Raw genomic sequence first — 62,500 nt, 5'->3', positions numbered from 1 at the left:
AATGTTTGCTGATTGTGATGAAGACCAAGGGGACGGAAGAAAGAAGGAAAATCAAACTAGTTGACTGCTGTATTGAAATGCTGGATTGGTCGGGTTCGAGGAAGACGGGCCAGGTGATTTCGGTGCAGCAATAGCGTTTTGTGTTCCGGCGCTTGACCTAGACAATAGCCTCCGAGATGGAGCCCAGAGAGTGAGAGGGTCCTGGGAATGGATGCGGGAAGCATGACAAAGCTTTGCGTAATGATGTCGCTTTCAATTACTAACCTCTGTCAACCCTGTGCACAACGGAGGGCAACTAAGTTCCACCCAGAACAAAGAGAGCTGAGCTTCCCCACCTCCTCCAAGGAATCAATTGAGACAGAGATCAGAATGCCGACTGAGGCAAGGGAAGTGCTCAACTGAATCCAGAATCAAGAGTCACTATGCTGTGGCCAGACGATGTGTTCCGACCATCAGGAACTATTGTGTCTGTGAGTGTGGTAGTGTGTCTGCATGCATAGCTTTCTATGCCCTATATGTCTGTTTGTGTTTGAGATTGTTTGTGCGTGTGTGTGTTTCTGTATGCGAGAATATGTGTGTATATCTTACTGTGGGGATATAAGACAGTTGGCTGTGCCAATGCCTGCTGTTCTGGAGAGGGCCTGACACCAGACTAGAAAGATTCCGTGCCAGGATGCTGCTTTAAACATTGCATGTGTGTGGCTGTCAATCTGTGTCTGTTCAAACTCCAAGAGTGTGTAATGAGTCATGCGGAAGTCGCTCGCTCTCGGTCCTGACACACTGCGCACGTTTTGACCCCCCAGTGCCGGGGTCAACACGTGTGGACACAGCGTCCCGCATGGAGGAAGGACCAAGACCCCTAGCGTGTCCGGGGGCCAGAAACACGGCTTTTATTGTCCGTGAGACCAACGACTTTCTCAGTAAAACTAATCATCACTGCTCTCACACAATCACCCCACCTGTCAGTTGTTGTGCTATAACACTTACAAGGAGATGTGAGGCAGAATGTATAATGGAGACACACAGTGAGTTGAATTGATGTTAGGGGGTTCAGTATAGAGTATATGTGGTGCTGTGGATCTTGATGTCAAATCTGTGAATAGATAAAGTAAAGGTCTGAGCCCCTTCGTGCCCCAGAGTAGTCAACGGGCCCCCTGCTGTTGATGAGCCATATGGCCCTGGAAGATGGAGGTGTGTGCCCGTGTGGCAGTCAGAGCCAAGCCATCCCTGTGCCGATTTCTCCTTATCGCAGTATAAATAGAAAGAGAAGACGGAAGAAGCGGTGCATCGTGTCACAGTTTTTCTTGACTTCGGTGTGAGACAGATGGTGCAAATTAATGACAAAGTCTGAAAAAAGACAGACATAAACAACTGCGGCGCCGGCAAACCAAAAGTGAACAACTCACTTGTTATTAACAAAGTGGCACTGTCTATCTGACAGCTTTCGTTGGAGCATTAGCTCATCACACCTCGATCACGTGTCACCCATCTGACTTTTGCCTGGCCTTTTATCACTTCCAACACGTGACTGGTTGACTCTATACTCTTTGGCTTTTACTTTATTGGCTGTGTGAGCAGAGTGTGTGCTTGTGGCGGGGGCGTGGGTGGGAGGAAGCATCGAGGTATTGCCGAGCAGAGCGGCAGATGCCTGTTGTCCTCTGAGGGGGCTGGCAGGCAGGTGAGGTGAGGCAGACAAGGAAGAGGCATGGGGGCTAACTGTAAATATAGCTCGGCACTGAAGCTCCCCTCAGCTCCTGGACAGGCGATTCCATTAAATAGCCATGTATTTCCCAGCTCCTGACTTTATTGCGGTGTTGCTCAGGGATTGAGTGCCCAGGAGGCTCTTCAACATTATTAGCAGCTCGCAGTGCATAATCCCAGGGCAGATACTCGTCTATCAGCAGCACAGACAGCCCAGACATAGGGCGAGTCAGAGAGAAGAAGACAGTGGTGAGAAGAGCGAGGGAGACAGAGAGACAGACAGGCAGACAGGCAGACAGGCAGACAGGCAGACAGGCAGACAGACAGACAGACAGACAGACAGACAGACAGACAGACAGACAGACAGACAGACAGACAGACAGACGAGGTGATTTCAGTGCAGCAATAGCGTTTTGTGGTCGATGGACATCATATGGTACCCTGTCTTTGCAAAGGTCCTTTGCGTCTCAATAAGCCCCGGCACAGGAGAACAGTGCCACCACACAGACAGACTCTGTTAGCCTCTGCCTGGTTCTAGAAACTTCTACTGAGTAGTTCCAGGTATTGATGGGTTGGTTCTACAGTACCTGGATGTACAAAGAGACAGACAGAGGTTAGCAGTTGGCTGAAATGTGCATGTCTAGGTTCACGACCCGTGGATCTGGGCCTGGATTGAATCAGATCAACGTTAACCCTGGTTAGCCGACAAACGCATTGCTTTTCGTTGATTTAGTTTAGGCGGTGTTGGAGGTGTAACTGCGCTAGAGCTGTCAAATGGGTGAGCGGGTGCTCTTTTGGCCACGAAACCACGCCCGTCCTTATATCCTAACTGCGTTAGAAGTTCAGAAAGAGAAAGGCTATATAAACCGGATGACACTCAAATTCAAAATCCTTTAACTAAATAATAAGGATTCCTATCAGCCTAATCAAGGTGTAGATCACATTCCACATTCCAGTGTTAGAACGAGTAACACGGCCGCAATGGATTCCTACTAATGTGACTGGGTACATGTGACTTGGTGATGTCTGCAACAGGTATATGAAGGGAGCTGCTTGTGGATTAGACAGCTCCAATGCAGCTAGACCTCCGAAAACTCCGAAACAAAAGCAATGACAACATATGTGTTTGTCAGTTACTGTAGATTACCGCGGATCTGATTAAACCCTGAACTTGGTGTCAGGAGGGTTAGCTACAGTTCCACCTACATTGACTCATTTCAGTGTTGATTTTTAGCTATTTTTATTCTCCCTGTCATCTGTTTACAAAAGGGAGTTGTTGATGTCACAGCCCCAGACATTTATCACATTGGCGCTATAAGCTGATTGAGTGAGTTGCCTTTGTTTGGCAAATGTTTAATAACTAGCTTACTGTAATTCCAGCTATTTTTAGCATTATCTTTAGGCTACTCTTGATTTTCATTCCGTTGTGTCTTGTCTCTACTAGCTATTGAACATTCAGATCTCTGCAATTTGCATTGACGTGTGTCGTCATTTCTATTGTTGCCATGGTATAAGGGATCTAACTCGGACATGTAGAGCCTACTTGACAATCTATAGTTAATGGATCCTAAGTCGACAGTGTAACGGTGTAAGGGGTGCATAACTGGTGGCAGTGAAGTCAAACGCAGGAGAGCATAACTTGGTAAATAGCTGGAGCCGTTTAATAAGCATAACTACCGGCATACAAAAACAACAAACACATGGGCACAAAACCCGTAACGCACCAGTCACACAATGCACACGTACTTACAAATAAACAATTCCCGACAAGGACATGGGGGGTGACAGAGGGAACATATACAACATGTAATTAGGGAATTGAAACCAGGTGAGTGTGAAAACAAGACAAAACAAATGGAACATGTCAAATGGATCGGCGATGGCTAGAAGACCGGTGACGTCGACCGCGGAACACCGCCCGAACAAGGAGAGGAACTGACTTCGGCAGAAGTTGTGACAAACGGTTACATTCTCAACTCTGTGTCACTGTTACATTCTGAACTCTGTAACTGTTACATTCTAAACTCGGTTGAACTGTTACATTCTAAACTCTGTAACTGTTACATTCTAAACTCGGTGTAACTTTTACATTCTAAACTCGGTGTAACTGTTACATTCTAAACCCTGTTTAACTGTTACATTCTAAACTCTGTGCAACTGTTACATTCTAAACCCTGTTTAACTGTTACATTCTAAACTCTGTGTAACTGTTACATTCTAAACTCTGTGTAACTGTTACATTCTAAACTCTGTAACTGTTACATTCTAAACTCTGTCTAACTGTTACATTCTAAACTCTTTGTAACTGTTACATTCTAAACTCTGTGTAACTGTTACATACTAAACTATGTGTAACTGTTACATTCTACACTCTGTGTAACTGTTACATTCTAAACTCTGTGTAACTGTTACATTCTAAACTCGGTTGAACTGTTACATTCTAAACTCTGTAACTGTTACATTCTAAACTCGGTGTAACTTTTACATTCTAAACTCGGTGTAACTGTTACATTCTAAACCCTGTTTAACTGTTACATTCTAAACTCTGTGCAACTGTTACATTCTAAACCCTGTTTAACTGTTACATTCTAAACTCTGTGTAACTGTTACATTCTAAACTCTGTGTAACTGTTACATTCTAAACTCTGTAACTGTTACATTCTAAACTCTGTCTAACTGTTACATTCTAAACTCTTTGTAACTGTTACATTCTAAACTCTGTGTAACTGTTACATACTAAACTATGTGTAACTGTTACATTCTACACTCTGTGTAACTGTTACATTCTAAACTCTGTGTAACTGTTACATTCTAAACTCTGTGTAACTGTTACATTCTAAACTCTGTAACTGTTACATTCTAAACCCTGTGTAACTGTTACGTTCTAAACTCTGTGTAACTGTTACATTCTAAACTCTGTAACTGTTACATTCTAAACCCTGTTTAACTGTTACATTCTAAACTCTGTAACTGTTACATTCTAAACTCTGTGTAACTGTTACATTCTAAACTCTGTGTAACTGTTACATTCTAAACCCTGTGTAACTGTTACGTTCTAAACTCTGTGTAACTGTTACATTCTAAACTCTGTAACTGTTACATTCTAAACCCTGTTTAACTGTTACATTCTAAACTCTGTAACTGTTACATTCTAAACTCTGTGTAACTGTTACGTTCTAAACCCTGTTTAACTGTTACATTCTAAACTCTGTGTAACTGTTACATTCTAAACTATGTGTAACTGTTACATTCTAAACTCTGTAACTGTTACATTCTAAACCCTGTGTAACTGTTACATTCTAAACTCTGTGTAACTGTTACATTCTAAACTCTGTGTAACTGTTACATTCTAAACTCTGTAACTGTTACATTCTACACTCTGTGTAACTGTTACGTTCTAAAGTGCATTTTGACAACTGTGTCTCCATTTTACACTTTCAAAATATCACCTTTTCCTTTACTGTGATATTTTCGTACTGGTAGGTTGCCACCTCAGACAACCCTACATCGTCTCTGTCTGGCCCTCCATTTCAAAGCTACCACTCAAAGTGTATTTGGTTCTACCTTAGTATTAATGTTAAAAGGCTCCTCTCTGTTAGGTTAATGATGTAGTTACGACAAAGTTCAGGTGCTGCCTGGAGAGGTGTGTCTGTAGTCCTTTATAGACTAATCTTGACATACTAAAACGTTCTGCAGTAAGAGCACTGTTGAAAATGTTCTCTAATTGTAATCATTTCCAAGAGATGTGTTAGCCCTACCACCCAGGTTTGGAGTGTGTCAGCTGCATGACTAGTGGGTGAGGGAGGGGGTGTATGAGCTGAGGTCACTATACTTTATGTGTATTTGCATGTGCTCGCCACCATGTGTCTCTAGACCCTGCAGGCTACCCCTCCAGCACCCTGGCACTGCCAACTCTGCGAAACTCTGCCAGCCACACTGCTTGGCTTTGGTTGACTACCCCCACTGCAGAGAGATGTTGGCTTCTGTAAGCTCCTGCTCCACCACACTCCCATCAGCCAATCATCCCTCTCCCCCCCTCTCTCTCGCTCTCATCATCTCTATCTCCTGGCTGTGACATTTGCCATTTAGAGAAGGGAAGGAGGGTGGACCCTTATCCAAAAAATCCCTGACATTTCCTCCCTCCATCCCTCTCTCCTTCATCACAGACAGTACAGTATAACTGACATTGGGTAAAAATGGACCCAGCTCGGATGATGTCATCAATATGCACTTCACCGCGTCATGCTAGTTGTTCAGAATGTGAGCTGTTGTTCCTACTCATGTGTTTGTTTTTCAAATACCCTTTCTCAGTATCCCCACTGCAGAGGACAATAAACGCCTGCCTTATAATTTAGAGGTAACTGCTGCTTCACTTCCTGTGATCAGGAGTAAAGGTTAATGCATGCTAATGAATGCTTGCTGAATGTCATGAGGAATGTGTTGCTGCTTCTGTGGGTATTATACTGTAGTACCAGTATGTGCCATTCATACTGATGCTCTAGATCATGTCTGCTGAGACCACTTAATGTTAGAGCATCTCCATCCCCTTCTCCTTTATTCATTCATTTATTCATCCCTGTAACACACCTCCCCTCTTACAGTCAAGGTCTGCACACAATGACATGCTTTTACCTACAGCAGTACACTACTTTTGAATAGGTTCCACAAGGGCTATGGTCAAAATTAGTGCACTATGTAAGAAAATAGTGTCATAGTGCACGACTTTTGTGAGAGAAAAAACAAACATTTCAGGGGGTGCTGCAGCACCCTCAGCACCCCTACTTCCTGCGGCTATGAACAGGGTGCCATTTGGGATGCAGACAAGCATTTGTAATAACCAAATAAGTCTGCACACACACCCTGTCAGATCCTTCTGCCCTCCCACCCCTTTCCCTCTCCACCAATAACAGCAGGGTGGTGGTGACACATATGGCCAATTAAAGGTGGAAGTGGAGACGATGATCTGAGTTGAAAGCTTTTTCACACGTGGCGGGTGGCCAGACAGCCAGAGGGAGGTGGAGTGGGGAGAAGGGGTGGGTGGTGGTGGCAGGGCCGGGTCCAGGCATAAGTGAAATAAGCTGTCGCTTAAGGGCCCCATGCCGCTAGCAGGCCCTCAGCCTCAAAAAAGTTTATATTTGTATTTTTTAGGTACTCAGTCAGCGTCTCAACATACTGTTTTATTTTCAATTTAAATTATTTTGCCACTACGGCCTATTTTTTGCCTTACCTCCCTAATCTTACTACATTTGCACACACTGTATATAGATTGTTCTATAGTGTTAGTGTTATTGTACATTTGTTTATCCCATGTGTAACTCTGTAACACATGGGATAAAACTCTGTAACTCGCTTAGGGCCCCCAAAAGGCTAGACACGGCCCTGGGTGGTGGTTAGGTTGGGAGGATGGAGAGAAACTCACCAGTAGCCCTCCTCTCTCCCAGGCAAAACAAAGACAATTTTTTTCTTGATCAATACCGTCCCTTAACTTCCCTTTATTGCTCTACCTAGGGAAATGGGGGCTTAGGCTAGAGGAGGGGGAATGGGGGCTGGGGCTAGAGGAGGGGGAGACGGGGGCTGGGGCGAGAGGAGGGGGAACGGGGGCTGGGGCTAGAGGTGGGGGAACCGGGGCTGGGGCTAGAGGAGGGGGAAACGGGGGCTGGGGCTAGAGGAGGGGGAACGGGGGCTGGGGCTAGAGGAGGGGGAACGGGGGGCTGGGGATAGAGGAGGGGGAACGGGGGCTGGGGCTAGAGGAGGGGGAACGGGGCTTTAGAGGAGGGGAACGGGGGCTGGGGCTAGAGGAGGGGGAACGGGGGCTGGGGCTAGAGGAGGGGAAACGGGGGCTGGGCTAGAGGAGGGGGAATGGGGGCTACCTAGGGAAAGGAGGGGGAACGGGGGGGGGCTAGAGGAGGGTACGGGGGCTGGGGCTAGAGGAGGGGGAATAGAGGAGGGGGGGGGCTGGGGCTAGAGGACGGGGGCTGGGGGGGAGACGGGGCTGGGGCTGGGGCTGGGGAGAGGAGGGGGAACGGGAGGGGCTGGGGCTAGAGGAGGGGGACGGGGGTGAGGGGAACCGGGGCTGGGGCTAGAGGAGGGGAAACGGGGGGGCAATGGGGGCTGGGGCTAGAGGAGGGGGAACGGGGGCTGGGGCTGGGGATAGAGGAGGGGGAACGGGGGCTGGGGCTAGAGGAGGGGGACGGGGCTGGGGCTAGAGGAGGGGGAACGGGGGCTGGGGCTAGAGGAGACGGGGGCTGGGGAGAAGGGGAACGGGGCTGGGGCTAGAGGAGGGGGAACGGGGGGGCTAGAGGAGGGGAAACGGGGGCTGGGGCTAGAGGAGGGGGAAGCAATGTTCACTTCATAAATCATGCAAGAAAAAATGTCATGGGGGTAATTGTGGTTTTCTAACACCCTATAAAGGGAGGCAGATTTTATAAGTGGGTTAACATCACCAGTCGACCCTAATTTCTTCTCATTACACACACAGAGGTATCATCAGCCTGAAATGTTGCATGGCTACCCTAGGAACCCTGGCCTAATTTCCCACAAACACACACTTACAGAACAGGTCCAAACTCATACACACAGCACAACACCAGGTCCAAACTCATACACACAGCAAAACACCAGGTCCAAACTCATACACACAGCACAACACCAGGTCCAAACTCATACACACAGCAAAACACCAGGTCCAAACTCATACACACAGCGCAACACCAAGTCCAAACTCATACACACAGCACAACACCAAGTCCAAACTCATACACACAGCACAACACCAAGTCCAAACTCATACACACAGCGCAACACCAGGTCCAAACTCATACACACAGCGCAACACCAAGTCCAAACTCATACACACAGCGCAACACCAAGTCCAAACTCATACACACAGCGCAACACCAAGTCCAAACTCATACACACAGCACAACACCAAGTCCAAACTCATACACACAGCGCAACACCAAGTCCAAACTCATACACACAGCACAACACCAAGTCCAAACTCATACACACAGCACAACACCAGGTCCAAACTCATACACACAGCACAACACCAGTCCAAACTCATACACACAGCACAACACCAAGTCCAAACTCATACACACAGCACAACACCAGTCCAAACTCAACACCAGTCCAAACTCATACACACAGCACAACAAGTCCAAACTCATACACACAGCACAACACCAGGTCCAAACTCATACACACAGCACAACACCAGGTCCAAACTCAAACAGCACAACACCAGTCCAAACACACAGCACAACACCAAGTCCAAACTCATACACACAGCACAACACCAGGTCCAAACTCATACACACAGCACAACACCAAGTCCAAACTCATACACACAGCACAACACCAAGTCCAAACTCATACACACAGCACAACACCAAAGGCACATCCAAACTCTGTTAAACATTACACACAGCACAACACCAAGTTTTTAAACTTTAGATTCTGAATCACCTATAACTCCAAACTTAAATGTTACACACAGCACAACACCAGGTCCAAACATAAACACATTTTAGTAGACCAGGTTTCAGACTCAACTCATACACACAGCACAACGTACACACAGCACAACACCAAGTCCAAACTCAATTTAAAAACAATATTCCTCAATCATTGGCTCATTTGCTGTAATCCAAACTCATTCCAAACTCATACACACAGCACAACACCAAGGAAATGGCTTGTTAATCCAAATGTGCAGTCTCATCACACAATTTCGTTCAAACTCAATTTAAAAACAACTAACCTCTAATGATTTCCACAGCTCCAGTTTTCTCCTCAGTACATCCCAACCCCAGTGTTTTCCCAGATAGATGGCACGGATAATTGGAACCATTCAGGGCCAGAATGTTATTTTCTTTGCAGTTTTCCCTAATTTCCTCCATTCTCACTTCCCATATCCCCCCCTCAACTGTTTTGCTATTTTTACTCATGACCTACCAGTAATATTTTGTAAAGCCTGTGTGGCTACGTACGCTGATGACTCAACATTATACACGTCAGCTAGCATAGCAAATGAAATCACTGCAACAGCTAACAAAGATCTGCAGTCAGTTCTAGAATGTGTGGCAACTAATAAGCCAGTCCTGTTATATAACAACAACTAAAACCACTGTATTTGGGACAAATTATTCACTAAACCCCAAACCTCATCTACTGTAAATCTTGTAATGAATAATATGGCAATTGAGCAAGTTGAGGAGACTAAACTACTTGGTGCAACCCTAGATTGCAAACTGACATGAAAACATAGTGACTCAACGGTAGTGAAGACGGAGAGAGGTCTGTCTGTGATAAAGAGCTGCTCTTATTTCTTGGCATCACAATCAACAAAACAGGTCCTACAGGCCTTAGTTTTATCACACCTGGACCACTGCCCAGTTATAAGGTCAAGTGCCACAACAAAAAAAGAACACAAGCAAATTCCAGTTGGCTCAAAGCAGAGTAGCACGACTGGCCCTTAAAATGTACACAGAGGGCCAATATGAATACGGTGTTTGTCAATCTCTACTGGCTCCAAGACGAGGAGAGATTGACTGCATCACTACTTGTCTTTGTGAGAGGTATTGACGTGTTGAAAGCACCAAACTGTCTGTTCAAGCAGCTAACACACAGCTCAAACACCTATAACATACCCCACAAGACATGCCACCAGGGGTCTCTTCACAGTCCCCAAGTCCAGAACAGAGTCTGGGAAACGTTCATGTACTACATAGAGGAATGACTACATGGAACTCTCTTCCGCATCAAGTAAACTCAAGAAGTACAATCAGATATAAAAACAGAGAAAACCATACCTCCTGGCACAACGCAGGTCTAACATACACGTTGTAATGTTGTGGTATTGTGGATTTTATATTGTACATTGTCATTTTTATACATTTGTATTTAACCCTTATTTTACCAGGTAAGTTGACTGAGAACACATTCTCATTTACAGCAACGACCTGGGGAATAGTTACAGGGGAGAGGAGGGGGGATGAATAACCGTGTAATAATATAAACCCTGCTTAGACCCCAGGAAAAGTAGCTGCTGCCTTGGCAACAACTAATGGGGATCCTAATAAAAACTAAATATGAAATACAAAAATTCATGAATTGTGCATTTATGTGGAAGAACGTGATATTCCATAAAAAAATAACATTTTAGAAACTCTCTTTAATTGGCATTTTCATTCTCTTCATCTATCTCTTGCACTATCCCTCTTTCCTCTGGCCAATAAGAATCTCCCAGCTTTTCCCTCTCTTACGGTGTTTTGTCAGCTCTCTCTCTTTATCTCCGGATAAATTGATTGATTTCTGCTCTCTCTGGGATGATTAATCCCACAGTGGTTATACAAACAGCCTGACAGAATACCCCTGTAATGGATTCACAGTGAGACCCCTCCATTTATACAGCTAATGAGATGTGGTTACGGAGCAGAGGTGAGTGGGACAGTGCTACTATACTGTATGTAGGGGGGTAACTCACGTCCGTCAGGATCAGAGAGCTTAGCTGCTAAATATCTGTTTAATGATAATGGGAGAGACAGAGAGATGATTAGAGTAAGAGAGGCAAGGCAGTATAGCTGTACGTGGGATTTATCTGATCTGAAGAGGGCCCTCAGGAGCTTTGGTGTAGATGGCTGATTGAGAGTATTATCTCTTGCCATAGCATCCAACCTTGTATAGTATCCCAGTGTGCACCTCACCTCGTCTCACACCCTTGAGTTATTGCTCGTGCCATGACAAACCCTCCCAAAATCCTTGGATCCGTCATTGAACTAAGACCCCTTTAGGCTGTTGACAGTATTTCAGCTGGTGATGATGCCTGTCCATTTAGCATGTCTCCCGTTACATTTCCAATTGACTTTGTCAGGACACATATCAGCAAAAATGTTGGTTGTGGGCTCAATACTAGGAGGGATAGATAGAGCGAGACAGTTGAACTTTACTGGGTCTGAGATGTGGCAGCAGCTGCAGACATGTCAGTGTCCCACATACAGTACAGCGCTCTGGCTGTTTTTGGCAGGTCTGGAGGAACGGGGTTGCCACTTCATATAATGTTTTCATGCCCTACATTACTCATCTCATATGTATATACTGTACTCTATACCATCCACTGCATCTTGTCTATGCCGTTCTATACCATCACTCATTCATATATTTTTTTATGTACACATTCTTATTCAGTCCTTTACACTTGTGTGTATAAGGTAATTGTTGTGAAATTGTTAGGTTAGATTACTCGTTGGATATTACTGCATTGTCGGACCTAGAAGCACAAGCATTTCGCTACATTCGCATTAACATCTGCTAACCATGTGTACGTGACAATAAAATTTGATTTGATTTGGGTTGGAGGAGAGGACTGCAGGGGAGCTTCTCTCTCACTGCAGCTGGGCGTGGGAAGGGGGACTGGGGACTGGGGACCGTGGATGGTGTGGTCCAGTGGAGTGTACTCCCTCTGCACACTGCTCTGTCCATCTGTGTCACACCCCACAGCATACAACCTCTATCATCTTCTGTCGGAAGTCAGCAGGACAGAAGTCCTGGGTTGCCTAAGCAACAGAGGAGGAGGGGGAGGGATGGGGGAGGAGAGGGGAGGGGAGAGAGAAAGGTGGAAGAGAGTGGGGGAGGGATTGGGGAGGAGAAGGGAGGACAGAGAAGAGTGAGGAGAGGGGAGGAGGATGGGGAGTAGAGAAGGGAGGAGAATAGAGGAGGATGGCAGGGGAGAGAGAGACGGAGAACATAGTCCAGCCCTGTGTAAAAACACATGTAGGACCCACAGGGGGATCAGAGGCCCCAATCACAGCTGGCAGTCAGACATATGTGTTGGGGGGAATGGGAGCCCAGGCTTGCTGTAGTGGGTTACCCCAGGTCACTGCACAAGTGATAGCCCCTTTTCATCAAAGAGTGAACAGTTTAAAGGCCTAGAGAGTAGAACAGATTATAGAGTGTATACACCATCCCCCCATAATGGTCCCTTGTCCATGGCATCACACTAGCTAGCTCACAGGAAGTCAAATGTATGTGTGAAAGTGTGAGCCTTTCCTGTGTTTGTGTGCGTTTGTGTGTGTGCGTTCGCGTGCACGTGTGTGAGAGAGACAGAGAAAGAGAGTGGTAATGAGAGCATGTTTTCTAGCATAGTGGACTCAGTAGATTATTAACAAACTGATAGTGACAGGTCAAGAAGAGGGCCTGGAAGAAGCAGAGGGGGGCCAGAGGTGCCATCTCTCATCCCTCAGCGCTGGGCCTCACTGGCACAAAACAGAACAGCAGAGAGCAGAGAGAACAAGCCTTCTGGTGCCAATAAGGGCAAACAGCTTGTCTGTCCCCAGCCCACCCTCCTTTACAATAGGCTGAGGCTTTGGATCCGTAGGCAACCGCCCAGCCCCGCCCCTGTTCCGCCTCCTTGATCCCGCTGGAAAGACCCGTGTCATGTTCCGCCTCCTTGATCCCGCTGGAAAGACCCGTGTCATGTTCCGCCTCCTTGATCCCGCTGGAAAGACCCGTGTCATGTTCCGCCTCCTTGATCCCACTGGAAAGACCCATGTCATGTTCCGCCTCCTTGATCCCGCTGGAAAGACCCGTGTCATGTTCCGCCTCCTTGATCCCGCTGGAAAGCCCCGTGTCATGTTCCGCCTCCTTGATCCCGCTGGAAAGACCCGTGTCATGTTCCGCCTCCTTGATCCCGCTGGAAAGACCCGTGTCATGTTCCGCCTCCTTGATCCCGCTGGAAAGACCCGTGTCATGTTCCGCCTCCTTGATCCCACTGGAAAGACCCGTGTCATGTTCCGCCTCCTTGATCCCGCTGGAAAGACCCGTGTCATGTTCCGCCTCCTTGATCCCGCTGGAAAGACCCGTGTCATGTTCCGCCTCCTTGATCCCGCTGGAAAGACCCGTGTCATGTTCCGCACATGTGTTTCTATGCCGCTACCTAACACACACATTTTTGTGGCCACCCTCCCTTCACATTTCTCACGGTCAATCGTGAATTATGTCCAGGCAGCATCTGCATGCCAACCATGCAGGGAACCAGGGAACCATACAAGCTAGAACTGCCACTGACTGTGTGCAAATTTTACAGCAGATGGTGTTAAGAAACTGTAGCATAACTGTGTATTGTTTCATTCAAATACATATTTTGCTAAGTGGCGTGCGCTGTTGAGTTGTGGCCACGTGAGAGAAACATTTGAGCATTTGCACAAGCGTCCTAAAATCGAATAAGAAATGAGGTGGTGTTTTTTTCTTACAGTAATGTTATGATATGCTATTATATGTGACACAATTCAGGGGAGTCGCAAGTCACAACTTCACAGGAGAGCAATTAGAATGTAATTATTTATTTTTTTAATCAAAATGCTTAAGTAAAACAAGGTGGTTCTGTACAATACAGCGTTCATTTTGGCAGCTTTTTTCAATATAGTTTTAGTCACATTTTGGTCATTTCTTCCTTGTTAGTTTTAGTTATTATCAGTTGACTAAAACTCTGGACCATTTTAGTCCTATTTTAATGAGTGCATTTGTTTTCTACTATCCCCCCCAAACTGCTGATTTTCAGTATTTTTTCGAACCTAATATCCCTGCAGTCAATGCCTATAGTTAGTAAATGTTATCAGTGCTGGTGGTGATAACAACAGAGGGCCTTGATTTGAGGTGAGAAGGTTCAGGTTTTTTAAAGATCCGGGTTTGTCAAGCTCACAGCTGCAGTATATTTTTGGAATAACACCATTGCTGTGCTTCTGCATGACGGTTCAAGGTTAAGTTCTGTGTCTCAGACGTCAACGGTGAAAGCTGAGGTGGAGTTGAAGAAGATAATTATGGACCATCACTTTGGGGGATGTTTGCCTCTGGAGGAAGTGCAAACCTGGCAGGGGAGTTGTGTTTCTGCTGACTCTTACAACTGCAGCCTGTCAGTGGATATTACTGTGGTGAAAGCTGAGGTGGAGTTGAAGAAGATAATTATGGACCATCACTTTGGGGGATGTTTGCCTCTGGAGGAATGCAAACCTGGCAGGGAGTTGTGTTTCTGCTGACTTACAACTGCACGTGTGTTTTTGTGAGAGTGTGAATGCTTATGCAATAACGTGTGTGTGTGTGTGTGTGTGTGTGTGTGTGTGTGTGTGTGTGTGTGTGTGTGTGTGTGTGTGTGTGTGTGTGTGTGTGTGTGTGTGTGTGTGTGTGTGTGTGTGTGTGTGTGTGTGTGTACAAGTAGTGTACCTTTGGCTAATAGCACTACCCTATATTTCTTTGCAGTGTGAAGAGTCTCCAGGTACAGAGGTGAGAGAGAAAGAGAGTTTTCCCCTCAGTGCAGGAACCATTAGTCAGAATGCAGGTGATTTATTGGTTGTCTCCTTGCAGAATTTAAATTAACTGTGCTGCTGTACAGGGGAGGGAGGGACATAGGGGGGAGACAGGGTGAGGGAGGGAGCGACACAGTGCTTTTCAGTTGTGCTCTATCACTCACTCAATCTGACTTTCTCAATCTGATCATCTCTCTCTCTCCCTCTCTTTCTCTCCCTCTTTCCCTCTCTCTCTCCCTCTCTCTCTCTCCCTCTCTTTCTCTCCCTCTTTCCCTCTCTCTCTCTCCCTCTCTCTCTCTCCCTCTCTTTCTCTCCCTCTTTCCCTCTCTTTCCCTCTCTTTCTCTCCCTCTTTCCCTCTCTCTCCCTCTCTCTCCCTCTCTCTCTCTCGCCCTCATGGGAGAAATCAGGATCACTCCAGGTGTTCCAGTCAGTTGTTCATCTCTCATGAGTCTTTCAGATGACTAAGCAGGAGAAATGTATAGTGAGATTGGACTGATTCTCTTTTAGAGACAAAAAGAAGCCAACAACAAACAGCAAATCAGACAATAATAAGCCAAGTGTGCAGGAAAAGACCTTAGACGAAGTACTGAGGCCACCATCACATTGCAGATTATTGATCCATCACAACACACTTCCCCTTTAAGTTAAACTTTGTTTAAGTGTGCTAAAGATTAAGGAATGGGATAGCAGTTCAGGACAGACAGTAAGGGTTAAGTAGTTAAAAGTGTTCTGAGAATCAGAACTTAATGTTTACTGAGTGTCCCAGTTAATGGATTTCTGAGTATAAGCACTATACACTTGCCACTACTACTGTAGGAGCAAGCATATACATCAACATTTTACATAGTCCTATAAGTATAAATAATAAATGTGCCTCTGCTTGCTGTACCAGTGTTATAGGACATAGTGACTGTGATAGTAATCATAGCACCTCTCATTATATCAAGCTGTGTCTTTTCCCTCCTCTCAGATCCACATTAATGATGTTCTGTAGCGTACACTCCTCCCTGACAGCTAGATGATGTATAATTGAGAGAGGATACGTCCGTGCCTGGAGTGGAACTCAGATCGCTGGTGATGAGTGTGACTCACAGCCATGCACTCCAAGTTCATCAGAATTCTTTCCACATTACTCATGATTAATCTAGACCACTTCATTACCATAAATACTTAAGGAGACAAAGCTTGTGGGTTCTCCCTTCTCCGGCTGGGTAGTCTTTGATGATTGGCTGGGCCAGAGTCCCAAGGTGCAACACTGCGTGAGAGAGGAGGCTAAGGCTCACTCTAGGTGACATGGTGCATCTGCCTCTCAGCCTACTGAGGAACTGCTCTTCAAAAACACTCTAATGATATGAATATACTATGTACAGGCAATCCAAGATGTGTATAATTCTTTGAGTGAGTGTGTGTGTACTAGTATATGTGTTATTATTCTGTCTGTGTGTTACCGTGCCTTTGTGCCTTTGTGCGTGTTTATTGGTGTGTGTGTGTTTTGCTCTGTTATTAGCTGAGAGTTTTGTAGCTGGAGATGTGCTTTTTCAGCGCCTACAATTATCTCAAAGTCCCCCCCACACTTCCTCCCTCAGCTCCTCAGGCCACACTGTATGTAGTCATTACGCATCTATTTCCCCTGTGAGTCTCCTCGTCCTTTTGTGTACTTATGAGATTACTGCCGAACAGTAATAAGGAGCCACGCATTATATAATACTTCACTGATATCAATATTTACATTGCCACGAAGCACTTCATGCTGTTGAATATTTCCGACTCATTTTAGATTCATGCTGTTAAGGTACTTGAGGACAGTGGAGGGCACTTGAGCACTCAGCTCAGACTTTTGGAGATCTGAAGTCTGGAAGTTAACAGAGTGTCACGCCCTGACCTTAGTTCCTTTTCTATGTCTCTATTTTGGTTTGGTCGGGGTGTAAGTTTGGGTGGGCATTCCATGTTGTTCTATGTTTTCTTTTTTATGTGTTTGGCCTGGTATGGTTCCTAATCAGAGGCAGCTATCTATCGTTGTCTCTGATTGAGAACCATACTTAGGTAGTACACAGAGCTTGGACTTGCCTCCGTGAAATACACAGCAATAGGCCTGTCAGCCTAATAAGTCATTCTCAACATTCAAGTAAAGAAACAGGTCTAACATTTATGCTTGACTTAACTATTTTAGTTGAGACAGCCCTGACAAAATTAACCTGCTTCTAAAATACAGTGATAACCCCCAGGCCATGAGCTAAAACATAAGCTTACTGTATATTCATGTCTTTATGGTGTTTTCTCAATTCATATTCACAAGGGAACATCAAGCTACAGTACATGTTAGGTGATAAATGACAAAGGTTTGGTGAGCTGAAAGGATGGAGGTAGCCTTTTCCCCTCCTCTTCTACCATCCATCCTTCCTGTCTCTAGAGAAACAGCACTTCACACCAGACCACAATTCCTCCATGGTTCTTCCAAAACACTCTAGCGATGCTGTGAGCGAAGCCAGGTCACAGTGCACCCTAGCTGTGCTCCTGCTGAGGCTTTGACAGGCCCCTGTCTCCAACGCCTGGATGATGGGAGTCACTCTGGGATTTCTCCCTTGGGTCACATAAAAGAGAGGAAAACAGACAACTCAAAAGTCTCCCATTTATTTATATATTTTGTCAGTACAAATAGGTTTTTGAGAGCACTCAAAAACTCAACAAAATATATATTTTTTTTAAAACCAAAATCCTTGAAAGACATTTCAGCCAATGGATACTAGACAACAAAGACAAAAAAAAAGCCCCATTTATATCTGGTTCTAACATGGATCCTTCGTCCGACGCTTGTCCACATTCTGGTTGTGCCCACATTTTCAGAAAGGTGTAAACGAATAAAAGATGCGCCGTGATCGGATCTTCCTAGCCACCTCCAGAGGTAGTCAGGCACACAATGTATCTCTATATCTTACAAGTGTAGACCGATTTGGACAGTTGGCACTACTGACTTAGCCCTCATTCTACCGACTGGGGTCCAAAGGTGGTTCATTCAATTCTTGAAAATGTTCATTACTTTTTCAATCAACTTGTTTTGAATAAATCTAAATCATTGTTTAGTGTTTCTGTATCATAGAAAAGACACACCCAGAAACATTGTTTTGTGTGGAGGTGCTGACTAACGGCAAATAAACTATAAACTCGCACACTCCATATTTCAACTCACAGTCATTTATTGGATCATTACTAGGAGTTTAAATATGGAGCCACTCTCTTTATTTTTGATTGTTTATAGTGTTTATGTATCAACATAGACATAACATTTTTTGAAGTCCTCTGGGGTCATTTGAAACCTGCCAAAAACACCTACAGTTATTCTATAGTAATGTAAAACTGTAGATAGGGCCTTTATTTTCTCAGGAGACAGAAGTTATGCATACCACCAGAGGGTGGAGGAGGACCTGCATTAGTGATTTTGACTCCCCATGTACTCGCCTGAGATTGTACTTTTCTATACCACGTATTGTCTGACTGTGTACAAAATCAAAATTACCTTATTTTTGGGCATTTAATAATATGCGATGGTATAAAAAGTCTGCCAATGGTATAAATACTTAATACAACTGCAATACAGAACTCAGATACAATCTGAATCTACACAGAGCGATGTATTGGTGTGTATTGTTTGAAAAGTAGTTATTCCACAGAAAATCAAGAAATACATTTATTTGACTCCAGGTTTCTCTGGAGATATAATATTAAGTTATACATATCTGTTGAAGTGATTTTGACCAGATAGACAGATCACATACAGAAATAAGCACCGTATGTACTCACCTATGGTTATAACTGGTTATAACAAGGCATGACCATGTACAAAATAAAAATGACCTTACATATGGTTAGTTGCAGTCAAAACAGCTCATAAAAGTCTGTCAGCGGTATAATTACTTGGTAGAACTGTAATACAGAAACCATATACCCTCTAATATACCCTAAGCTAAAGTTGAATTGAAAACACGATTGGCATTGTTGAATTGGACTGATGGTTTGGTTAGCTAAGCTAGGAAGACTATTTGGTCTATGCAGCAACCACTGTAGCTTTCTAGTAAACTTACTAGCTACTTCAGTGGATGTTGAACATATTTCTCCTGGCAAATTAACACATTTCTAGTGGCAAATGTGTTAAATTATAGCCATTGTATATATTTTGTATATATTTTCCAGAAAATGCATAGCCCCTCACGGATGATCTATGACATATTCTATATGTGAAACTTGTTATGCCATTTAGGTTGCTATAACATTTGGTTTGAAGTGACTGGAGATGTTGGCATGCATTTTGAAGCATCCTGCCATTGGCTCTACCACTCCCATTGTTTCACTAGCAGCAATGCTAATGCTGGCTGTGGGGTAGGTAAATAAAGAAAACGAAGCCATATTTTCGGTCATTGTCTCTCAGGATAAATGGAGGATTCACTTTTTGTCAATAAAATTAAGTAAATTTAAAATGTTGGTGTGTCGCCCATTCTAAAAACAAATGATACTAAAATAAAATGATGGTAAATTGGCTTTTTAGTGCGTATGTCACGCCCTGGTCAAAGTATTTTGTATTTATCTTCATGTATTGGGTCAGGCCAGGGTGTGGCATGGGGTTTTTGTATTGTGGTGTGTTTGTCTTGGGGTTTTGGTTGGTGGTATTGGGATTGTAGCTTAGTGGGTTATCTAGTAAAGTCTATGGCTGTCTGGAGTGGTTCTCAATCAGAGGCAGGTGTTTATCGTTGTCTCTGATTGGGAACCATATTTAGGCAGCCATATTCTTTGAGTTTGTCGTGGGTGATTGTCCTTAGTGTCCTTGTAACTGTCTGGTGTCAGTTTGCACCAGTTTAGGCTGTTTCGGTTTTTGTTACGTTTATTGTTTTGTAGTGTTTGTGTTTAGTGTGTTTTTTTTTATTAAACATGAATCGTAATCTACACGCTGCGTTTTGGTCCGACTCTCCTTCACCACACCTCGAAAACCGTTACAGCGTACAGTGCCTTCAGCAATTAAAAATGACACTTCTTCAAATGTATTGACAATTAAATACAGAAATATCTCATTTACATAAGTATTCACACTCCTGATCCAATGCATGTTAGAAACCCATTTCTGGCAGCTTTTACAGCTGTGAGTCTTTCTGGGTAAGTCTCCAAGTGCGTTGCACACCTGGATTGTACAATATTTGGACATTATTCTTTTTTTAAATTCTTCAAGCTCTGTTAAGTTGGTTGTTGATCATTGCTAGATAGCCATTTTCAAGTCTTGCCATAGATTGTCAAGCCGATTTAAGTCAAAACTGTAACTAGGCAACTCAAGAACAATCAATGTTGTCTTGGTAAACAACTCTCCGGTGTATATTTGGCCTTGTGTCTTTAGGTTATTGTCCTGCTGAAAGGTGAATTCATCTCCCAGCGTCTGTTGGAAAGTAGACTGAAGCAGGCTTTCCTCTAGGATTTTTCCTGTTCTTAACTCTATTCCATACATTTTTTTTATCCTAAAAGACTCCCTAGTCCTTGCCAATGACAAGCATACTCATAACATGATGCAGTCACCACCATGCTTGAAAATATGAAGTGGTACTCAGTGAAGTGTTCTGTTGGATTTGCCCCAAACATAACACCTTCTATTCAGGACATTTTTTGCAGTTTTACTTTTGTGCCTTATTGCAAACAGGATGCATGTTTTGGAATATTATTTTCCCTCTGTTATTTAGGTTAGTATTGTGGAGTAACTACGATGTTTTTGATCCATCCTCAGTTTTCTCTTATCACAGCCATTAAACCCTGTAACTGTTTTAATGTTGCCATTGGGCTCATGGTGAAATCCCTGTGGGGTTTCCCTCCTCTCCAGCAACTGAGTTAGGAAGGTCGCCTGTATCTTTGTAGTGACTGGGTGTATTGATACTCCATCCAAAGTGTAGGGTAGCCTAGTGGTTAGAGCATTGGACTAGTAACTGAAAGGTTGCAAGTTCAAATCCCTGAGCTGACAAGGTACAAAATCTGTTGTTCTGCCCCTGAACAGGCAGTTAAGCCACTGTTCCTAGGCCATCATTGAAAATAAGAATTTGTTCTTAACTGACTTGCCTAGTAAAATTTAAATAAAAAAAGAATAACTTCACCATGCTCAAAGGGATATTCAATGTCTGCTTTTTTATTTTGACCTTTTTTATTTTGGTCTTTGTGGTTGAATCTGTGTTTGATCCTAATCCTTTCCCATCACTAACTTATCCTATATATTATTGCATTGTCTCATTCTATGCAACCTTTCACTGCTTGGAGACTGTCAACAGTGGCATCCTCCATGGCAGCAACCTCTGGGCGTGACCAATGACAACAATGTGAGTGACACACCAAGTAATCCAGCCAGGGAGAGAACCTATGGCTTGGGGACAGTGTGTGTGTGTGTGTGTGTAGGGGGGTAGGGTAGAGATATAATTTGTAAGACTGAATCGAATTTACCGCTATACCCATGTGTGTTTTGCCCAACCCATCGGTTTCTGGTACCAATCAGACGGTCTAGAATTAATATCCATTCTCGAAATCGTTGTGGAGCTACTCAAATCCAGACTGATTGCGGAGAAGAAATCAGTGTCCGTGGGTGTGGTGTAGCGTTTGGCCGGAACGAGGGTTTTGGGTAGCCAGTCAAGCCCTAGGAACGACTGAGGAGCGAAATGCAAATACTAAAAAGCCAAAAAGGCATTAAATTGCAGCACTTAAAGTTGTGAGATGTTTTCACTTATGAGTGTTATTACTCCCTAGCTTAGTTTTATTTCAATACATATTGCCATTGACCTGGAGCAATAGATCTAGCAGTTGTTTAAATGCAGCAAGGTTTTTAATCAAATATGCGTCACTATAGAGGACTATGCTGTGCCGGAAAACGTCTGTTCTTGGATGATATTCAGTAGTGTCTGGCGGAGTGGGAGGACTACCAGTGAATCTCCCTATTTTTAGACAGAGAAGCCTTCATCGAGAAATGATATATAAGACGAAAACAGAGATAGATGGAATAATATAATTGATTAATTATGATAACTCAATCATGATCAAATCTGTGTAGCCCTACGTGCCATGTGATTCGCCACATGTACAGTGGAGTAAGTCACAGTGTGTCACACAGAGCAGAACCCCTGGGACAGACGGCAAGGCCTCTTCATGATCTCACACTCTTCTTCACTCAACAGCATGTCACAGCCCCGTGAGTGTCAGCACACTGCATGAAAAATAGTTACATCATAAGGCCTGTCTACCCTGGGTCTCTGTATGTCTCTGTCAGGGAAAATGGACAAGACAATAAACCAACACACACTGAGCCATGACCATGGGGAACGGGATTTAGGGAATGAAGAATGACAAATTATTGTTTTTCTTATTACTGCCTTACAGCGCAGGCTGCAATGAGGGTTTTTAGGAGCAGGTACATAATCTCTCAGTTGACAGTTAGCTTTAGTGAATGCAGTGTGTATTTAAAGAAACTGTACACTTTATTAAACTAAAGCACCGGGCAGTTGTCTAGACAGCGGTACAGTATTTTGGCTGGTTTTGCACAACCTTTGAGTTTTTATTGTGCACTGTAGTTCCTCTTTCGCTCTCCTGAGAAATAACCATTGACAGAAAAAAAAATCCACAGAAGTACTGATCTTTGGTTGTTTACCTTGACTAAACATCTGGACTAGTCATTGCTCGTCTGTTCCTAAGAGCACGTTTCTCTAAAGACCCTCATTGCGCATAATGATTCTATTCACAGACATTCAACACGTCCAACTTAAAGGACCCCCCCACTCCCCCAGAGGAAGTTGCACTTTAGGTTCCACCTCGGAAGAATGACAGAGGCTACCTATACATATTCACAAAATGGGTGTGGGAGTTTCCACGTTGAGTTGAAAAACATCAACAAGTAGGGCACCGACATCTGGCTAATCTTATCTAGCTAGCTAATGGTATCTGTTATTGCTTTTTTTTTTTTTTACAACACCATATTAAAAAGATTAGCCAGCTGGCTCGATGGTTGATTCTGGAACTGAATTTGTCATCAAGCATTGATTTAGGGAAAACTTTGTCACAGATGGAAACCACTGGCCTATCTTTGACTTCACCATTTATTATTTTCTCCAAAGTCTTGGCATCTTCCGCTGCAGAAATAGTTAGAAAGAATAAGATGACGCACCGGTAATACGGATAACTATTGAAAGATCGATGGTGTGCATGTTTCGACATTATAATGGGCAAGGTGCAGCCTTTGGTGGGTAAGCTGCTGGCAGAGGCTGCGGCTGCGGTTCAGCAAAGCCAAGTCAGCCCGTGTGCTCATGGTTCTCACAGGGGAAGTGAAACGATAGACTGCAATGGCCTTGCTCATGATCGTGCACGTCGCAAATGAAACGTAACTCTATAAGTTACTTGAATTTTCTTTTGCGGGTGCCTTTTTCAGGATCTGGAGAGACACTTGTGGATTCTAGTTAACGTTACACTAATCAAAGCAGTGGTGCATGTAGTGATGCAACATTTTTTGTGGTCAAAAACGTTCATCTTAGGGCAATGGGGGGAGGTGGTTGCAAAATGCTATCATATCAACCAATCATACCATTTACAAAAGGGTTACATATATATTGTTTTAATACAGACTAGCTAAACAGTAAGTGAAAATGTATCAACTAGCCAATGGATTATGATCCTTTTCTATCATTTGCTACATGGTTCCTGGAGGCCGAGTGGATAAAAGACTGTGTGGCTCATTCGCAAAGAGGAATAACTTTGCAGCTGTTTCTAATAAACAACGCCATGCTGGTGGGCGGTAACATAAAACAAATCAACCCAGCCCTGAAACGATACCTAGGCTGAAAATAATTTAGACATCATATCATAGGAAAAGATACCGCGTTCACACTAAGTGGGCAATTCGGATTTGCCACGTCAAGCCCAAATATATAACTGTTTGACTAAAATGACGACTTATTGACTTAAATCATTGTGCAACATCTTGGGAAAGCTCTGGCCGTCATCAATGCTGTCACATTAGTAAACCATGCAGTTGTTTACTGAGTCATGGCTGCTCTAGTAGAACACACACCCTGAGGGTACAGTGTTAGTGTTTGTTGTTTTCACTGAAGTCATGCCCCTCGCTCTGTTTCTTCATTCACCTGGATGTGCAGTGTGTTAAAGTGCCTCATCAGCAAGTAAAGCAGTGAGGCAGAGCAGGCTTAGTTCAAACACACATTAACACACACGAATGCACTTCCTTTACAACTTTCCATGTCATCTCTGTGCCAACTGTTTTCCGACATTCCTACCCTATCATACCCCATCCACCCAGCTCCCTTAAATGCACCCCATCTCTTCCTTCTTCCTTCCTCCCTCCCTCCCACCCCTCCCCTCCTACCCCGCCAGCTCACTGCACTTTGACTTTGTCTCTCTCTCTCCTCTGTGTTGTGAGTCCTCTCAGTGGGAGCCAAGTGACCAATGCACAGACAGCGGTGACTTGTTTCAGCTGTGTATGAAAGGAGCCCATTGATAAAGCCCAGCAAGGACCCACACAGCACAGGGGAGTCAATCAGAGAGCCAAACCCAACTGGATAGACAGGAGGACTGTGGCTATGCACTGTTTATTTTTATTTGATTGTTTTACTCTTTCTTCAACCTGGTCCAGTTTTCTCTTAAAAGAATCCGACCCTTAACATCTTCTCTGTCTTACTCCTTTTTTATTTATTTATTTATTTTCTTACTCCAGTATGTTCAGTCTGTCCTCCCCGTGGACCTCTGAAGTTCTCTCTCTCTCTCTCTCTCTTTGTTTTTCTTGAGGTGAAAAAACTACAAAGCTGTAGTGCATTGAGCTGTTTAGTTGGTTGTGTCTGATGCCTCAGAGGAGACGGCCTCCTCTCCTGACCCCAGCCAGCCACGAGTTAAAACATCTCTGAGGAAATGCAGGCCACAGGGCTAAGGCCATGACCAGCATTTCACTCATTCAATTTTAAAAGCTTTCTGCACCCCCCCCCCCCTCCAAACCCCCCTTTCACAGAAACAAACCGAGAAGCATGTTTCAAACTCTCCCTGAAAACGTCCACTGTCTATTTCAACCTTGATATTTGTTTTTGTACGCTATTTTGATGATTGACTCCTGATCAACATAAGAAACCACTAATCACCCTCTAACTCACTAAATAACCTTGTTTATAACTACCATCAGTTAAATATCAGGTTTAATTTCTCCCTCACATGGTGCTAATTGCAGAGCAGTGGGGGGATTTCAGCACCCCCTTTCACAGAACAGCTCCATAGGATTGTGGCAAGGCTGTACTAAGCTGTGAGCCTCCCGCAATGTTTTTCCTAATTATCTTTTCTAAACCAACCAGGTCTGATTGCTGAAACAATATGTCCCTTTGAGGATTGTCCGTTTTTTTCAATTGTATTGTAATTTATCCTTTTTTAACCTGGGAAGTCACATTGAGATTGACATCTATGTTTAAGGGTAATGACGACTTGGACACGGAGCGAAGTGAATTATCCTCATTGTATTACAAGGGATAGGAGGAGGTGTAACCTTTCAAGTGTTTGTTCCAAAGTCCTAGAGAGTTGTATTACTGCGTAACCCTTAATGTTCTGTCACTTCAATACGAGACTTTTCCTTCCGTTCAATGACAAATCAATCCCCACCGATTTTCATTGGCCATAAAGTTTTGTCAGACGGTTATTGTCACGCAAAAGGCTGCCGTGTCATGCCTTGGTCTTAGTATTTTGTGTTTTCTTTAATTATTTGTTCAGGCCAGGGTGTGACATGGGTTTATTGTGTTGTCGTATTGTTTTTTTTGTAGGCATTGAGATTGTGGCTGATTAGGGGTGTGTCTAGCATAGGCTTAGCTGCCTGAGGCGGTTCTCAATCAGAGTCAGGTGATTCTCGTTGTCTCTGATTGGGAACCATATTTAGGTAGCCTGGGTTTCACTGTGTATTTCGTGGGTGATTGTTCCTGTCTCTGTGTTAGTGTTCACCAGATAGGCTGTAATAGGTTTGTTGTTTTTGTTATTAAGTTATTTCATGTCTCGTTCACCTTTATTAAAGAACATGAGTAACCACCACCACGCTGCATTTTGGTCCGCTTCTCCTTCAACTGACGAACGCCGTTACATGCCGGTCTCACGGTAATTGAACGGTAATTAACATAAACACGTCTAGCATCTCCAGGCATCTCCAGGCATCTCCAGGCATCTCCAGGCAACTCCAGGCATCTCCAGGCATCTCCAGGCATCTCCAGGCATCTCCAGGCATCTCCAGGCATCTCCAGGCATCTCCAGGCATCTCCAGGCAACTCCAGGCATCTCCAGGCATCTCCAGGCATCTCCAGGCATCTCCAGGCAACTCCAGGCCTCTCCAGGCAACTCCAGGCATCTCCAGGCATCTCCAGGCATCTCCAGGCATCTCCAGGCATCTCCAGGCATCTCCAGGCATCTCCAGGCAACTCCAGGCATCTCCAGGCATCTCCAGGCATCTCCAGGCATCTCCAGGCAATCCAGGCTCTCCAGGCATCTCCAGGCATCTCCAGGCATCTCCAGGCATCTCCAGGCATCTCCAGGCATCTCCAGGCAGGCATCTCCAGGCATCTCCAGGCATCTCCAGGCATCTCAGGCATCCAGGCATCTCCAGGCATCTCCAGGCATCTCCAGGCATCTCCAGGCATCTCCAGGCATCTCTCCAGGCAGGCATCTCCAGGCATCTCTCCAGGCATCTCCAGGCATCTCCAGGCATCTCCAGGCATCTCCAGGCATCTCCAGGCATCTCCAGGCATCTCCAGGCATCTCCAGGCATCTCCAGGCATCTCCAGGCTCTCCAGGCAGGCAACTCCAGGCAACTCCAGGCATCTCCAGGCATCTCCAGGCATCTCCAGGCATCTCCAGGCAACTCCAGGTATCTCCAGGCATCTCCAGGCATCTCCAGGCCTCTCCAGGCAACTCCAGGCATCTCCAGGCCTCTCCAGGCATCTCCAGGCATCTCCAGGCATCTCCAGCCTCTCCAGGCATCTCCAGGCCTCTCCAGGCATCTCCAGGCATCTCCAGGCATCTCCAGGCATCTCCAGGCATCTCCAGGCCTCTCCAGGCATCTCCAGGCCTCTCCAGGCATCTCCAGGCATCTCCAGGCATCTCCAGTATGTCCAGGCATCTCCAGGCATCTCCAGGCCTCCACTGAAGCAATGAATCAATTTAATTTACACCACCAAAATAATCCATTATTCATTTTAGTCAGGTCTAAAGAAACATGAGATGAAGAAAATGTATTTCAGAAGAACAGAATATGAGTTGACCTAAAGGTATGTTATCTGGCTAAGCTCCATGCTATAGGATGTACTGTAGGCTTGTTTATTTAGTTGACAATATATGCTTGTAAGTCCCGTGCAATTATTTTTTATTATGTGATGTTATAGTAAGAGGAATATAATTGAACTTAGCTGAATAAAATAGAAAGGATATTTTTCACTTTCGGCGCGAGTACACATACAGTATGAGAGTAAAAGTGATCATTTGAAACAGGTCCTATATAGTAAAAAGTAGCAAAAAAGCTGTTCCTTGCCTCAGGCTGCATAGATGTTCTCTCATCAAGTGAGTATACAGTAGGCTAGACCAATTATGTACCAAAGACATCTTAAATCACACCAAATAAATTCTGCCATGCGTAATATGGGTAGACTATGTATTGTATAACAGCTCAATCATCATTTTTATTCCGTTTTTTTCACTCACCACAACAGCCCTACTCCCTCCGCCCTACTTACTTCCCAACCAGACAACTAACCAACCAACCAATCAAAGCCAACCTACTTAACTGAGATCCCTCAACTCCCACAGCTTCCAACTACTTCTCCCCTGTTCTTTAAATCTCCCTCTCTCCGGCCTGTCTTCCTCTCTCTCTCATCTCTCTCACATCTCTACCTCTGTGTTTGTCCTCTGTGCTGTGAACTGATCTCTCAGTGGTTAAAGGACGTAGAGATTTGGTGCACTGACGACAGACTCTCTGGCAGGTACTGCCGGCAGGTGCCTAAGACAAACAATCCGACTAAGCAAACCCAGAAAGCAATTTAGGTATTGTTTGCTTCCTACGGACAAACTCCATGACAATTCTAAGACTTAACACATAGTGGTCAAATATACATCCGCCCGAGTCAGACACACTGCTGGTCTTTTGTGAGTGATCTGGGTTGTGTGTTGAGTCTGTGGATGAACTCACCCTGTAAGATGAATTTGAGAGCCAACCGGTTACGCCATAACACTGCAATTGCTGTTTGATGATGATAAAGGGACAGATGTGGAATGCTCTAATTGGTGACCCGTCAAGCCCAGTGGTGACAAATGTTCAGGCATCCTGGTGTGCATTGATCCATCTCAATCTTCCATGAGAGCCCTGTCTAAACCTAGTGCAAACAACGCCAAAGCCCTCCATCTGGGGGAGGTTTTACCTCATGTTTCACCATGCTGGCCCGGCCCTCATCCCTACACGACAGCAACAGCACAACAACAACAACAACAACAATAAAAGCTGAATAACATGCACATCCCTGGTAAAAGCCTAGTAGATTTGTGTAAGATACAGACTCATTCAACCTTGTGTTATGCTAAATAAATCCAGACATAATTGAATTGACATCCTCTGCAAAGACAGTCCATAGGAGAACTGTGTACGCTGACTATTCTCTAATGTTGTCATTTCCCTCCATATGTATCATTCATCACTGTGAAAGATGAAAATGTCAAAAATATGACATCACTGTGGCTCAGAGATATTTCCCCCATCAAACGGGGCCCGTAATTGAATAAAACCATGAAATCAATAGCTAAAAAAAGATACCAATAAGGAATGGTGTCAGCGCATTGAGGTGCAGAAGTGCAGTTATTGACACTGAGGGCAAAAAGTGGAATACAATAACAGTGAAATGGAGTCAATGTCAATGGCACATTAACCATGGATGGCACCTCCCCATTGTCCTTTAACTCTGTCATTTGTCCTGAATAAAATCTCCCCCAGGAGGAGGCTGTCTGCCAGGAAAGACCAGGAAGTGATGGTGCCACCCCCAACCCATCCAACAGTAGATTTATGATTAGTGTTCCTGGTATGTACAGTATGTACTGTTGGCTCATGTGTTGGTATTTATCATTACCCTTCTTAATAAACACCATACACATTTTAATTCTTTAGAGTCTAAGATGCTGGGGGAGGGGGAGGGGTGCAAAGCTGACATTGAATTGTTTTAAGATGTCATACTATGGATCAGTTATCTATTTGATTTAGACTTTTAGGACCCCTTTAGGTACATTATAAAACAAAAGTAATTGATCAAATATTGATTTTGGTCTTTACTACTAAATCCCATTCATAAATGGCAAAAGGTACAGTCAAAATTTTAATCATAAGACACAAAGTTTTGAAGTGTCTGTCCTAAATCTAGGAGATCTTTGTGCCTATATTTGTACCTGCCCCATTTTTAGGCACAAAACTACCTTCATACTTCCATTCGTTTTTTTTATCCAGTACTGGTTACTTTCAGACGAGTCCCGTGACACTTGTTCGCGAGAGTCTCTCCTTTCATAATAGTATTGTAGGTCAAACCGTTTGAACGCTACAGATGTTTTATTGAGAAAACTGATTTTTGGGATGTTTCATGGTCTGGCAAACACCGCTCTAACTCTGTCACCTTTCATCGCAGATGCGGAAGTGCAACAATGTGGCGGTTGGAGACGCATCCAATGCCTAAACTGACTGATGCCGATGGTTTTTGAATCAATCTACTCCAGGGTGTAAAAAGCTGTTAGTGTATTTGAGCATTATGTGTAAAAAACTGGGTAATAATTATGTTTGGTTTCTGTGTGTGTGTGTGTGTGTGTGTGTGTGTGTGTGTGTGTGTGTGTGTGTGTGTGTGTGTGTGTGTGTGTGTGTGTGTGTGTGTGTGTGTGTGTGTGTGTGTGTGTGTGTGTGTGTGTGTGTGTGTGTGTGTGTGTGTGTGTGTGTGGATACGACAGATAGAAAGTGTAGAAACCATATATATTTCTGGCACCTCCAGGAAAGTGCAGCACCCTTTCCCTGTGTTCCATCTTTATTTTTAGAGGCTGGAGGCTGATGAGAGAGAGAGAGAGGAGAGAGAAACAGTATCAAAAGTTGAAGGAAGAAGTGATGAGAGAGAGGAAAGTGAGAGGGAGAGGAAAGTGAGAGAGTGAGAGAGTGAGAGAGTGAGAGAGAATCAAAAGTGGAAGGAAGGAGTGAGGAGTCAGGGTAAGAGAGCTGAAAGAGAGAGGGAGGGAGTGTGTGTTGGCTTCTCACTGGCTCAGAGGGAGTGTAGTGTGGTAGAAAGTAATGTGATGTGATGAGAGCCATTCTGAGTGAGACAGAGAGGGAGAGGGGACCGTGTGGGGCTCCCTCCTCCCCCTACTCGTAACCACGCCAACCAGAGGAGGAGGGGTGGGGGGGGGGCTCCACTGCTACTACCATATAAAAAGCCAAGTCTGAGAATCCGTCACCACAAACACACCACATGCACGCACACGGACTCTATGACTACTCTCTCCGTCTCTCTTTCTCACACTCACTCTCTCTGTTTCGTCCTCTTACCATTCCTCTTGTTTCTCTCTAACACTCCTCCTCCTGAGTGTTCCTTCCTTTGCATCCTCTTTCTTTCTCCTTTTTCATGCCGAGAGTTTGGAACTAAATTCTGTATGTCGGCTCGTGTACGTGTGTGCTCCCTATGTGCGTCAGTGTGCACGCTGGTGAGCGAGAGTGTACGGGAACTACCTCCGTGTGAGTGAAAGCAGTGAGGCGTATCAGTGAGTGTATGTGGGTCTCTCTCTTACAGTCACACACTCGCCGCTCCTCCTCCTACTCTTCTTGGGATCCCCGTGTCCCTTTCCTCGGTGGCAGGCTCCCCACACCCAGAAGTCACCATTTCCGCCCCAGGGAGAGCCACGCTGGCAGCACAGCCCCTTCCCCAACTCAGCATCGGGAGGAAGACCCTGGTGGCGGCTGCCGTCGGGGTCATGCTGGTCCTGGTGCTGGTGGTCCTCATCCCCGTCCTGGTCAGCTCCGTGGGCACCGACACCAGCCACTTTGAAATGCTGGGCACCTGCCGCATGGTGTGTGACCCCTACCTGAACAAGGGCACCACGGCCAGCAGCACCAGCTCCAGTGGCATCCAGGGAGAAGCCGAGGCCCTCAGCGACAACAGCAACATGCCCTCCACGCTGGTGCAGGGCCCCCAGGGCAAGCAAGGCAGGCCAGGTAAACCTGGACTCCCTGGACCGCCTGGAGAGCCAGGGCCACCGGGGCCAGTGGGACCCCCTGGAGACCGAGGGTCTGGAGGGAGGACTGGGATTTTGGGGTTGGGGGGGAATGGAGCTATCAGCACAGCCACCTACAGCACAGTGCCCCGGGTGGCCTTTTACGCAGGGCTTAAGAACCCCCATGAAGGCTATGAGATCCTTAAGTTTGACGACGTGGTCACCAACTTGGGAAACAACTACGACGGCATCTCGGGCAAGTTCATCTGCAGCATTCCTGGCACCTACTTCTTCATCTACCATGTGCTGATGAGAGGAGGGGATGGGACCAGTATGTGGGCAGACCTCTGCAAAAACGAACAGGTGAGTCAATTCGCTTCTCCAAGTTTATGTCTGTTTTATACTGCTCAGCCACTCTGCATAGAGGGATCTTATACGTTCTACCACTCATTGCTTACTGCTCTTTTTAATTAGCACTCCAATGGTTTCTCTGCTACAGACTCAGGTCCCTTCTAAATTACAGATATTTCACATTATCCCTTGATACTCTATTATGCTCTATCTCCCTCCCCCTCTCTCTTTCTATCGCTGTGTGTCACCTGATGTCACTGTGGTAACTTTGTTGGTGGAGATTTAATCGGCGCTTCACAATCAAATTGCCCTGAAACCGCGTTATAATACAGAGGCTCTATTTCCGAGGAAACGGAAGGCTGGTGGGTAGCGAAAGCATCTGTCGTGCGCTCCCAAAAAAGCCCTGAGCGAGCAGATGACGGTCACACAGCTGTGGCACCAAACGCGCCCAGAGAGAATGATGTGTAATCTGGCGCGTGTCCCCTCATTGCACAAATACACACTGACATTGCCCTCATCCCTCAAGTCAAAGGACAGACACTTACCCCCGAAGTCCATATCACTTTCCTACTTGTTTCAAATTTGAGAAGTTTGCCATATAATACTGGTGTAATTGTTTATTTAACTTGGAATGTAAAAGACGGCGAGAAAGGTGTACGTGCCTGATTTATGGAAGCATCTATTTGTCAGTTAGGACTAGCGCTATAGACTCAGATTTATACGCAGTTGTAACAAACCATTTATCTTTTCAGAAAGAAGATATTAACCTGTAATTTCGGATCGTCTTACTTTCGCATGTCTGCTTGTGAAGACTAAATTGATTAGACAGGGAAAATACATGAAATTAAGTGGAGTCACAGGAGTGCCCACTATAGCAGATGCAGCTTTTAGTCAGCCGAGAGATATTTTAAGAATTAAAAAAATTCCCAGACAGTTCCTATCATTATTATTATTGCGAAAAGTTTAATTGTGAACCAAGAACGGTCTGCTTCTCTGTGCTCGATACATCTGTGAACTGCAGCAAGTCAGCAAGTGATGCGTTCAGACACAAATTACATTGTGCTACATTTAACTGTCGAGTTCACTTATTTAATTACATGTAATCTAACGTTGTACTCCTGGAGAGACTCAACAAGACCGCAATTATCCAAACGTCTCGTGCGTAAAACAAGAGGATGACAGCAAGCCTACTTATCCGTAACAGTGTGAACAGACTGGAAAATGTAAGTGTTGCTTATTATGTCGGGTGTATATGGTTGATAAAACAAGGGAATATTTGCGTGACATTCGCTTGAAATAAATATCATTTGCATGATGTATTCTCAGTTTTTACGCATCACTTGACGGGTCTGGAAATGGATTTATTGCGCCCTGGGGGTGCTCTCAGGTACTGGAGTGTGTGAGACTCGAGACACTATCTCGTCCAGCAAAGGCGGAAACATCTAAAGCGCAGGAGAGTATAGGATAAATATATATTTTTACCATCAAGTCATTTGCAATATGCATCGAGGCAATCATAAATTATACAACAGCTTTAGCGCGCATCAAATATTTTGTGATTGAACATCCTCTTATTATCTGTTAATGACCACTTGCGTATAAGGTAAAGGTCCCATCACCCTTTTACATGAAATATTACAGCTCCATTAGCCTATAGTGTCTAATTAAAATACTCACAATTATATTTCATTAAGCCCCATGCAATGTTTTTCAATACCCTAACAGCGTGGTCTCCAACATATTGCTTTTTCAATTAGACTTACTTTGTTAGTTACTTTGTTGTTGTTTATTAGACTTACTTTGTTTAATGCTAATTAGGCTACGTTTATTTATTTTTTGTGGGTCTAAACTTTTTATCCCAGATATTACAGCACTTAAGTGGTTTACATTATATTTTATAACATAATAACATCTTAATATGTAGTTCACACAGGGCACTGTAAATGTATTTGTCATAATGACTGTATACAACTGTATACAACGGCCAGTGTCAACATTTTTAAGGTGGACTTCATCTGTAAGGTTACCTTATAGGCCTACTGCTAACGCAAAGGTTAGGGTTTGGGGGTTGAAGAGCCACACAACATCATGCCATTTTTGTTGAGCACATGCTTCCCTGCTATATTTTATGCTTTAACGGGTGTTTTGCCTAACACTTGTACACATAATATAATCGATTATTTCACAATTTACAGTCGGTTGCAATCTGCTTCATGAGCAGGCAACTCCCGCCTCCGACTCAAGACTAATGTGGACTTGATTGCAGCTATATTTTACATTTAGATGGGGATCTCCAAAGAGTCATCTGTTGTCAGTATAGGTCAGAGAGAGAACGCCCTTATTCTTTTAAAAAAAGAGCGAGGAACACTTTCTTTCATAAAGGCATATAGATTTCTAGCAACTATAAAACACAATTGAAATCTATGTAGGCCTATCGGTATGTCTGGCAGCATATCGTACAGCCTCCAGGTTATTCATCTAATGTAAAACGTGTTGTTGTCAAATATAGGATAGGAAACAGATATGTTAATAAAGTCTTTATTTTTTTTGTGCAATGTTCTTCATATGTTGCCATAGAGAAATATCCATCCCATGGTCACAGAAGGGTTGTTTTAATTGGTTAATTCTATTGTCAAACCACTTAAATGGGCCATTGCTTACTTTTACAATTAAAGAGAAAATATGACTGAAATGGAAGGATACAGGTACACTGAGTGTACAAATCATTAAGGACAACTGCTCTTTCCACAACAAAGACTGACCAGGTGAATCCAGATGAATAAGATATGGTCTCTTATTGATGTCACTTGTTAAAACCACTTCACAACCAGTGTCGATGAAGTGGAGGAGACGGGTTAAAGAAGGATTTTAAAGCCTTGAGACAATTGAGACATGGCTTGTGTGTGTGTGCCGCTCAGAGGGTGAATTGGCAAGGTAAAGTATTAAATCAAATCCAATTTTATTAGTCACATACACATGGTTAGCAGATGTTATTGCCAGCGCAGCGAAATGCTTGTGCTTCTAGTTCCGACAGCGCAGCAATATCTCAAATGTAATCTAACAACTACCTAATGCACACAAATACATATGAGATGAGTAATGCAAGATATGTAAACATGATTAAAGTGGCGTTAGTGAAGTGCCTTTGAACAGGGCATGGTAGTAGGTTCCAGTCGCACTGGTTTGTGTCAAGAACTGCAACACTGGTTTGTGTCTTCATCCAGAACTGCAACACTGTCAACATGGGCCAGGTTTCGACACCTTGTAGAGTCCATCAACAGTTTCCCATTATGTTTTGTATGAGTATGTAATTTAAAGAGTGCTGGTTCTGGTCTCTGTGACCAGTGAGGTCAGAGCTCTCCATCATCCACTAACATTGTGATATGAAGGCACTGTTACCAGAGCAACTGGCCCTTCTCGAGATGGGCAATTTTTCAGAAAGATAAATACCATTTCCGAGGCATATCTGTTGGCGGTTCAGTTTGATGTTTTTGATCTTGTGTCTGTTGGACAGATACTGAGAGTGTGTCCTCGTGGGGAAGGCCTATTGTCCACGGCAGCTTTTGACATATCACCCCTGAGGCACCTGGAGGCTTCAGCCATGCCATGGAATACTAATGTAACATTGTAGGAAGATAATGCATGTGAGGGGTTCAACATAAAGGTTGGGGTAAAATGTCAGTAACAATCTATCTGATGTACTGTACATTTTGTGTAATAGCTTTTATAGACTAGGCTGCTTTCTATTTTCATTCAAAAGTGTGTTTTGGTGTGCTGGTGATATATTCATTTGAATGAGAATGTGATAAGATCACTGGACTGGACTAAAAAGTGAGGAATTAAGTGAAATCTATTTCTGCCATGTTAGAGAGTGTCGACATGATAAGCATGGAGGGCAAGAAATCAAATAGACCAGAAAAAGTATCAGTTTGCTTGCTACTGACCCAGCTCTTTGCAGTCATTTTGCAAGTCTCACTATGGTTCCCTGAGTTCAACTCCTTTGACCGATCCAAGCTGACAAACTTCTCACCCAGCAAACCCAAGGAGAGGGGAGGTGGCGTCTCCATGAAGGGCCTCTCCTCTATATATACTGTCTCAGTCCACCATAATGTTTACGGGGGGGGTGTAAAAGTGTTGATACATAATAGGCGAAGGCGAACATATGTTCCTATAATGCACCTTCTGTTCCCGCTTCATTGTGTTCCTAAGAGTCGGGAGGGGAGGCACTTAAGTTAGACACATCTCCAGAGGCAGGCAACGCACATCTCCAGAGACTGGGGCAATGTTTATAAAGTGGTAACTGCCTGGCTAATGAAACATGTCTCTCTCTCTCTCTCTCTCTCTCTCTCTCTCTCTCTCTCTCTCTCTCTCTCTCTCTCTCTCTCTCTCTCTCTCTCTCTCTCTCTCTCTCTCTCTCTCTCTCTCTCTCTCTCTCTCTCTCTCTCTCTCTCTCTCTCTCCCTCTCTCTCTCTCTCTCCTCTCTCTCTCTCTCTCTCTCTCTCTCTCTCTCTCTCTCTCTCTCTCCCTCTCTCTCCCTCTCTCTCCCGCTCTCTCTACCCTCTCTCCCGCTCTCTCTCTCTCTCTGAGCATAGCTTAGAGGGGGATGTAGCTTACACTCACTATAACCATAACATCTTGCTACAAAGGTTTGTGTGAGTCTGTGGGTCTGGTGTGGAGGTGAGACCCCAGTGTGTCTGTCTGTGTAGACTACTGTGAATGGTTATAAATGTGGGGTAACTCGTGCTGTGTCATTGATGAAGTGGCAATAGGAAGGCTGATGGTCCTAGAGCAGGGCTGTCTGGGCCGGAGCAGTCATTTGCTCATTTAAGGCAGAGAGAAGCTGTGTAGGGACTAGGAGGCTGGGGAGGACTGGGAATAGCAGACAATGCCAGTATTTTATCATCCTTTGGCCTTGGTGCATCATGAAACTGCAGGTTCTCAGGCCCGAGCAGTTGTTCTGCACCCTGTATCATCTCCACCCCGGAGCCATGCTGTTTTTATCTCTCTCTCCTTCTTCCCTCTCCCTCTTTTGGTTCCGTCGTTTGCATTAGGAGAGTGTCAACATGGTCCCCAGCACCTTGACACATTTCAAGCAACACCAAAGAGTTAGCTCCTCTTGGTAAGCAGGCAAATATGATTCTATTTTCAGCCCGGTGCACTTCATCTGCTCTCCAAGTTCCCTCTCCACTCCTCTCCTCTCTCCTTGGCTTCTTTTTCCTGACGTTCTTTTACTCGCTTGACAACTACCTCCAACCAATCCCAATCTTCTCAGACGGATGTGTCAGAGTCTCGATTCCCTGAGTTGGAGACACCCTGGGAGACGAGGCAATGACAATAAAGACAAATCCATTGCCACGCTACTACAAATGGAGAAAAATATTTTTTTAAATAAGGAGGTGGAGAAAAGAGAGTTTAATCATGCCAAAGAGCCTTTTTAATCGCAGTTTAGAACCTTGAACCAGATCCAGGATGTGTTTGTGCTCCTCCTCGGTTCTCGTCTTAATATTGTTATTAATCCGCAGAACCGTTTCGGAGTTAATTAAAAGCAATGACGTGAGCGTCACTCTCTCAGGAGGGCCCTGTGTGAATAATCACTCTGTCTCCTTCTTTAATAAGCTCCAGCGTCCTCCGAGCAGCGCATATGGCTCTTCCCCAACAATTACTGCTCCCTGCTTCCCGCCACACGGGCGCACATGCAAAAACACACACCTGCCCTCCCTCACTGTGTACTGCCCTCTACAACTCCTGTGCTCTGTTTCGAGCCGTCCAAGGTGACCTCCAGAAGTACACCGCCCATCCCTTTATTGACAATTTAACATCAATATGTGTCTTGATTATTATTGGAGAGATACAGTTTTGCTCTTGGAGGTTAACATCAGGAATACTGTTTTGCTTAGAAAGCAAAAACACACTTGAAAGATTCTGGCCTGTAGTATAGAAACGAGGGGAAATCTTGGCACAGTCCGTCACTGGCTCCTTTGAATCGATGTATCCAAGTAGACACACGGTGCTGTGGAGTGAAGTACTGAGATCATCTGAACCAGGGACTAGGTTTATTTACTTGTTTATCTGCATCCCCATTTGATTTTGCAGAGACAACAGCTGTTCTTCTGGGGGATCCACAAAAAACACAGAACATGACAAATAACAAAACACTGATACACTGATAGAATAGGAGTTTGAGTAATTGGAGATGGAAGGGAATTCCATGTGATCATGGTGCTGTATAATACTGTGCGTTGCCATGAATTCATTTTGGACTTGGGGACTGTGAAGAGACCCCTGGTGTTATGTTTTGTGGGCTACATATGGGTGTCTGAGCTGAATGTTATTTGATTATGCAGACAATCAGGAATTTTCATCACAATAATATTTCCCATAAAAACTAGAAGAGAAGCAGTGAATCTCTCGTCAACCCTCAACCAGGAAAGACTGGCATGTTATTGATGTTAGTTCTGTATGTGTAATTAATGGAGAAGTTTTATTTTTTTACAACCAAATCTCTATTTTTGATGTAAAATGACATGTTATAGAGGGGAACAGATTATTTTTTATTTCACATGTTTTTTTTGTATAATGTTACAGATAAAGTATGGAATGACACAATCTCATGTGTACCACATCTAACAACCTGTATCACTATACGGAGTGTTGCCGTTTGTAAAAGGACATATTTGGGTGGTTTTGGAATGTATTTTCGGTGCCCCTATACTACACAACAAGGACGAGGAAGTGATTTAGTGTTTGGGGTAAGTTTCTCAAAAACATGTGAAATCACACGAAAGGTGTCTGGACCCTTCTATAACATGCCATTTACATCAACATTTTTGATTTGGTTGCAAAAAAATGAAACGTATCTTTTAATGGCGAGGCGCGCTGCTCTGTTTTGTGCCAGCTGCAGCTTTACTAGGTCTTCCTTTGCTGCACTTGACCATATTACCAGACAGTAATAAAGATAAGACAAGACCAGAGCCTGAACAACTAGTACAGTTGATTTTTGTTAAGAACAGACATACCCCTCCCAATCTTCACAATAACTTGTCAATATGACTTGACCATGATAATTGACCATCTAATGTTATATCTAGGAGTATAGCTTCCTCAACTTGCTCAACGGTCACTACCTTTACACACAACTCCAGTTGAGGTTTTAGAGAATGTTTTGAACCAAATACAATACTTTTAGTTTTAGATGTATTTAAGACCAGTTTGTTGCTAATCACCCATTCTGATATTGTTACTCCTTATTTAGAATTTCAGTGAGCTCACTGGCCTTGGGTGATGATATGTTTAGTGTGGAATGGTCCGCAGACAAAGTCATTCTAGCTTTGTGTTAGACCAGTGGCATATCATTTGAAAACATTGAGAAGAGTAACGGCCCAAGACAACTGTCCTGAAGGACACCACGCTGTATATACAGTTGAAGTCGAAAGTTTACATACACTTAGGTTGGAGTCATTAAAACTCATTTTTCAACTACTCCACAAATGTCTTGTTAACAAACTATAGTTTTGGCAAGTCGGTTAGGACATCTACTTTGTGCATTACACAAGTCATTTTTCCAGCAATTGTTTACAGACAGATTATTTCACTTATAATTCACTGTATCACAATTCCAGTGGGTCAGAAGTTTACATACACTAAGTTGACTGTGCCTTTAAACAGCTTGGAAAATTCCAGAAAATTATGTCATGGCTTTAGAAGAGTCTGATAGGCTAATTCACATCATTTGAGTCAATTGGAGGTGTACCTGTGGATGTATTTCAAGGCCTACCTTCAAACTCACTGCATCTTCACTTGACATCATGGGAAAATCAAAAGAACTCAGACCAAAAAATTGGAGACATCCACAAGTCTGGTTCATCCTTTTGGAGCAATTTCCAAACGCCTGAAGGTACCACGTTCATCTGTACAAACAATAGTACGCAAGTATAAACACCGTGGGACCACACAGCCGTCATACCGCTCAGGAAGGAGATGCGTTCTGTCTCCTGGAGATGAACGTACTTTGGTGCGAAAAGTGCAAATCAATCCCAGAACAACAGCAAAGGACCTTGTGAAGATGCTGGAGGAAACAAGTACAAAAGTATCTATATCCACAGTAAAACGAGTCCTATGTCGACATAACCTGAAAGGTCGCTCAGCAAGGAAGAAGCCACTGCTCCAAACCCACCATGAAAAAGCCAGACAATGGTTTGCAACTGCACAGTACAGATCGTACTTTTTGGAGAAATGTCCTCTGGTCTGATGAAACAAAAATAGAACTGTTTGGCCATAATGACCATCGTTATGTTTGGAGGAAAAAGGGGGAGGCTTGCAAGCTGAAGAACACCATCCCAACCGTGAAGCATCATGTTGTGGTGGTGCTTTGCTGCAGTAGGGACTGGTGCACTTCACAAAATAGATGGTATCATGAGGACAGAAAATGATGTGGATATATTGAAGCAACATCTTAAGACATCAGTCAGGAAGTTAAAGCTTGGTTGCAAATGGGTCTTCCAAATGGACAATGACCCCAAGCATACTTCCAAAGTTGTGACAAAATGGCTTAAGGACAACAAAGTCAAGGTATTGGAGTGGCCATCACAAAGCCCTGACCTCAATCCTACGGAAGATTTGTGGGCAAAACTGAAAAAGCGTGTGCGAGCAAGGAGGCCTACAAACCTGACTCAGTTACACCAGCTCTGCCAGGAGGAATGGCACAAAATTCACCCAACTTATTGTGTGAAGCTTGTGGAAGGCTACCCAAAACATTCGACCCAAGTTAAACAATTTAAAGGCAACGCTACCAAATATGCTTTAAGGTTGAACAAACTAACAAAACTGTCAAAACAGTCCTATCTCCAATCACCCACAAACACACAGTGAAACCCAGGCCACCCAACTCCACGCCTGAATTGGGTGTAGCCTGGGCCGGGCTGTGGGGGCACTGGATTGGGTGTATGTAAACTTGTGACCCACTGGGAATGTGATGATAGAAAAAAAGGCTGAAATAAATCATTCTCTCTATTATTATTCTGACATTTCACATTCTTACTATATAGTGGTGATCCTAACTGACCTCAGACAGGGAATTTTTACTGGGATTAAATGTCAGGAATTGTGAAAACTGAGTTGAAATGTATTTGGCTAAGGTGTATGTTAACCTCCGACTTCAACTGTATCTGATTTTAGAGAAGCTTCCATTGAAGAACACTCTCTGGGTTCAATTGGCTAAATAACTCTCCAACCATGTGATGGCAAGTGATATAAAGCCATAGCAAGTGAGTTTCTTCAATAACAATTTATGATTAATTACATGAGACTGCACTGAAATCTAACAATAAAGCTCCAACTATCATTTTATTATCAATTTATTTTAACCAATCATCTGTCATCTGAGTCAGTACAGTACTAGTTGAATTGCATTGCATTTGGTCAAACACAATATTCCCCATCAGTTTACTAAGAACAGGCAGCAAACTGCAAACTGGGTGTCTGTTAGAGCCAGCAAAGGGTGCTTTACTGTTTTTAGGCAGTGGAATTACTTTAGCTTCGTTCCACGCCTGTGGAGACACACTCCTTTAGGCTTTTGTTCAAGATAAAGCAAATGGGGGTGTCAATACATTCTGCTACCATTGTGTCCCATCAAGGTTGTCTATACCTGGTGGTTACTGATGGATAACAATAGTTCTTGCCCATGATATCATTTAAGGTACTCCAGAGTCTTTTTCCATTGTCTTTTATGTTATTTATCTTGGTTTGGTAATATAATTTCTTGTTCTTTTTGTTAAGTTTAGTCACCAAATGTCTCAATGTACAGTATGTCAACCAATCAGCTGAGCAGCCTGACTTGTTTGCCACCATTTATTTGAACCATACAGTTTTTAAATTCCTCGTTAAGCCAGAGGGCTCTAACAGTTATCACAGTTACTTTCTTAACAGGTGCTTATCAGCAATTGGCATGAATACTTTAACAAATACTTCCAGTGTTGCATCTGGTATAATTTCCTCATTACACATCTTCAACAAGGAGTCCTGAGAATTTTTTTTGTATGATCTCTTATAAATGACATGGATTCCAGTTCTTGTATTTATGTTCGGTAATACCAATTACCCCACTGAAGACATTCTGTAAAAAGTATACTTAATCATTATAGACTTTACATGGGGGAAGAAAAAAACTTAAAAAGGAAAGTTTTACATCTTAGTCTGAGGGGGGTTTAGCCTTCCAGATTGGCTCCATCTGAATTCACCTGCCGACAATCCTCTGCACTGCCACGTACAACTTTTTCCCAGCTGGCACAATTTGATTGGCTGTTGTCTGATTCAAACTGTAATTCGTTAATGAAGAGTTGATTCTTTTTTTAATAGCATCATTTTTAATATTGGGCTCAGGGAGGGTATCAAATCAGTTTGAGTAAAAAGGCTCAAGTCCAAGTTAAGTCATGAGTCATTGGTGTTAAAGTCAAAGTCGAGTTGCAAGTCATCATATTTGTGACTCGAGTCTGACTCGAGTCCAAGTCATGTGACTCGAGTCCGCATTGCTTATTTGAGTCAGAAAAGGATGTTCATATGATAGGTAAGATACAAAACCTTGCAGAGAGCATATCCAACTGACAATCTCTTAGAAGAAAATATAAACAGTTGGAACCAAGACTTAAAAAGAACTGATGTTGACACAAGATGGAGGGAATGTTGGAGCATAACTAAGTAAATTCCAGTTAACGAAAATGTATGTTTAATCCAGTATAAACTAATGTATAGAATAATGTATTATTTTTTTTTACAGCACAATGGCAGAGTCATGTCTTAAGTGTAAAACGAACAACGACTCAATAATTCATGCTCTCTGGGAATGCTATAAAGTCCTACAGTTATGGGCGAGATAAAACGTTGGCTGTCAGAAGTATTGAGATAACCAATGGGCTGGACGATTCTCTTCTCATCACACATCTTGAAAAAACAGATACAAAAAAACCTGGAGATCAATCTGTCCATTGACATAATGGAAACAATGTATTATTTATTATTGAAATATTGAAATAGAATGGGTGAGAGGTAGCCTAGTGGTTAGAGCATTGGACTAGTAACTGAAAGGTTGCAAGATTGAATCCCGAGCTGATAAGCTAAAAATCTGTCGTTCTGCCCCTGAACTGTTCCGAGGCTGTCATTGAAAATAAATATTTGTTCTTAACTGACATGCCTAGTTAAATAAAGGTTAAAAAAAACAAATGGGTACAATTTAAGGCAAACAATAATTCAGGCACTAGGAAAGGGGGTGTGAGCTCGTGGGTCTGGGCAGATGAGATGTAGGTGTTGTTTGTGTGTGTCTGTAAGTTGTTGTTTGTATATATACATGACTTTAGGCCCAACCTTTAGGCCCTTTGGCTTTCCTTGTTATTGCCACAATGTTATAGTCACTACAGCCAATGGGAACTGAGACAGTGTTGCATCAAAGCTCTGCAGCATTAGTGAAGATATAATCAGTACAAGTGGATGTCACAGATCCAACACTATTATGTGTGTAAAGTATTATCCAAAGCAACATTTAGAAAATGTCTTTGTATTTCCGCCTAGAGGGCTGTTGAAGATACAATACTGAGTGAATGATGCTGTTATCTGCGTGTCATTTCCCAACTTATCAACATGCATCTCAGTGGTTCCTTCTTCATGTCTCTGGGGGTTTCTTAAGCTCTGGTGCACATCAACACAAGACTGTTTAGCCTATTGCTGTGTATCCAGGTGTGACCCATGCAGTGTGTTTAGCATGGCAATCTATACACAGCAAATTGAACGAACATGAACCATCTGGATCCGAATCTGGCATGTTATATTAGTGTCTGTCTTGATTAATGAAACCTGTTTGAAAATTTGGAGGAGAAAAAAAAAGTGCTTTTTCCCGTAATTATCATATAATTCAATTCACACAAAAAGAGGGCGACTGGAAGAAAGTTCAGGCCATGTTGAGTGTTAAAATACACATATATGCATTGCATTCATTTACTTTGTAGCATCTACTTTTTCAGAATAGTCTAGACATTGAATCAATATATATCTGCGGTACTTTATTTTAAGGTACACATATTAGCCACTTATTTGTAGTTTATAAGTATATATATATATAATGATCTTATAAGGCCTTTATTTATGTCATATTAGCCATATATTGGACCTTAATTTTGCGATTTATTATTCAAAGTCATGTATTACTGGCCATTCCTTAATAACATCATTATTATCAATACTAAAGGCATATTCATATTTAATAAAGAACAAGTTACACAAGAAACAGACTCTTAATAAACGGTCTCAATGTGGGACTGATAATACCTCAGTATGTGTTCCCTATTATAAGTGTGACCATATATTTACTTGCAGAATTTGTTTCTCCATAAATTACCTCATTGGACTGAAAGGGGCACACCTCACCTCATCTATGCCATACAGCCAACATTCAAGTCATTTGATGTATAAAAAAAATATATGAGCAACTCATTTACAATATATACTTCCATATATGGATGTTGACTGTATGGCATGATATAATGTGAATCGCAAAAGGTGGGCGCACCTCCCCACACCCATGAGCAAAATCATAATCATGTTCGCCTGAAACTAATTGTTTACATCAATTGTTAAAATCAGACTTGAATGTTGGTTATAGGACATATATCAATCAATGTATTATGTCATCAAACTACACAAATCCTCAGTTTCAGGCAAACATTATATGTTTTTGCTCAAGGGTGTGGGGAGGTGTGACCCTTTGTAATTCATAATATATCCTTATCCAGCTGAAATTCATATATATATATTTATGGATATACTGTATATACTGTATAGAAATGTAGTTGTTTACATTATTTTGACTAGAATGTTGGCTCTATGGCATATATGAACAGAGTTGTGCCCCTTTCTGTCCAATGAGGTCATTTATAGACAGATAAAATAGGGAACACATACTGAGGTACCAGTCCCACATTGAGACGTTTATTAAGAGTCTGTTTCTTGTGTTACTTGCTCTTTATTAAATGTTAATATGCCTTTATTATTGCTAATAATCATGCTATTAAGGATTGTCCAGTAATACATGACTTATAATGTTTGAAAAAGAAAATACTTAGTTACGGCCTAAGATATGGCTAATAAGACCTGATTACGGCCTTATAATGGCCACTTATATACACACTTATACACTACAAATGATTGGCTAATATGTGTACCTTAAAATAAAGTGTTACCATATCTCATCAGCTAAACAGTCTACTTAACATTCTGATGCTAAAATAAAGGCAGAGAATATCTTTGGGCTAGGTTGAGGTTTTATAGCACTGAGACTGAGGGGCCGCTGTTCATCTCTGTATGTCTTCAGGAACAGAGAGCCTCTGTCTAGAGTAGACGGAGGTGTCTGGGGTAGGGAAAGGCGAGCTGCCCTCAGCCCTTGGTATTGATCCCACCATGTGCGTGTGTGTGTCTCTGTCTGTGTGCGTGCATTCATGAATTTGGCTGCATGTGTGTCACCCGTACCCAGTCTGACAGACCCAGGATGTAGTCTATGACCCTCACTCTATAATCAGCTGGAGAGGTAGCAGAGGCCTTGATTTGCAGTGTAATTGGACATCGGAGTTGACACTCTGCCGAGTGGAACATTAGAAGCAGCCTAATTAGGTGCGGTAGGACTATTAAATGAAGATTTGCCCATGTTGTTAAGAAATACCACACACATTGGAAATGTCAAGATGACACCCGGCTGTCATCGCCAACCAACGGAAGAAAATCTATCACTTATCGAAAAAGTTTCCCAAAGGAAAGCAAACACAATCCCCATACTACTACTTCTCTCCAACGCCGTCTCTTCTTCAGCCTCTCTGCGGTCTTGTCCCTCTAAATAGCAGAGCAGCGGCCAGACCTCGCTAGGACGTCATCTCCACTGTCATCTCCGATTGAATAGTTTATGAATGCTGTAACATCCCCATACATTGAAACACAGGAGCGTATGGTCTAAAATAGCCTCTGGGTTTCCGTCTGGAGATGACTGACTCCTGCATGACATTTGGTGTTGACTCACAAGGCTCCTTCATTATAATGAGAGCACATACGGGGGACGGGAAAGTGCCCATGGGCCTGTTCTTATGTAAACATCTCTCTCTCTCTATGCCCTGACATCTCGCCATCACCCAATTCAAACCATTCTGATAACCCCCAACCACCTCCCTCACAGTACAGGGAAACCTCATGTCAATGGCTCCAAAGTGACTCACACTAAGTTACTGTATGTGCTTAACAAGGTGGCTCTCCCCTCTAAACATGAATATGGGAGATATCAACGATCCATCCAGCCAGAAATGATGAATAGGGCACTTCATGAAAAATGCATTCGGCAGCAAAACGTCTGAACCTGCCTCTCCTTCAAGACTATTAGCACTTTCTGCCTAAGCTTTGCCTCGTTAGGGAGGTTTCTCACACTGCAAAATGCTCCTCTCAATACCCCATAATACTTTGTGTTGCATTTCAAACAATAACGGTTTCTTAAAATTCATAGCGACTAAAATAACTTGCCTTATGTTGTGCAAGGGTTCAACGTGTCACCAGATTCTACCCTAAAAACACTGTGTTACCAAGATGCAGGGAGTGAGTGGGGATTGAGACTGAGCAGTGCTGAAAGTTGAGCATTTCTCACAGCATCTGACTGACACGAGTGAGTCACAAACAGGCAAGAGTGGCTGGGCCACACGCAGGTCAGAGTTGACCCTTCCCCCTCTACCTCTCTCTGTTTCTCCTCTCCTCCTCCTCCCCTTTCCCAGTGATAAGTCTGTGCCAATACATCAGCATCACAACAAGCCAGAGGATTTTACAGCCCCATTGTTATCACTGTTGCCCCCATCCGTCGCCTCTGTGTTTTGTCGTGTCATTATCCTCCCGAGTGGTTGTTGTAATACATAATGCATTTCCGTGATGACAGGCTTTGATTTTCCTTGACACCCAGTGGGAGGGACACTTTGGCATTACATAAACAATTGTGTAAACTGTGGAGAGGTTCATGCAATGAAAGGCATTCACGTTACCAGGAAAAAAAAGCCCTGAAGGTACAAACAGTATAGATGCAGGGATTAATGCACACAGTCTTTCTCTCAACAACGTATCATGTAGTTAATCATGTTTCTTTTGACACCATGACAACCTTCCTCAGAACAACAGCTGACACCAAAAATCTATGGGGCAGTGGTCTTTTGACTAGGTTTGTGTATGTGTGTGTGTGTCTTTGAGCACGTGCAAATGTGTGTGTGTGTGCGCGCATGTGTACCTCTGCATGTGTGAGTGTGCATTGGTGGTGTGGGTTAGGAGATGTGACAGGGTTGTGACAAGGTGGCTAAGCTGCCATCAGGCATGCGGCTCACGGTTGGGTGTTCAAACCCAATTAGGTGGCGGTACACTTGAATTTAGAAAGAGGCGAGCGAAGTTTAAAGAATGGAAGCTTAATGGTGAGTCAACAAGTCCCTGCCAGAGAAACGTCAGAAGCTGTCCTCCATCCAGACATGTCCTTGTCACTACTACTGGAGAGAACAGATCAGTGTCCAAGAGGGTCTGTTACTGACACCAGCAAACAGCTGGGCCAACGAGGCCCTATTCCAGTACAATATTTCAATGGGTTGTGTGGATCTTTTGTATTGGCAGTCAATACAACAACACAACACCAGGCGTTTCAGCTGTTAGCTATAGGATAATGCAAAATGCCATCGCAACTCAACATGATTCCCAACTCCGTAGAACTGATCAGCTTTAGCAGAGAACAGTGAATATGCAAAAAGCTGTCATCCCTTCATCTCAGAGGCCTATTACAGGTACAAGTGCTGGCATTATTGATAAACTCCACATTCATATTCAAATGCATTCAGAATGCGAGCGGAGTCGAATGGAGTGGTATTCACTGTGGAGTCTGGGGCGGGGGGGGCATTATCTATTAAGCTGAAGCAGCCCAGCCTCAGCCCTCAGCTCCCATCTCTCTATAGTGTTCCAGTACCACGCAGAGCATTATTCAATCAGAGGCATCACAGCGACAATGTGACGGATGCTAACATGCTTCAGCGGCCACGGCTGGGGGAGACGAGACAACGTCAGACGACTCTGGGGCCATTTGCATTCGCTGGAGTAGGCTAGGCTGGCCTGGGCGCTCACACTTTGTTTGTTGTGTCAAGTGTTCCACGTCGTGTTCTATTTTGAGGCCATGCTCTGCCAGTTGCCGTTTTGTTCTCTCTTTCCATCTCGCTGCTTCTTTTGCTCACTCCCCCCTTCTCTCTCTTTCTCTCTCACTTTCTAAAGTCTAACCTATGGCTTGCGCTTCCAGCTTGTGAGTTGTTCCGAGTACAGTGTGAGGGTGAATGATGTGGCTTCTCTGTCGTTGTGTACGAAAGTGACTTAGTGAAAGACATAGAGAATGAACAATGAATTGAGCCATGAATGACCGTTCCAATCTCAATGATTTAATATGACTACAGCGTGGGTCAGATTCTTTGCGATCAATAGTTGCTGAGAACAAATGCATTGGATTTCTACTAGCTGAAGGATAGTCCTTTGGCATGTTGACTTCCTTAACTTTCTGAGACAAGGAGTTGAAGCGAGTCATATCGCACACCTCTGACAACAGAGGTCCCAGAGTTCAATGTGAAGGCAATAAGAGAAATATTTGAAGAAGCTTCATCAAAATCCCCATAGACAGATCCAACCAAGCCCCTATCCGCCGCCCACATCCGGCACCAAGCAGCAACCTTCTAATAAGAGCGTGTTGACTTTGTGTGCTCAGGGCGAATCATCTCATATTAATATGCAGTGGACGACTGCTGCTACGGATCAGGAGAGAGAGCTTTGTTTGCACATCGATATGAGCCTTAAGATTTAATCAGGAAGGTAAACAATGAAAAAAGACTCATAGATGCCTGTAGTACATTGTGCTATATATAAAACCTACACCTTTAAGGCTGGCTTCAGCATAACTGTTTGGCACAGACCTTCATAGCAGTACTTCACCTTGAAAGTGGAAAAAGACATGGCAAAGATCTCCATGCAAGCTGGGATGTCTTAGCTACAGACAACTGTTACTGAACATTCTTCTTATTCTGGTTGAGAATAATCTAAGGTGTCTGGCATGATTGTGTCTCAACAGCCACAATGACTTTCGTCCTCTGTTGTGAGAAGAGTGGAACAGACAAGAGGGAGATACACTAAGGAGAAGGCTTCATGAAATCACTTGAGATTTCACAGATTCTCATTATCGTGACTGTCTGATGGTCAGCAGGGTGCTTCGTACCCAGCTGTCAAAGAAGTAGGCCGATTCCAAAGGACTGGCAAGGCTTCCAAGATGCCTGAATGTGATGAAAGCGATGAGGCACTGATGTCAGTAGATAAAATGCTGCTCCACGTGAAATAGTGTACCATCGTATTGTCTCCATGGTGAAAAAGTTCCGCTTTTCCATCTGTCACAAGACCCGCTAAAGAGAGGGGATGACAGGCACATGATGTGTTAGCAGTGGATGTGTGCCCTATCAATGTTGAAAATGATCTTGCAGTGCACCAAATATAACAGGTGTATACTTTACCATGGAATGCTTACTTACAAGCCCATTCAAAGTTATGTAGAGTTAAAAAGACAAATATTTTCCAAATTAAAGGGAAATAGTAACACAATAAAATAGTAATAACAAGCTGTATACACGGAGTACCAGTACCGAGTCAATGTGCAGTGGAACGAGGGAGTTGAGGTAATTGCGGGAGTTGAGGTATTCTCAACTCTTCTTCACATGCACTTTGAGTAGCTTTCCGTTTCTCTCTCACTCAGTTCTAGTCTTTCATAGTTTCTAAAGACTTTCATATAGACCGCCTTTGGAAGACTGGACAAAAGTTTTCCCAGCTTTAAAGGAGAACAAATATGACCATGTTTTTTCATATTGGTTGATTTCTTAAAGCCTTTAGAGGACGAAATATCCTTCCTCTGACAGTTGCCTGCGATGATGGGACGTTTTCAGTCAATTTCGTCATGTATTGATCATGCATTGTCACTCACATCATAGCTTAGCTTAGACTGGTTTTTAAACACAATGTGTCAAATCAATACATGTATCTCTCAAAACACTTTGTTCATCACTGACTAGGGACTGACTCAAACGCTGTTATTTGATGAAATTGAATAGACAGCTTCAATGTCCCTGCCTGTTGCTTGTAGTGACTCACAACCCATCATAGCTATTGGGCATTAGTTCACTTTGCTTTCATTGAATTAGCTTTCATTGAATTAGCTTTCATTGAATTAGCTTTTATTGAATTAGCTTTCACTGCATTTTCACAATGTGCATATTATGTTTCTCCAATTAAAATGTCAGTCAAATTGTCAGATAATTTAAGTTGTGATGACTTTATTTTTATATAGACTGCCTTCTAGTAAAACATTTAAAGATTGACATTACATGACACAATGAATATGGTTAACTATCTGCTCTCATGACTTAGAAAAGATAAAAACAAAGACATTTTAAAACTTCTTATGGCTGCAGGGGCAGTATTGAGTAGCTTGGATGAAAGGTGCCCAGAGGTGCCCAGAGTAAACGGCCTGCTCCTCAGTCCCAGTTGCTAATATATGCATATTATTATGAGTATTGGATAGAATACACTCTGAAGTTTCGAAAACTGTTTGAATGATGTCTGTGAGTATAACAGAACTCATATGGCAGGCAAAAACCTGAGAAGAAATCCAAACAGGAAGTGGGAAATCTGCGGTTGGTCGATTTTCAACCCAGCCCCTATTGAAAACACAGTGTAATATTGGTTATGTTGCACTTCTTAAGGCTTCCACTAGATGTCAACCGTCTTTAGAAACTTGAATGAGGCTTCTACTGGGATGTGGGGCCGGATGAGAGTTCTTTCAGTCAGTGGTCTGGCAGAGAGCCAGGTCCTGGTCACACGCATTTCACATGATAGCGACCTGCGTTCCATGGCTTTTCTACAGGCAACGGAATTCTCCGGTTGGAACGTTATTGAAGAGTTATGATAAAAACATCCTAAAGATTGATTCTATACTTAGTTTGAAATGTTTCTACGATCTGTAATATAACTTTTTGAAGTTTTCGTCCGAAGTTCGGCTGGACCTGCACGAGTGTTTGGATTTGTGTACTAAACGCCCTAACAAAAGTAGCTACTTGGACATAAACAATGGACATTATCGAACAAAACAAACATTTATTGTGGAACTAGGATTCCTGGGAGTGCATTCTGATGAAGATCATCAAAGGTAATGGAATATTTATAATGTTAATTCTGATTTCTGTTGACTCCAACATGGCGGATAATTTTTGTCTTTTCCTGAGCGCCATCTCAGATTATTGCAGGGTTTGCTTTTTCCGTAAAGTTTTTTTGAAATCTGACACAGCGGTTGCATTAAGGAGAGGTATATCTATATTTCCATGTCTATCAATTGTATTTTCATCAACATTTATAATGAGTATTTCTGTAAAATGATGTGGCTCTCTGAAATATCACCGGATGTTTTTGGAACTAGTGAACTAGTGAACTAGCGCCAATGTATACTGAGATTTTTTAAATATAAATATGAACTTTATCAAACAAAACATACATGTATTGTGTACCATGAAGTCCTATGAGTGTCATCCGATGAAGATCATCAAAGGTTAGTGATTCATTTGATCTCTATTTGTGCTTTCTGTCACTCCTCTCTTTGGCTGGAAAAATGGCTGTGTTTTCTGTGAGTTGGTGGTGACCTAACATAATCGTTTGTGGTGCTTTCGCTGTAAAGCCTATTTGAAATCGGACACTGTGGTGGGATTAACAACAAGATTACCTTTAAAACAGTATAAAATACATGTATGTTTGAGGAATTTTAATTATGAGATTTCTGTTGATTTGAATTTGGCGTCCTGCACTTTCACTGAGTGTTGTCATATCAATCCCGTTAACAGGATTACAGCCCTAAGAAGTTTTTAACTGACACTTTTATCCAGAACAACATTCAGTAGATACATGCTAGTAGTTTTTCCCCATACTGGTCCCCTGTGTGAATCAAACCCACAACCCTGGCATTGCAAGCACCACACTCTACCATCTGAGCCACACGGGACCCTCATAATTACAGCAGTAGTAGAGGGAGGGAAGTGAAATACATAGATTCATTAGACAGCAAGTCTCCCTCCCTGTCTCTCTCTACTCCTCCACCCATCCCTCTGTTCTCCCGCTCTCCCCTAACTCGGGCACACAGACAATCACTGACAGGTCTACAGGGTTAAACCCCATCAGTGCGTTGTTGCAGGAGGCCTGTGCCAGCCCCCTGGCCCTCAGATGTGTCAATAAATCCATTGTGTGTGGCCACTGGTTAAACGGGCCAATTAATTGTCCCATCTTATCCCTGCCACCTGCTCAGCCAGGCTGCCGGGCGGCACACCAGATCTGGGACCCTGCCCATACTTTAGATTCAGATCCAGAAGCTTTTTAGAGAAGAAATGCATGGGAAAAAGAGTAGTTTGATTGAGTTTATGACAGCTGTGTTTTACATTGGACAGATTATAAAAGATTCTTAGCTTCAGACAATATCAGGGTTTATGGCAACTAAATGTATATCTCAGATGCTTTGGTCTTCCAAAATGTATGGTGCTGATGCTATTTATTTAGGCCCTTATCTTTCTGTGCTTGTGTACTGGTGATGTTTTTATTTTATTTCACCTTTATTTAACCAGGTAGGCAAGTTGAGAAAAAGTTCTCATCTACAATTGCGACCTGGCCAATGTGATGTCCAATGTGATGTCTCAGTACAGTACAATCTGCCGCACTTCAATTTATTTCTACATGAATGGTCAATGGTTAGCTTTAAAAAGTATTTATTTCTGTCGCATACACACACACACACACACACACACACACACACACACACACACACACACACACACACACACACACACACACACACACACACACACACACACACACACAGTTATTACTGTCAGGGCACCCGTTTCTCACTACAGCCCACACCGTTCTCCCAGGATAGAAGAGAACGTTTCAGATGGAGCTTAATTAGCCAAGACCAGAGGTCAGGGAGATCCAGCTCCAAACGCTCAGACTGCCAAGCAGTCTGGCAATACCATACTCACCACATAGGCTACGGCCAACATAAATGCAATTTCTATGGTAGATTTACAGTAATTTATTAATTCAATCACACTTACTTTCACAGTATTTTCTCATTCACTAAAGAATAGGGATTTATTTTTCACTTTTTATAAGTTGATGTGAGGTGGGTGTCCTTGGTGTATTTCACTCCGTGTGACCCTGATTTCGCCCACTGCAGTAAAAGCTTTTAAGGTTCTAGATGGTACTTTTTTATTTTATTTCTAAGTGTATAATAGAACCAATGTCTACTCAGGTGGAGAACACTGAGCAGCGCTTTGATCAGAGACAACAACCATCTGACCCGACTCCCCAGCCCACCGCCTTCAATTCACGGTGGAACATTCAATGACAAACCAATGACAGCCTTTGTGTGTGATGCGCCAGAAGGCTCCTGACCCGTCACTTGTTGTTTTTGTGAACAAGGCTAAATCAAAGCATGACAACAGAAATGACTTCCATTTCAGATCAAACGAGTGCAGAATGTTTCTCTAACCTACACATCTTCTCTTTCCTCTCCTCTCTGTTCCAGGTGCGAGCCAGTGCCATCGCCCAGGACGCTGACCAGAACTATGACTACGCCTCCAATAGCGTCATCCTCCACCTAGACGCAGGCGACGAGGTCTATATCAAGCTGGACGGGGGCAAGGCTCACGGCGGCAACAACAACAAATACAGCACCTTCTCTGGGTTCATCCTCTACGCCGACTGAACCCACCCAGGTGCTACGTCCAGAGAGAGAAAGACAAAGTAAGAGATTGAGAGAAAGAGTTGTAAATGAGGGAAGAAAGGGGTTAAAAGCCAGAATGCTTTCTAGTTTCCTGGTTCTCTCCATCGTCACACCAACCTCTGCTTATAAAACACATCAGCCCCAAATCAAGGTTCTCCAGCTCAGCTCGGCCTGCCTGTCTGCCGTGCTGTGAGGGAGGGGGGGAGAACATGATGATAGGGGAGGGAGTAGTGGGGGGTGAAGCTTTGTAGAGAGAGGTGCCCTCCTCATCAGAATTCTATCCTGTCAGTTGCTCCTCGCTTTCCTCTTCCTCAAACTGGAAAAATAAACCAACTAACTCCAAGTGGATCCGGCATCATAATCTTCTCTCCATAACAGTTGGCTATATGGACTCTGTTGACTGAAATTGCCCTATCTTGTCGTTGTGTGCTTTTCCTTAGAATGTCAGTATTTTACTTTTGTAAAAAATACTACTACATTGTATATTTACACAAAAGAGGATATAAAAAATATGTTTGTCCCTTGTGAGATAAAAAACTTGATTTTGAGAGAATGGTTTTGTGAGATGTTGATTGTGATTCAGAAGCCTTTAGCTGAGAAATGGAAATGAAAGGTGTCATTATGGTTTCTAACGATATATGATTTCTTGCATTTGACAGCCTGCTATCACATGGTGTTTGTTTATGGGTGATGTCAGCTGTGGGAACACAGACCTGGTTTGTGGCTGAATGTTATTCATGCAAGGCATGTTATACAGATACAACATGACATTTTCCCTCGTCCCATCCAACGTATCTAGAGTCTCTATCCTTGCCCCTTGTCCCGTCTCTATACCCCGATCCTATTTGTCTATACAGGGCCAAAGTGGGTTGAAAATAAACTCAAATGTATATTAGATGTTCTAGTTACGTAAATATCCTCCACCATCAATGAAGCCACATATTCCGTTTCTGAGGTAAACTATAAGCAGAGCAAGGAGAGAGAGAGAGGGAGAGAGATGGGAGGAGAGTGATGGAGGGAGAGAGATGGAGGGAGAGAGAGATGGAGAGAGAGAGATGGAAAGAGAGAGATGGAAAGAGAGGGAGGGAGAGAGATGGAGAGAGGGAGAGAGATGGAAAGAGAAGGAGAGAGAGAGAGGTGGAGTTAGAGAGAGGGATGGAAAGAGGAGAGAGATGGAGAGAGGGAGATGGATAGAGAGAGAGGGAAAGAGAGGGAGAGAGAGATGGAAAGAGAGGGAGAGAGAGAGATGGGGGAGAGAGAGAGAGAGAGAGAGAGAGAGAGAGAGAGAGAGAGAGAGAGAGAGAGAGAGAGAGAGAGAGAGAGAGAGAGAGAGAGAGAGAGAGAGAGAGAGAGAGAGAGAGAGAGAGATGGAAAGAGAGGGAGAGAGAGATGGAAAGAGAGGGAGAGAGAGAGAGGGAAAGAGAGGGAGAGAGTGATGGAAAGAGAGGGAGAGAGAGAGATGGAGAGAGAGAGAGGGAGAGAGAGATGGAAAGAGAAGGAGAGAGAGAGATGGAGAGAGAGAGAGAGAGAGAGAGAGAGAGAGAGAGAGAGAGAGAGAGAGAGAGAGAGAGGGAGATGGATGGAGAGAGAGAGAGAGAGAGAGAGAGAGAGAGAGAGAGAGAGAGAGAGAGAGAGAGAGAGAGAGAGAGAGAGAGAGAGAGAGAGATGGATAGAGAGAGGGGTGGGTGGGGGGGGGGTTTATGGCAAGGCAGATTTTCTGTCTCAGTGTCTGAGGCTTCACTGGATGTCATTAGCTGCATATTCACTGATACATACAAGCATTATGGTAATATTTACTCAACATGGCGGGCTGACAGCTTGCTTTAGAATTAAATTGATTGGGTGAGTGAGTGACTTGGCTTCTTAGCATTGTGTGTATGTGTATGTTAGGGTGTGTGTGCGTGCATGTGTGTGTGTGTGTGTGTGTGCGCGTGTGTGTGTGAATGTGTGTGTTGGTGTATTTGAGTGTTTGCATCAGAGCATGCGCCGTGCCATTGCTACATTGTTGTTTTTCTGTTAATCTGTGCTACAGCCAATGACAGATATTTTACTCAGCAGACAATGAGATTGCATTACGTAGGGAGGGGAGCCTCTGTAGAGATGATGATAAGAACAAACAGCTTGTAAATTAAATCTATGCTATGTTTGTCTATCTAATTTTATCTTTTTGAATTGTTGAATACATTTAAATAATAAATGGAATTTTCGGAGTCACTTGTCTCAAGATAATTATTTTACCCCAAATACTCTTATTGTGTTGAACTATTTAGAGTGCAGACAGCATGGTTGTGATGCCGGTTGGATGTAGTGCCAAATTCTTTAAAAAAACGTTGGAGGCGGCTTATGGTAGAGAAATTAACATTAAATGATCTGGCAACAGCTCTGGTGGACATTCCTGCAGTCAGCATTCCAATTGCACGCACCCTCAAAACTTGAGACATCTGTAGCATTATGTTCTGTGACAAAACTGCACAGTTTTATTGTCACCTGCACAATGTGCACCTGTGTAATGATCATTCTGTATAATCAGCTTCTTGATATGCCACACTTGTCAGATGAATGGATTATCTTGGCAAATGTGAAATGCTCACTAACAGGGATGTAAACAAATTTGTGCATTTGAGAGAAATAAGCTTTTTGTGTGAACGGAACATTTCTGGGATCTTTTATTTCAGCTCATGAAACATGGGACCAACACTTTACATGTTGCGTTCATATTTTTGTTCAGTGTTGTTTAAACTTTCACCAAAAATGACATAATAATCCATGCATACATTTTACATGTAGGTGGACCTGGGAATCGAACCCACAATCTTGGCATTGCAAGCGCCATGCTCTACCAACCGGGCACCAGATAACCAATTGTCTGTTTAAGCAAACATGAAACAGATCCTGTTATAAATGCCTTCTACTCTCTCTCTCTCCTTCATATCAGTCTAACCAGAGATTATTTGGAATGATAGGTATCAGGGAGGCAAGGAGGGGGGTAGGAAGGGTGCACCCCTCCCAATATCCTCCACTCCTCTCCTCTCCTGTGGAGATGCAATGGATCTGAAAAGGTGGGCTGCAAGATAAAGTCCATCTGACTCCAGCAAAGTCCGCCAGCACAGCAGTGGATTAAATCTACTTAATATAATGCTCATTTTAGAAGCGAATGACTCCTGAAGGAACACACAGTCTGAGATCTCAGCCTATACTCACAGATACTCATCAGCAGTGGAACCATTTATCTACCGAAAAAGGAGAGAGAGAGAGAGAGAGAGAGAGAGAGAGAGAGAGAGAGAGAGAGAGAGAGAGAGAGAGAGAGACTTGACTTTTGGTCTTGCTTTATTGAAACATTCTTAATTCATTTAAAACTCACCCCCCACTCCTAAAATAAATAAAAAATAAAAAATAAATAAAAATACACAAAAACCATCTCCTACAACCGTATATCCAAAACATCTTCCCCAGCAATACAGACAGCCCCCCAACACACCATATCTCCTCAAACATCTCCACGCATTTGATCATTTTATAGAACTCAAACTCAACCCTAAGGCGCGCAGAGACCATCCCATGAAACAGTAGTAAAGGGTCTGTTATCCCCCACCTTGACCCTGTTCCTCCTTGTTAGCCAAATAGCTAACTTTGCCTGAGCAAACAGAAAATTCAACAAAACACATTTTTCTTTCTCCTTACTCGAATACCTGTATCCCATTATAAACATCCCAACAGCAAAAACCACCCCCAACCTGTCACACAGACATTCCAACAGAGACATTAATGGCATTAACCTGGTGCACACAGAAAACACATGAATTACAGTTTCTTTCATTTGACAGAAAGGACACCCCTGCCCAATTCCCGGATCAACCCGTGCCAACCAGCTGTTAGTGGCCAGGGCTCCATGAAGAACCCTCCACTGGAGGTCCCCTGACCTCTTTGGTACTGGGGGTTTGTAGAGCGCCCTCCATCTAAAACCCACCATACTCTCCGCCCCACATACCCCCTGCCACTGATGTGCCTTCACTCCTGTTAGGCTTCTAATGCTCCTCACCTTAACGCAGAGGTTGTAGAGGGCTTTACCTCCCACCCCTCAAACTCCCCCAGGCTCGGAGTGTTAAAATCTAACAAGTCCTCCAGACCCCCTTGCCAGTCTACAGTCTCTGCCGTCACCTGCAGTGGCGGGAACATTGGTGGCCCTCTCCCTTTGGCCTCTCAAACACCCCCTTACCGGCTCAGACAGTGCCTCCTGGACCTCCTCCAGGAATCTCTCCAGCAGCCTAAGAGACGTTATTCCTGTTTGTTGCGCCAAGACCTCCGGGGTTTTCCACCCCTCCTCTCCCAGCAGTCTCAGGTCACCCAGCCTTTGTAAACCCCCTGCCATCAGTTGCCTCTGCAGGGTGGCCGACTGAACCGATCTCAAAGGGATGGCTGGGTTGTGGAAGATGGGCTCCTCCCACACCCACTGCCCAGGCTCCACACCCCCTTCTCGTGTGGGCCTTAGCAGCTGCCAGGCCCTCAGCACCGCAGAGTAAAACTCTGAGAGACCTGCTGTACTCAGCCTCTCCAGCTTCATGAGGAACAGCTGCCGGTCCAACCCTAATCCGCCAGCTCTCCTCAGCAGCGCATGCTGGTTCCCTCCAGCCAACATCAGTGTGGTACAGCAGTCTCTGCACCGCCTTTAGTCTGAAAGCAGCCATCCTGCTCTCCAGTTCCACCAGGCCCTGTCCTCCTTCGTGGACGGTCATGTACAAAACTGCTGCCTTCAGCCAGTGATGTCCCGACCAAAAAAGTCCACCAGCTTGCGTTGCAGGTCTGCAAGCAGACCGGCGGGGGTTGAGGACAGCCAGTTTATGCCACAAGGAAGATGCCACCAGGTTGTTGATTATCAGCACCCTCCCTCTATATGACACTTGGGACAGGAGCCACCTCCACCTGGCCAGTCTTGACACCACTGCCTGTGTCAGCCCCTCCCAGTTCTTGCTGACCCACCTCTCCGAGCCCAGGTACACCCCCAACACTTTAAGCCCTTCACAACCCCACTGCAAACCCCTGGAAGCAGAGGAGGAGCCCTATCCCCCATGCCCCACATAACAGAGCTTTGCTCTTTCCCAGTTTACCTTAGCTGATGAAGCTCCCTCATACACCTTCAGACTGGTCTCTAGTTCCTGCATATCTTGCCCATCCCTGACCATCACAGAAACATCATCTGCATATGCTGAGACTGCAATTCCTGTCACCACATCCATGCCTGTCCAGCACACTCCCCGCAGTCTCCTGCGTAGCAGTCCTAAAAAAGGCTCAATGGCTAGTGTGTACAGCTGCCCAGACAGAGGGCATCCTTGTCTAATGCCCCGTCTCACCCAGACTGGCCTACTGAGCCCCCTCCCACCTTAACCATACATGACGCCCCAGCATACAACAGCTTCACACAGGTCACAAAACTCTTCCCAAACCCAAACACAGACATCACATTAAACAGATACTCATGATCCACTCTATCAAAAGCCTTCTCTTGATCTAAAGAGACCAGTCCAAAGTTCACATTAGAACCTCTCGACAAGTCCAACATGTCCCTAATCAAGAACAAGTTGTCCGTGATTGAGCGTCCCGGTACACAATATGTCTGGTCCTTGTGTATTATAGAGTCCAGATGGGACTTCAGTCTGTTAGAGAGGACCTTGGCAAAAATCTTGTAGTCCGCACAGAGTAACGCCACAGGCCTCCAGTTCTTAAGTTCACACAAGTCCCCTTTTTGGGCAGGAGAGTCAGAGCCGCCCGACGGCAGCTCATCGGCAACTCTCCTACCCCTATGCATTCTCGCAACACGCAAAAGAAATCCTGTCCAATTGTTCCCAGAATTTTTGTAAAATTCCACTGGAAGTCCATCAACCCCGGGTGCACGACCGGGGGGACATCTGGGTTACTGCCTCTGCCAGTTCATGTGACAACAGAGGAATGTCCATTTCATCCCTCTGTGCCCGAGAGAGCTTAGGGAGTCCTGCGAACAAGACCTGAGCACACATAGGATCACACATTTCTGCCCTATACAATTCAGTATAAAACTCCACAGTCCGCTCCCGCATCTCCCCACCACAGAGGTCACCCGCCCATCAGACAGCCGTAGACAATGCATACCCTTGGCTTCACTGCTCTGTCTTTCCAAACCAAAGAAGAAGGAGCTGGGAGCATCCATCTCCTTGAGCATGGAGAACCTAGCTCTTACAAGTGCTCCCTTTGCTTTAACCTGGAAAAAACTGCCCAGGTCCCTACGCATTCGGCTAAGTTAGCCTGGAGGCCTACATTGCCTTGCCCCACCATCTCTACCTCCATCTCACTAATACACCGCTCTAGTTCCCCCAACACTCTCCTAGCCTCTGAGGATGAGAGAGCTGTGTACTGTTGACAGAAAAGCCGAATTTGCACTTTCCCCACATCCCACCACTGACTCAGAGACTCATACTCCTCTCTTCGCTGCCCCCATCTTTCCCAAAAGTCTGGAAACCTGAGCAAAAAGTGGCATCTTGTAAGAGCTTTACATTGAACTTCCAATAAGATGCCTGCCGGGGCCCTGGTGAAATAGACAGCCGAGCCATGGTTATGTGGTGATCCGAAACCCCACTGGGAGAATGGTAGTACTCAGAAGCCTATTGCTCTGATTCCTGGACATGTAAAACGATCAAGTCGAGCTGCACTCACCCTAGCCCCAAAAACCTTCACCCACGTATACTGTCTTGTGTTTGGATGTTTAGTTCTCCAAACATCCACTAGGTCAAACTGATTAAAGATGTCCCTTAACACTCCCACTGACACTGAATGAGGCTCTTCCCCATTTCTGTCTTTTGTAAAATCCATTGTACAGTTCCAGTCACCTCCGATCACCAGCGTCTCCTCAGGCGCTACTTGTGAGAGTTCCTGTCTAAGACTCCCAAATAGAACCCCTCTTTCTCTCCCTGTGTTAGGCGCATACACGTTTATAAAGACAAAACACATGTTGTTAATTTCTGCTTTAACAACAAGCAACCTACCCCTACACACCTCCTTTGAGGAGCAAATTTTTACAGCCAGACCCGGTGCAAAAAAGGACTGCCACCCCTGCACTAAGATTTGTCCCATGGCTCAACACACTTGCCCCTTTCCACCAGAGCCCCCAATCAACTTCATTCACCACATCACTATGCGTCTCCTGCAGAAACAACACCTGTACTTGTTTATGTTTTACATATTCACTCAACACACTCCTCTTTCCCGCATCTCTGGCGCCATTTATATTGAGCGAGCCTACCCGAAGAGTCTCCATAAGAAGTGGGAGAAAAGCCAGCAGAGAAATAGACCAATAGCAAAGCTCAAAAAGCCCCAGTGTCAGTAAGAAATTAAACATTTAAACAGTGTCTGAAGGTAAACCTTTACGCACTGTTGTGACCCACTTCCTCAACCTAAACCGTTTCTTGGGTGAGAGGACACCATGCCCTCATTTCTCATAGCATGTTGTACTGATCTTACAAACTTTCTAGGATCAGGAAAAAAGCCTCAAGATTAACTTTTTTCCCTTAGTCTCATTCAGGAACCTTGTCAGTTCTCTCAACGTGTACTTAGACCCCTCTGGTTGACTGGCTGTCAGCTCCGGGCCAATTGAAGAGGAGTCTGAAAAAATACCTCCTCATCCTCTTCCTCAGACTCACTTTCCTCCTCTTCTCTATCTCCCACCCTGACCACCTGCCCTTTCTCTCTGGTTAGGGCCTCACCCACAGCAACAGGCAACATTTCCATGGTGCCTTTGTCCACACCCTTTTTCTTTTTCCTCTTGACACCCTCCTCCTCCTCCCCTAATCTCTTACACTTCCCCACTATACTCTCCTCATCCACTAGAATAACCTGACTAGACGCAGTATCATCTGCACCACCCTCCATAGCATGACTAGGGCCAGCCTCAGCTACAACACCCTCCATAGCATGACTAGGGCCAGCCTCAGCTACAACACCCTCCATAGCATGACTAGGGCCAGCCTCAGCTACAACACCCTCCATAGCATGACTAGGGCCAGCCTCAGCTATACCACCCTCCATAGCATGTCTAGGCCCAGCCTCAGCTATACCACCCTCCATAGCATGTCTAGGCCCAGCCTCAGCTACCCCACCATCTCTAGCCTGACTAGACCCAGCCTCTGCTTCTCCACCATTTCTAGCCTGACTAGACCCAGCCTCATCTACACCACCATCTCTAGACTGACTAGGCCCAGCCTCTGCTGTCTGCATCTCCTTACCCCCTGCATTTTCACCTCGATTTCCCCCCCTTGCGCTCGTACCCTCCCCTTGTCTATGGCCTTTATGTGGGCACGGAAAGCTCTTGTGCCCCAAATCCCCACATTCAAAACACCGTAGACTATCTGTGCTGGCAAAACCTGCATAGAGCCCTTCCCCATGCCTCACTTTAAAATGCACATTTAGCTGTTGCTCATTATTGTTCAGAAACATAAACACTTGCCTCCTGAATGAAACAACGTGCTTAACGGCATCTGCCTGAAAACCTGCTGACAGTACACGGAAACCGCTAGCAAACTTACCAAAACGACTCAGCTCTTTCCTAATTTGATCATCCGTAATAAACGGAGGCAAATTTGCCACTACAACTCTTGTTGAAGGGGTAGAGAGAGGTGAAATTGACACCAACACATCCCTTACAAATATTCCGCTAGCAATTAGCCTACCGACCAAATTAGCTCTTTTCATGAACACAACCACCGCCTTGTTCATTCTAGAAGCAGAATGTATAAACTCAGCTCCTACCTGTTCACCGACCGCGAGCAGAACCTCCTCCACCTTAACTCCGTTCTCAGGAACACACCTGAAACCATGCTGAATCGACAGCGTCTCTTGCGCACTAGGCTGAGAAGCCATTGCGCACACTATACCTTGCAACCCCCCGGAACGTTACTCTGTCCTCTTCCACCCTAACTTTGAAAAAAGAAACTTTGGATACCGCTAAAAACAAATATTGCATTAACCCTCCACCATAGAAAATAACATGTAAAGAAAAGA

At 44.0% G+C, this 62,500-nt stretch overlaps 1 protein-coding gene across 1 annotated transcript; it reads left to right on the top strand.

Annotated features, from left to right (window-relative positions):
- Positions 1-30,502: 30,502 nt before the first annotated feature.
- On the top strand, positions 30,503-55,686 carry LOC118370833 (C1q-related factor-like). The gene is made up of 2 exons (XM_035756008.2): positions 30,503-31,611; positions 53,279-55,686. The coding sequence occupies exons 1-2, from the start codon at positions 31,009-31,011 to the stop codon at positions 53,456-53,458; spliced, it is 783 nt and encodes a 260-aa protein (XP_035611901.1). The 5' UTR covers positions 30,503-31,008; the 3' UTR covers positions 53,459-55,686.
- Positions 55,687-62,500: the final 6,814 nt, after the last annotated feature.

Source organism: Oncorhynchus keta, chromosome 5, assembly GCF_023373465.1.
Source record: "Oncorhynchus keta strain PuntledgeMale-10-30-2019 chromosome 5, Oket_V2, whole genome shotgun sequence".
In the NCBI taxonomy this organism is placed as follows: Eukaryota; Metazoa; Chordata; class Actinopteri; order Salmoniformes; family Salmonidae; genus Oncorhynchus; species Oncorhynchus keta.
This window is presented reverse-complemented; position numbering and strand designations above follow the sequence as displayed.

Coding starts and splice junctions, on each gene's coding strand:
- LOC118370833 (XM_035756008.2), top strand. CDS start 31,009: ATGCTGGTCCTGGTGCTGGTGGTCCTCATCCCCGTCCTGGTCAGCTCC. Junction 31,612..53,278: donor ACCTCTGCAAAAACGAACAG/GTGAGTCAATTC, acceptor TCTCTGTTCCAG/GTGCGAGCCAGTGCCATCGC.